Below are 72,089 nucleotides of genomic sequence, written 5' to 3'. Positions count from 1 at the left end.
CCATCCGAAATACGCACAGCGGAACTGGCTTGAGGACCTACAACATTTGCCGAAACCTCGCCTTCCAAAACCATGTCCACTCAGGCAAAACACAGGAACCCGTGAGCGCTTCCGACAGCGGATCTCCGGGTACCGAACACAGAAACGCTTACAACGCAACATCCATAGCAGGACGCCGTAGATAGACGAGCACATCAGCTGATGTGATAGGTGACCCCAGGAGCATGATTCCGTGCGTTAACGCAAACAAGCAACATCGCAGCGCTGTAAACGTATAGAAGGTCCAAGGACGGCGGCATACTGAATCACCAAGAAGCTGACTGTTGTATGGCGATGTGCTCGTGTTACAGCAGAAGTAAACGACAATAGTGTTCAACAACGGCTTATCTTTCTCCAGTGGGACCGCCTTTGACACGCTCCTTTCGAGGAGGAAGATGATAGCTGACCGTTCAACCATGGAGACTCATGAGCATCGCTTCTTCTCGTACAACAGACAGCCATGCAATTGCAGAATCCTCCTTTCGCTATCAGTACCCAATGTTCCAGTACCGTTCGTCATTCCATCAAGCGACAAAGATACAATGCTATGAATCATCCAGCTATGAAAGCAGACAACGAAGCTGCAAACCAGGAGTATTCCAATTCAAGAAAAAACGCAAAGCGGTCAAACATTCCCATCACGCGCTAATAGTTAGTCATCCATGATCCTGCTATACTTCAACATCGAACGTACATGTCGTCCAGCAAAGCAGCGACAACACTCACACACAGAACACACGACTCACTCAGCGCACCCGCGCTCTCGAAGAATTCAAGGCAAAGATGCAAAGCGTCGTCGAACATACTGGCAACACGTCAACAAACAAAAGGTGAATATCGCTCTGTCTGTTTTAGTAAACTAGAAGATGTGTTAATGACACAAGAAAATGTTTGTATTTTCTCGACATGACCCAGTAGGCTTAGATACTTAGCGCTCAAGTATCGGGTATCTTTGTTTGGTTTTGGAGACCACAATGTGTAACAGTAGATATAAGAGCTGTAGCTACTAAGGATTCTGGCATAGTAGATCTATGTGATAACAGTTACTGTTGATTGCACTTCTGTCACTAGCAATTAGTGAGGGCAATGTGTCTTACCGCAACTACCGTAGTACTAATAAGCATCTACAGACTCGGTGTACATAATGTAGTATGATTTACCGATCAGTATTATGTGTATAAGTAGAATAAGGTCTATTGAGCTCCTCAGAACTAATAAAACGGCATCCTTCGAAATTTTTGTGAAGCACGCGCAGCTTCACAAAAATTTCGATTCGCTAAAAGTGGTACTGTGTTACGGGTCATGTCGACCAAAATAAAATGTGTAAATTTATGTAATCACCTATCGTTAATTATGTGTGTAGCCATAAAATATATATGCCTACACTGAGAACAGCGTTGCGGTTGAAAATACTATATCAGAGGGTTAAATTAAATACACAACGCCACTTGATTTGTGCAGACTGAATTCGCATTTATTTAGAATATTTTGTGCATTCAATTTTACCATGGCACCATTTGTATAGTAAAAATTACTATATCATGGTTAAAAACTTGCAGCAGACCAGAATCGAACCGAGGATCTGGCGATTGTCAAGCGCGAACGCAAGCCGCTCGGCTGTCGACGCGGTTGGATTGTGAGGGAACAAAACGCAAATAAAAAGCGTTCATGGTAGCTCAATCGTGGTTGGAATAGTAAATTTAAAAACACGTTCATGGTTCTCATTACTGCAACGCTTGTTTCAGTGTATGCAAAGTTAGCCCTCCATCTCCTGCTGACAGCTGTCAATGTCAATCCGCTCGCACACACATCAGCACACGCACAGTTTCCGGTAGGACTCCACTTCGCTCGGAACGGAAAGAACAACCAGCCTCTCCGTGCCAATATCAGTGAACATTCCTTCGCGATACAAGTCGCCGGTCGTACAAAACCCGGATAGTACTGTGGCAAAAAGCTTGCGACCCAAACCATCCACCAGCAGCACCACGAAGGAACTTTTTACATCACCAGCGACGGATCAAGCGGTAAAATCATGCATTTCCATCCCATATAACACATAACCACGAAGCCACTATTCCAGCCCAATTCTGGCGTGCATGCATGATCTGCCGGTACGCTGAATGAACAAAACCCCGTGCGGAACCGAGCTTTCCCGGAGAAGTATGGACCATCTTTCCGGCAGTGACTTATCGGCAATTTCTAACCCTACACGTGCTTTCAGGGCTCTTTGTTTGAGGGGTTTCGCCAGCACTTCTCACGCACCTAACCACATTGATCCGGAGCTTGTCATCGACCGGGCGAAGGCGCAACATCCAGTCCGGGCGAAGGCGCCTGATCAGTCCTCCAAACACCTTCTGGCCTAGCACTCTTTGGTCTACCCGATGAGAGACGAGCCTTCATATTGAAGTACGCGCTTCACGGATTTTGGGACTCAAGGCAAGACACTAAAGCTCTGCGATCATTTTAGGGCTCGCTTTATGGGATTAACTTCCACCAAGATCATCGCTGGTGCAGGTAGGATTGACGCAGCTTCCCGATTATAGCCAGCTCGCCGAGGACAGCGTGCGAACTCCCGAGACTTCCTACGTGCGATACTGAAGAAGCGCCGTTCCCAGAAGAAGTTGGTCCACCAACTGATCGACCCGCTGAGCATTGCCAACACCTGACGAGAGAACCAACGTGTCGCCAACATCGATGGTCATGCTGACGGCCGTCGCATAACAAAGAAAGAACAGCGAGTATGTGTGTGCGTGCATGCGGAGGTGTGTACAGTTTGCGTGCCTGGGTCTAGGGATGACCTGGACGCGTTTAGACAGCGCCTTCGAACTACAAGAGCGCCATCGAATCACCGTTGCAGATCGGGGCCCCGCAACAAGTAAACCAACGGCAACAATAGTTGCAGCCAGGTTAGATTAGAGTAGGCTAGTTTTAAGATAAACCAAAATGTTTATGGCCAATTATATCATGCTACCACTAGTCTCTTCCACTTATGTTTAATACTGCTCGCGTGTGACATTGACTGAGCGACATTGCTCATAAACCTAATATTTTGCTAGCCGGTTTAGACTGTGAATGATTGAGCTGTCGACCACTCAATGCACTACAGTCGAGTCTTTATGAAGCGATATCAGCCAAATACCTTTTGATTTTGCCAGCAAATATAAGCTGACTGTTATAAGTCGTATGCGCATACAGTCAGTATAACATTTAATTCCACTAAAGTTTGTATCCTTTGACAGATTTCGACCTCAACTGTAAGGCCGTCTTCAGTGTCGTGTACAAGACTCGACTAGAACTACGAGTCTTGTGCACGATACTGAAGACGGCCCTACAGTTGAGGTCGAAATACGTGTATCTGTCAAAAGATAAAAAGTCGTGGAATTAATTGGTATTGTACTTAATACGGTTTTTTCTTCTACTTATTGGTATACCGCTAAACAGCTCGAAGATTTATTATGTAAATTGATTTCAATTTTTTTTACCAAACATATTTTTTTTGGATGCGGTGAAAGATTACTGTAACCACTATAAAGGTTTTTCAGTCCTTACTTTTAAAAGATCTCCCGAATTTATTGTTATCAATTTCCCTCAAACCGACCCTGCGATGCGACGTAAAAATTGAATGTCCTTCGCTCGGTCGCTGTTGCTGTTATCGTCTCTACGTCGTTGTCGTCATTCGGCGTGCCTTAATTAGGGGAGACTGGCTCAAGTGAGTGTACATATTCATAGGCCAAACTTCGTTCGCCCAACTAAGTGCACGCATAATTCTTGCCACATGGTGGAATTAATTCGCGAATGTGCTCGCTCATCTGTCAATAATGCCCCGGTGCCAAAGTAGATGAAGCTTCGTATATCTACCTGTTTTTGCGGAGTGTCACCATAGCTGACTGTTGGGCTTTTGCGCGAACAAATGCGCGGAATGGCGTCGTGTTGTATGTGTTTTTGTTTTCATTTTCTCACTGAGAAGGTGATAATTTTATGCTTTGATGCATCTGATAACCATATACAATCTACTGCCAAGGGGAAAAAAGTGAGTTACGAGCCGTTTTTAGGCGCTTTTGTTCTTAAGTACAGTGTCAACAGTATGTAATGTTTTGTTGGGTGTAATTTATGAAATAGCATTTTTGATGGAAATATGCATTCTCTTTTGAAAGATTCTACCTTTATTTTCTTGTGCAATTAGAAAACCTTTCAATAACTAAAATGTTTAAAGCTTTGTTTCTATAAACACAAACAGCACACACTAAGGACTGCGTCGGTGCTATTTTTCAATAATTTGTCAAAATACTTTAAAAGTTTGCAAAATCAAAAACCATCGATTTAAAAATAAATATTTTCCAAAACGAAACTGAAAATAAGTACAACAATATTGGGAGGTTTTTAAAGAAAAGTAAGAAAGAACACTAAAAATCTTATAAATAAAAATCAGTTATTACAGTCCTTGTTGACAACTTTTAGATTGGTGCTTCTTTTTTAATTAATTTATATTACATTTCATTTACCTTAACTTCTCAGGATTTTCACTTTTGAGTTGATTTTAAGAGAAGAAAAACACTTTTAATTAACTTAACCCAAATATATCAAGATAGCAACAATTTCTGTCAAAAAATATTAATAATTTTATTCGACATTTGTAACAATGTTTCGACATTGGGTAATTTATGTAACTCATCTATATTATACCAGGGAGGAAGCCTCAGAATCATTTTCAAAATTTAATTTTTGATCCTCTGCAGAGCTTTGTGTGAAGATCAAAAGTTTGCTCTTAAGACAAAGTTTTGATTATCTGTTAATGGGTGGATAAAGACATTTTATATATTTGTTACACTTGACTTGAATGCCTTCAATATGATTTTTGAAAGATAAATTTGTATCTAGCATGGGCCCTTCCTTAGCTAAGTGACCAAAAATATTTTTTTGAAAATTTTCCAAGAGTTGGAGCATAGCTCTTCCAGCTTTTCTTTACGATTTTTTTCAACGGTGGAAAATTTTGTGGGAAACTTTTTCTAGTTTTTTTTTATTCCTGAGAAAATTTGCTTTTATTTTCATAAAAAAACTTTGTTTCCATGATGCTTCGTTCTTGAGTTATGGTTTTTCAAAGTAAGTAGTGTCAGGGGAAAACAAAAAATTTCCAACTGAGTTTTCCGGAAAAATAAGCGACCCTGAATTTTTCTCAATTTTTTTTTATTCATATATTGATGAGCCCTGCCTGTGAAAAAAGTTTCATGAAAATATGAGACCCTTCGGCCCACTTTGTACGGAAATAAAAAAAAATCCCCTGGTTAGAAGCTACAAAGCAAAGCTATGCTGAAGGTGTCTGCGTTTGATCCCCTGTCGGTTTAGTTGTTTGTTTGTTTCATTAACGACACTTTACACCAAACAGGTGCATTCATGTCAGAATAAGAAAAAAAAAACATTTCATTTAACAATTCGATTTCAAACGTTATTTACAATATTTAGCAATGAACTTGTCTTGCCGTTTTGACCGCTTGTCAAATTTGATTCTCCATCCGGTTACATCATCTGGCTCGGGATCTGGACCCGAATCAGAGTCAGTGCTCACATCAACAGTTCTTTCTACTTCCATCTCGTCATCATTGTTGCTGGATATACGAGGCGCGGCCGGTCGGTTCAGGATCTTTACGTAATGGAAATTTCCTTGACTTCCCTGGGCATAAAGTATCATCGTACCTGCTACGCGATATACGAATGCGAAAATGGCAACTTAGGCAAAGAAAGCTCTCTGTTAATAACTGTGGAAGTGCTCATAAGAACACCAAGCTGAGAAGCAAGCTCTGTCTAGTGAGGGCGTAATGCCAATAAGAAGAAGAAGATTAAGACCTAGATACATAAGCTCATCTGTTTAATTTATTGGAAACCCTCTCATCATTTATGTGGAATATTAAAAGTTGAGTTTTGAAAGCATTAAGACAAATCTTCCATTTTTGCAAGTATGGAGGAAAAATATTGAAACTTTTTGCAATCCACTACAGATGACACGCAGGTTTCGTCCTTTAAACGGTGCTGGCTTTGTTCCCGTTTAGCTGTTAAGCATTCCAAAAACGCCATATCCGCTTACATCAACAAAGCTTACAAGCAAAGTATTTGCTTTTCTACCCACAGAGAATGTACAGTTTGCACTAGAACATTCTTTGAATAGCCGACACCCATCGAACAAACCTAGGATTTTCATACTTGCCTACAAACGGAACTCAACTTCCAGCTGCTGCTTACTAAAGTGACCGTAAATGCTTCCGTTGTCTTGCTTCATCCTTTGTCTAGCAACGCAAACCGAGTGTAAAATTATGCTCATTTTTTTCGCGTTTCATAAAAGTAACAGCAACTGATAAATAAAAAAGAAGTAAGCCCTTGAGAAAATTGCAACTATTTTCGTTTTTTGCACGGTTACTGGCCACCAAGAAAATAACAACCGCTGTACAAGAACGTCGTCGTAGTCGTCAAAACACTCATCAAGTGGAAGTACGCGCAGAAAAAAATCTCATGTATCTCATTACAACTTTACAACAACGCCAGGAACAGGCGCTCATTTGGCTCCAGACAAAGAGACTCTGAGGAGCACAAAAAAAATCCTTTCCACTTATGTTCTTGCTTAAATTAGGAGACATAATGACCCCACGAAGACGGTTGGCTATGCCTTCAGGGTAGCAAGTAGGGAACATGACGCGTGAGCTGATGCAATGGAAATTATGCGGAAAACATACAAATCGGTTGAGCTCATTACTACATTTTGTATTTTTTATTTGAGGTATTCATACTATTGAAACGACATCAATCAATTTCAGTTATTGTTATACAAAACGTTGAAGTGCTTTCCTGAGCCTTATGGTAACGTTTGTGACTTAAAAGCAAAGGCATTCTGAAGGTTACTGCATTTGGTTATTAATTCAATCCAAACAAATTCATACATTTTGGAAGAAATCCTCTGAGTCCTCAACCGTAGAAGTGCTATTAGCACATTGAATTTTGAAGCAGGCTTTGTCTTAATGAAAACGTTATGCTTAGAAATAGAAGAACTGTTCAAATAATTTAGGGCTCACTATTCATCTCGATGGAAATATCTAACCCAATGAGAGAAATATTCAAGTATAAAATCAGATAAGGTTTAACGGTTAATATTTTTTTTGGTTTCTCTACGAAACTTCGTAACGTCACGTCGGACTCGATTGTCCGGAGACTCGATTATCCGGTGACTCGATTATCCGGGATTCTATTATCCGGAATTTTAGACTCGATTATCCGGAATATATTTTTTGATATTCTTGTTTTTCAGTTTTGATTCAAAATTTTGCAATAATTTAGTTTTGCAATGAACAATATGAATGATTTAGCAGTTTTGGACGTAAGTTAGAATAGAGGAGTTTAAAGGGGTTTTTTTGTGTGTGCCGGTCAAAAAATTATTTTTCTTTTCTAGCCGTCTAATGTTCCTAGAAATAATTTCTGGCTACGCTACTGCATCATATAAAAAAACAACGAAAAAAAGATAATATTTAAGCATTTAGCCGCATCGTGTGTGTGGGTTCGATTCCCGCCTCAGGCCGAAAACTTTTCGAGAGGAATGTTTTCTGACTGTGCCACTGGGCGTTGCATGCTAGTCCGTTGTCTAGTGTGGTGCTTCCTTCAAAGGGCAAATAGCCCACTGGAAGCATTAACGTGTAGTATCTCTTTTAAAGTTTTTTTATCGCATATTTTTCTTTTTCTTTTAGTGATTCGATTATCCGGAGTGAAAAAAAAATCGATACTCCTGATAATCGAGTCTGACCTGTAATCTCGTCTTACAAGGACTTCATCAGGAATCAATTTGGTATTTTGAAAAACATCTAGGGGAACTTACGTATTCTCGGCAGTCTAAGTCGATACCGCGCTTCTTTTGTAGTTTTCACCGACATCAGCAGATAAATTCCGTGTTTATCTGTTTACACTTATGCGTTGCTCAATCCTCTATCGATTCACACCGACAGACTTGTAAAAACGTTTTTGGAAACGTTTTTACTACGCTGCGAACATCGCTTGTCAGTGTGACTATTGTCGGCATCTCCAATCTCTTCGGCAACTTTCCCATAAGATCTGCTGGTGAATCTCTTCGGCAGCTCCAAATCAGTCGCATTTTGAGGCGTGTTCATTAAAATTGATGACATCTTGGCGTTATTAATAGTGCTCAGCCTCGCTAATCTCGTCAGTGGGAAGCGGGCAGAACAAAGAATCATCTGAATGTTTTCATTGACTTGTTTTGATCGAATGACACTGTGAATTTGGCGTTTGAAATTTTGCTGCCGATAATAGTCGAATGGTGCCGAAGCCGTAAGTCTCCCTACTTTACTTTTTCAACCATTTTTTTTCCAAGAAATCATTTACAGCACTGTTTTCCGAACTTTGTATATTTTCCTTCCTAGAGGTCAATTTATTTTTGGGATCGTTGTTCTGATTTATTATTACAAATTTCAGATATAAGTGCTGTATTTTGCTGAACCTTTGACCTATATTTGATTTGGGAAAATATGATGAACATGTTAATCATATGCCAGTTATGGGCTTTGTAATCGTGCGGTTAGTTAATCAGGCAATTAAGCGCATCATGCTAGGAAGTAAGAGTTAGATTCTAGTTCCAATCTGGAACACTTCTTGTGATAAATGTTGCCACTGGGCGTTGCATGCTGGTCCGCTGTCTTGTGCGGTTCTTCCTCCAAAGCATAACAACATCCACTGAAAATATCAACGTTTTGGTGTCTTTTTAGGATCATCAATCATATCTTACCACCAAGAGGTTGCGTCCCTTGTTCATGAAAGAGTAATGAAAAACTGTCATAGGGTAGGTGTACCAGTTATGGACATAATGGTTCCCTATTTCGCCATACGTGATAATTTGATTATTTTCAAATTTTTAATCATTCTTTGCGTTTTGGTAGTTTGGTATCAAACAAAACTTGATGTTAAAACATTCAAAAATATTCAAAATGAAAAATATTCCGAGAAAACAAATGTGCCCAAATAGGGAACCACTGGTCCATAACTGGTACACTTTCTCTATATGGTTCATTCTTTTATGGCGACAAATATTTCTAGTAAATGACCTTAAGTTGTAATAACCCGAGCAGAAGAAAATAACTACTGAATACCAAATTGAGGTATTCCATACCAGCTAATTTCCAATACTTACAACCTCAATGAGGTATGAATGAGCCCTGCATAAGAGGTAAAATACCTCAAATAATATCTCAAGCATATTCTACGAACACCAAACTGATAACTAGATCAGGTATTGTAATACCTCAATAATACTTGATGGTTTTTCATATAAAAGTGAAATTTTCCAATAGTAGTTCAATACCTCCAGCAGTCCTCAATAGCTATCGAATACCAAAATGAAGTATTTTTAATTGTGTTAAACATAATTGGCAAATACCATCATAATACCAAAATGAGGTATTGATAACTGAGCAATACCTAATTATGGTATGATACCAAAATATGGTATGTATATGTTATTGGCGAGTTATTCTTTCCTCCTCGGGAAACGATACTGATATTTTAATTAAAAAGTTAACATGAGTAAATTTGCAGAGCATGGAAATAATGGAAAAATTAATAAGCTCACCTCATTTGTATAGCTATTTGAATCTTGACATAGTTTTGGAATCGGTATTTGTTGTGAAGCAGTCTCCCTTTACTTTACTTTTGATAATGCTACGTCCTTCAAGACATGGCCTGTGTCACAATGTAACGCCAACAAACTCGATTATTAGCTGCTTGGCTGCAGTTTATCGATCCTCCCACACTTCCCCAGGATCTTGCTGCACTTGGTCAAACCACCTAGCTCGTTGCACTCCTCTTCGTCGTGCACCGACTGGATTCAAAATGAACACCGTTTTTGCGGCATTGTTTACCGGCATTCTCACAACATGTCCCGCCCATCGTACCCTTTCGTACATTTTGGATGCTGGGTTTATTCTTTTCCACCACCATACGCCGTTCTCCTTTACTCCGCAATAGATTATCATAAGCACTTACTTGATACTTGATACTTGATAGGCTACAATTCGATACGATGAATCTGCGCCGAATGGATGAGTCTTCTCCACTGGGCTCGGTCCTGGGTCAATCACTTCCAGCCCTGAACGTTAAGTGCCCTTAAGGCCTCCTCAACTGCGAAAAGCCATCGTGTGCGCAGTCTTCCACGAAGTCGGCAGCCTCGTCCGGGTTCTCTGTTGAATATTATCCTTGCTTGTCGTACTTTCGGCTTACAAGCAACGTGACCAGCCTAACGCAGCCTGCCGTGTTTTATGCGCTTGACAATATCCACCTCTTTATACACTTGGTACAACTCATGATTCATGCGACGCCGCCAGATGCCGTTTTCTAGTTTACCGCCGAGTATTGTTCGCAGCACTTTACGTTCAAACACCCCGAAAGCTTCCTTCAATGTTCATGATTCATGGCCATATAGGACAACCGGAAGGATCAGTGTCTTGTATAACGTGAGTTTTGTTTTCGTTTGCAGGCTACGGGATTTCAGCTGGTTACGGAGCCAGAAGAAAGCCCGACTCGCAGCTGCAATACGTCTTTTCACCTCGCGGGTAACATCATTATCGCATGTCACTAGTGTTCCAAGATACACAAATTCTTCCACTACTTCAAACTTATCACCACCTAGCACCATTTCGCTACCACTAACACGTCCGGACCGACGTTGACCACCACCCGACTAAGGGTACATAACAAAATGATATCAGCATATGTTATTATGTTATAAATTTTTTTCGAACATAGGTTGTTACAAACTTGATGCAGGATGTTGTTAAAATAACTAAAATTATAACAAAAAGTGTATGAATAGTAACATAAACATAACAAAATGTGTTTTAATTCTACCAAAAACATATCAAACCAAGTTATAATGTTTGATACAAAGTATCAAAATTATAATACTGTTCGATATACGATAATATTGTATATTATTGAAATGCAACTATCTATTTATTTTGTTATAAAGTTGTTAAAAATGAACAAAAATATATCTTTAAGGGACATAAAACACACTATGTTATATTGCTGGTTTATTATATTCTATGGATAACGGAGCCTAACAAAATTATATCATAATATGATATGCATATCATATTCTGATTAAATTTTATTATATTTTTGTTACAAGCCTCTAGTCGGGCAGCTATCATGTACTTCGTTTTTTGTGGTGTTGATCGTGAATCCGATCCTCGCTGTCTCCCTCTTGAAAGGCACGAACGCCTCTTCCACTGCCCGACGGTCAATCCCGATGATGTGGATATCGTCCGCAAAGCCAAGGAGCACATGAGAACGTGTGATAATGGTACCGCTTCTCTGCACACCTTCTCTCCTGATAGCACCTTCGAGCACTATGTTAAACAGCAAGTTAGAAAGAGCGTCACCCTGTTTCAATCCATCTAAGGTTACGAACGATGACGAAATATCGTCCATCACCCGCACACTTGATTTCGATCCATCAAGCGTTGCACGAATCAGTCTAATCAGTTTCGCCGGAAAGCCATGTTCGGACATAATTTGCCACAACTCGTTTCTCTTCACTGAATCGTACGCTGCTTTGAAATCTACTAACAGATGATGAGTCTGCAAGTTGTACTCCCGGAATTTATCTAGGATTTGACGCAGGGTAAACATTTGATCTGTCGTTGATCGGCCCTCTCGAAAACCATAATATATATTCTTTTCAAACATGTTTTGAATAAACAAATAAAGTTTATTTTCAGAAAATATAAGTTTTTTCAGTTGTCTATAAAACATATGCAACAAAAGTTACATTTATTGCTTTTGATAGCATCCATGCTATCAATTGTTATACACTGCCGGCCAAAAAATTCGCCATTTGGTTTTCACTAAATACTTTTAAGCAAATGTCATGAGAAAATTATTATTTTTAAGGTATGCTCTAAATGCCAATCTATCAATTTATATAAATGAATGAAGTGTGGTGGTTGTATGCCACTGTTTAGTACGAAAAAGTTCAATGCAATTACCTAACTCGCTCATAGTTGTGTTAATGCAGGGCTTACGCGTTTTTGTGAAAAATAACCCATTCAAAAAATTCTTATGTTATCAGATTTGACATCAATTCATTACAATAATCACCTTACTGAAAAACCTCAGACCTCCGAGTTTAAAATTACATCACATCTAATTTTCAGACGTGGTTTTCTCAAACATTAGTTTTTGTTGATGCGTCGTGAATGTCGTGAATCCATCCATGCGTTTGTAAAATACACGTTGTTTATTTTACCATCTCTGTTCATCTTTCCACCATTTCCCTTGAGATAATACTGTTTAGATCAGTACTGTATTATTTTTTATTATATTTTCACAGGAATGCTTATATTCATATCGTTGTTTGAAGGCCACCAAAAGTATGATAATATCACAAAAAATAACGCCAGTTGTTTTCACACTACTCTCACACCATTCGAAGCAAAACCAAAACCATGAATGATTAAAAAAAAAAAAAACTAAAATGCCGTCTCGAAAAAAATCCGTGATTGTAATAAATTTCAATGAAAATGATACGCTGCAGTTTATGCGAACGCCGAACGTACGTCGCATTTGGGACGAACAAAAACGGCTGGTCGGGTGCTTCTGTCCCATTATTACGGTGGCCCTATTTCATAGCGAAAATAAGTGGAAAATCCTGCGCTTTCAGTTTTATCAATTTGGTTAAATCGTGAAATAGAATACGAGCAAATCGACTCGCCGTGTGTGTGTTGCATTGAATGAAAAAGCAAGAAAAAAAATGACACCCCGTGATAGAGGTCGCTTGTCAACTGTGTTTTTTGACTGCTGTGAGTTATTTCAACTTTATAACGACATCATCGGTGCATGGCATGTTGGATGGAATGGATTCAAAAAAAAACTTCATTAGATTACAACATAATGAAAAGCCGGCAGGAAGCATAAATTATGATTTTAATTAAGATGTTGAGACCTCGGTAAAAATCAAGTTTTCGCTATGGGAAATGTCAATTGCCAGCACGAAATTTCTGATCATAATTCAGCCCTATTTGTAACTTTTTAAGAACCTAGGCCTTGAATCAATATTTTCAACAGTTGACAAATGAATATGGATAAGGAAATAAAGTTTTGTTCATGAAGTAAGTAGAAAAAGAAATAAAACCAGCAAATTATGAAGAAACAACGAAAAGAATGTCATTAACATTTCTCTCCCATCATTAAGATTTCCACTATTTCCCTTCGGCTTCCTTGTATGCATCCTGTGCCATGAAAATCACAACAAAAAATATTCCTATCGTTTCATTTGAATCGTACTCATCGCACCATATTTTTTCACATCCGAAATTCCTGTCCGTCTGCCACGTCACCGTAATCCCTGGCCCCGGAAACGAGGTGACTTTTTTCAGTTTTCTTCTTTGGTCGATGGCTGTGCACGGGGTGGCCATCATCAACCTGTCCGATGAAACAGGAAATTCCGGCCCTAACGGGATTGACATGGCCCCCTCAACTCTGTGTCATCATCGTCATCGTCTGGTGAAATTCGCAAAAGACGCAAATGATGTGAAATCGGAACTTGTGCTGACAATGATGAACAGGGTTCTGGTGAAATCCTAAGGTGGATTCTGGTGGATTCATGAACAGTATTCTGCTGGAATCCTGAACAGGATTTTGCTGGAATCTTGAACATGATTCTGCTAGAATCCTGAACAGGACTCTGCTGGAATCCTGAACAGGATCCTGCTGGAATCCTGAACAGTGTTCTGCTGGAATCCTTAACAGGATTCTGGTGGAATTCTGAGCAGGATTCTACTAGAATCATGAGCAGGATTCTGCTGGAATCCCGAAAACAGGATTCTGCTGTAATCCTGAACAAATTTCTGCTAGAATCCTGAACATTCCACCGGAATTCTGATATAATCCTGAATGGAGTTTTGCTCGAATCCTGAACACAGTTCTGCCGGAATCCTTAGCAGGCTCCTGCTGGAATCTTGAACAGGATTTTGCTAGAATCCTGAACTGGATTCTGCTTGTATCCTGAACAGTATTCTGGTGGAATACAGTACAGGATTTTGTTGGAATTCTGTACAGGATTTATCTAGAGTCATGAGTAGGATTGTACTAAAATCATGAGCAGTATTCTGCTTTAATCCTTAACAGGATTCTGCTGAAATCCTTAACAGAATCCTAAACAGGATTTTGCTGGAATCCTGAACAGGGTCCTGCTGGAATCCTGAATAGGGTTTTGCTTGAATCCTGGTCACAATTCTGCCAGAATCCTGAACAGGATTCTGTTGTATTTGAAAACATCAAGAAATCTATCCAAATCCTTCAATTTGAGACGCTGCATTTTTGTTTCCGGGGAATTTCAAAACCAGAGCCCGCCGACTAGTTTATCTCACCACAACCAACTGTTCCTCCTCTACAGATCTGCCAAAGAAAGAATGCAAATTGCCAGAAGGGTCGCAGCTTGGCCATAACAAAAAAAGATCACTTTGTCAACCCCAACCCTTTTTCAGCAGCTAGCGAATGGTTTTTCTTGCACTCTACCGCTTCGATTTGACCAACCGCAGGAAAAAATCGTACCAAATGACGCCGTCACACAATTGAACGGATTGCAATAGAGTAGTCTACCAGAAATCCATGAGACCAAGTCACGTGGATGGTACTGACGAACCCTATTCACCATTCCGCCACAGATAAATGGAAAAGTTTTGGATTCTTCTTCTCGCAAGGCGACGGGGGTAGGAAAATCGATTAACAAGTGCTCACAGCAACCAGCCAGCAGAAATTCGATCGAGCACGCCTGACGAGGCAAAAGTAGTCCGAAAGAAAATGGGTTGATTTTTTAATTTCGAATCCCCCGCGATTCCGTCGTTCTCTTCTTGAAGATAAATTAGCGAAATGCTTTGGGAAACTTTTTTTTTCGAGTGCGACGTTTGATGTGTCCTATGCAAATACATTCCACAAAAGACATCATTTCTCATCCAGGCAGTATGACAGGCAGAAGGGCTTGTCTCATTTGAGAGGATGGATGAAAGAAAAAAAAACGAAGGGAAAGGGTTCATTGTTGGTCGATGACACGGAACGGACCTCAGAAAAAGTGCGTCAAAAGAAATTCGATCCGTTGCGTTCGTCTTGCTTCGATACAACACGCTTTCTCCTACAACGCATCGCTTGAAGTCAGTGAAGTTTTGAGGCGAACTGCGCTACGACAGGGTTGCCCAACGTACGGCTGCATTCGGTCGGCTCACCGATTATTCTGCCAGTAAACTTTTTACTTTGGAGGAATTATTAGATTATGAATGTTAGAAAAACTATCATTTGGAGTGTGAATAACTACTGAACACACTTAAATAAATCTTCAGAAGATCAGTTCGATGTTTATAAAAAAAAGTTCCTAATTTGTAAGATTAATTTTATTGGGATTATAACAAGAAACTCTCTACGATGACCTAATTTTTGAACATCTTATTCTTGGAATTAACATCCTCACTATGATAGAGCCTGCTTCTTAGCTTAGTGTTCTTATGAGCACTTTCACGTAATTGAGTGAGAGCTTTCTTTGCCAAAAATGCCATTTTCGCATTCGTATATCGTTTGGCAAGTACGATTATGCACTATGCCCAAGAAAGTCAAGGAAATTTCCGTCACGAATAGATCCTGGACCGACTAGGAATTGAACCCAAACACCTTCAGCATGGCTTTACGTTGCAGCCGCGGACTCTAACCACCCGGCTTAGGAAGGCCCCGACATAATTTTAAACATAATTCCACTAATCAAAGGGAGCAGGAATTATACCTTATCCCGTAAGTGATTTATGTAGAATCCTTGGAAAACCCTTCCATATAGATATTTTAACAAAATTCTGGACAGATTTTTCAAACAATTCTAGTTACGACTTTTATCGATAACTTGTGTAGGAGTCTCACATAATTCACATTTTCAGGACATGTTAGTCTAAAATGCTGAGCAAATTTTCAATATTACTCTAGTTGGGATTTTTACATAATCTTAGGCTTATTGGGAATAGGATTATGAACAGGTTTCTTCAAAGTCCTGGACAGTTTTCTCAGAAAGCTCATCAACGTTTTACAAAATATGAACAAAATTTTCTCTTAATCCAGGTCATGAATCTCACAAAACCCTATAAAGGTTGGATCTTGGTAGAATCTCAAGAAGCATTCTTACAAATTCATGGAACTCTTTGTACCAGAGTCAATGGCAACCTTTTTCCAAAAATTCTAGTGTGATTCTTCAAAATATTGCATTTTAGAAGACACTCTAACAATATCCAGCAGGATGAAGCAATTTTCTGTTTTTCAATATCTCCTAAATAAATTGCATAATTTATTGAGAAATGGCCCGCCGCTAAAAATTCTTCCTGTTTTTTGGCCTGCGGTCAAAGTCGTCTATGAACGTCTTTTAGAACTTAACATAACGCAAATTTTCATGCAAAAAGATTGTTAATATCTATTTTAGTTCAAAAGTTATTAAAGTTTTTGTGATAAACAATGTTTGACTTTCAAGACGTTTTATTAGAGTTACAAAAATAACAAATCTGTAATTTTTTGATATAATATACAATTTCATTTTGTCTTTTGAACACCGTCAAAAGATATTTTTTATGTTTGCCTCAATCAGAGATATTCACAATCAAAGTAGCCATGTTTTTGGAAGAAAAACAACAATTACTTCTAAACGGAAGGAGATAGCGAGTTTCTTCACTCACCAAATTACGCATTTTTCAAAGCTCAAAAGTGATTCATAGACTACTTTGATGAGAAACTTGAATTGAAAACTCTAGAGCCAGAAAACCAATTTTGTTCGGACCACCCTATGTCACCGTAGGAAAAAAGCTCTAAATCGGTCAATTTAACAGATACAAAAAAACTTTTTTTGGCAAAGTTGCTTGAAATTGAATGGTCTATAACTTTGCTGAAGCATGTATAATATAATTTCTACAAATAAGAAAGTAAGTTTAATCATTTCTATGAAAATGTGGTCCACCCTAATCTTCAATAAAACCAAACAAAGGGCTCAACTAATACAAACAACTTTGTAGAAGACCGTTTTTGTCTAATGTTTCATTCTAAAGCTCAGAATGCATCTTTCCGCGTAAAACTGAGTCCTGGACCATAGTGCGTTGTTATTAAACAAAAAAATCAATAATAGTATGTATTTCATGTTGTACACATATTTTATGTAGATCTATCGTAAAGCGTTACGTATCGCTTTCAAAAGAAAAAGCTCTTTGGGTGTAATGTCTCATCTCAAGTTACACAGCTCCTACATATCGGGGTTTTGATAATAGTTACCACATCTTGTTCCGTGACCTTTGAAATACCGAAAAAGCGCAGGGAAGAATGTCTTGCATGTCAAGTTTGGTTTTATAAAAGTAGTGGAACAAATGGTCAAACGAAACTAATAGGTTTCAAAGATGGAATATATTAATGCAGAATTGTCCATAAGCATTTTAAAAGCGAATAATCAAAACATTAAATTAGAAAAAAAAGTTGGGATAAACGGTTGTGAGCGAGCTTGCTTTGTTGTTTGTTTGGTTTTCGTCTACTTTGATGACAGTTTGATTCACTGGTTTGGGGTAAATATCAGGTAGATGCACCGTTCGAACGAAATGTGTAAACTTCTGTGATGTATAATGCACATGATTCGAGCGTGGCATATCATGGATATTTACATTATACACTCGATTCTGTTTTTGCACGGGGGATGCGTACCGTGCAAAAAAAGTTTTCAGTTCAAAATTCCAAAAACCGTGCAAAAAAGTAACATAATTTCTCGACGTTTCGTGCTAAAATAAGGTTTTGGCGAAAAAAAAATGCATAGAAACTTCTTTTGCACGGCCGTGTAAAAAAATCCGTGCTAAAAAAAGAATCGGGTGTATGCACATACATATCAATTATATGTCACGTAATCCAGCAGGATCCTGTGAGATTTCGTGATATATTTTTACATGATTCTAGACTTAAATTGACATGACTTCATGTTACATAGTATAAATGAAGTTTACATAACGTGTAATCTTCATTATTTTGGACAGTGTGGGAGCAGTTTTACTATATGGCAGCAAGATAATGTGATTTTAATCCTTTCACTTCATATTGTTACGCCAAAAGGTCGAAAAAAAAAATAAACTTCTTATCCGTATCAACTGACGCCGTTAATGTTTAATGAACTTTTAGTTTTAGTTTTACAGATGTCATTATGACACCAGTTTTCATCGATTTAAAGATTGTTGAAATCATAGAAGTCTTTGATTTTTGGGTTTACAAAACTTCTTAACCATGATCATTAGTATGGGACAAAATTCAGAATCTTGTTCCAGTCCACTTTTTGAATTGCAGCTGAAACTTGTTATAGAATATTCTTGCATCAGCTGTTCAAGGTTTATATGGGATTTACTATGGGATAACGTACTTATGCAAAGAAAAATCTCCAGAGGTTGCCTATTGGCCTCAACAATTCTGAGTACAGACCTCAATAGGTATTATATCGCCCAAAACTGCCAAACAATCCAACACTTGTGAAAAAAAGTTTTTCAATGAAAACCTATTGGCAAGGTGGCGTTGCTTAACACGTAATGGAATAACAATAATAACGAAATTGGGCAAAATTTCCGAATAATCAATGCTTCATAACTTTTTTTCACCAGCATCGGATTACTTTGTGGTCATCGACAATGTTGTTCATATATAGTAAATACTTATTGAGATCTGTGTTGAGAATTTTTACAGGGGTCGATGGCGACCTTTGGCTATTTTATTTGCAAAAGTAAGTTTTCCCACAGGAATCGAGCATGTGCTAGAATAAAGACGTTAGTCGCATGATCGATTCCTTTTCATCGATGCTCTCTTCTGTGAATAAAGTTGACAAGACGCAAGTTTGTTGGCATTTTTTCTCTTCAGAATGCAAGATTGTATTGTCGCCTAGTATCTTTAAGGTGCAAGAAAAAATGGCTCAAAAGGCGGAACAGTAATAACCAGTTTTCTCCTTTTAAAACAATAAATTGATGAAAATAAGAACACACAGCCTTTTTATTGGGCAAATAAAAGTGTGTTTTTATTTCCTTGATTTTTCTATTCAAAAAGAGAAAACTGCTTTTTTAGTTTTGACTTTTGCACTATTTTTACTTGGGCCTTAAGTAAAAAACTGCTAAAAAATTGACACCTTGTCACTGTGTGGGCCTTAGAGGGTTATTGACAATTCGAGTGACATTTAGAAGTTCGGCAGTCAAACTTCGGCGAAGTTCAGCGTCAGCATTCTAATTAGGTGCTTCACCGACGCATTGAGCTCTCGCCGAGCGGTGCCACGAATACATGCGCAAAATTGCTGGTGAAAAATACTGCCGTTTGATTTGGCTGGGAACAGCTGATCTTTGTTTTATTTTCCACCAGCACTCTTTAAGTGGTTTTGGTGACATGTAACGTGTATGCACACGAGCGACGCTGAACTTCGGCGAATTTTTATGGGAGATATTTCTCTTTTCTTATTCTAAAGTTAATCTGAATGCACAATATTTATGCTTAGTGAGCTCCGAACATAGCTTCCAATGGTTTGTACACTATATTAATACCATCGCAGTAGGCTAATACAGAGCAAGAGAGTGAGTGGCTTCAACGATTGTATTCCGTTAGGCATAATGCCGTTTGGCATAAAGTCATTTGGAATAATGGTCGTTTGATATAATGGCCGTTTGGCATAATGAGAGACTTAGAATGAATATCGGCCTTTTTGAAGCTTTTGCCAAACTCGGTGTTCGTTCAGAGATGTTCCTAGCTATGGATGTCGAAAATTGTTCTCAAAAAGCATAATTAAATTAAAGCTCGTGACGAGTCTGGTGGAAGATCTTTTCGGAATAATAATGTACATCCATATATACATTTTTTATGTACATCCCAGTACATAGAATATCTTTGAGCTTGTGTATATCAAACAAGCTATTTGAAAATAGTTAATTCGCAAGTAAAGTTTGCAGTTAACGCTCATAGAACATTTTGCTGCGAATCAAGCTCTGTCCCAGTTGGGACGTAACACTTGATGAAAATTATATAGTAAAAGAAGGAAAAATTTATTTGCAGCATATTTCAAAAATAGCCTATATGCGATAAAACAGCAAAATATTAAAATGGATAACATTAAGCATTACTAAATTTTATCTTACAACAGTATAAATATAAAAAATAGACTATTTTTAAAAGAATGCTAAATTTATTATTAAAACAATAGAAGATTCGACGTCAAAAATTATTGCGGCATACAAAAAACGAAAAGACATCAAAATTTGTCTTCAGAATAATAGAAGTAACTACAGTTATCGATTTCTCTTTTCGTTGATAGCTTAAGAAGATCAATGTTATCGTTTTTCACCACCACATCTGTTGGAAATAAAAAATATCTAACAAATATTGCGCCAAAGAACAGTCTACGTGAAATTGATTTAAATTTCAAATCAACAGTTTTTATACCTATCCAGCTATCTAAAAGCCATATATCGAGCCCAATCCACCATATACGGCTAATATAGTGCTGTTTAACGGCTTTTGGGCATTATATTAGCCATAAATCTACATTGTTTGCGCAATATATGGCTTATTGGTTACCTGGGTATTATTATTGTTACATCATATTTAGAAATAACATCCAATGTTTGAAAGATGAGTACATTTGTGCTAAATATATCAAAATATTCAGTGCAAAAATGTATTCCAATAGCGAAACTCAAAAGAAGAATTAATATTTGAAAGGTGGGTAATTTCTAGATAAATAATAAAATACTATTGGCAATAACTTTCCTTATATGCTTTAGTTTACTCATGAGCATATGATTGTTGAACCAACTATCATTTGGTATCACTCGACTCCAAAATTATCGTCAGAGGGATTCAATAGAAACATAAAAACGAATGTCATCTTAAGAAATCCTTGGTTTCAGACTCATTATGCCATTCGACCATTATGCCAAACTGCTATATGCCAAATGACCATTATGCCAAACGACTAAATGCTAACCGGCTTAATGCAAAACGACTTTATGCCAAATGACCTACTACCGGCTTTACTATCACTTTCATAGCTGACCAGTTAGTGTTATGCCTTTCACAGTCACCTTAATTGGCAGAAGAGAGGATGAATTACTGAAATCGACCATTACTCTAGCACAACATGTTAAGGTATGTTAGTATCATACTTGAGATGAGCTGGTAATTTCTTATGCAAAGTTTTCAAAATGACAAACGAAATTATCAGAAAAGTTACATCAGAACCGTGTTATTTTTAATTTATCGTTATATCGCCCTGTTTAGTTATTCAAAATGAATAAAATACTCAGGACGTGAACCATTTACGATGCTTCATTATTCTGCAACAAGGTGCGTTTTGCCTCGACAGTGCATATTACCCCAGGCAACCTCAATTCCAACAAAAGCATGATCAGGGCTTTTACATGAGTCTACGATTGATCAAGATTGTTATAAAGTATTGGGTATCATTCTCAAAGAATTCAGAAGATGATTTTAAAACGAATAATCGAGGTTCTGACCTAATCATGTACATAATTGTCCCATAACCCTGCCAAGAATATTCGTAAATTCTAAGGCAGAACTCTCATAGTATTCAAAAATTGGTTCTCACAGACTTTCGGGCAATTTTTTTTTTCAAACAGCATTACAGGCGGTATTTATACATATTCCTATGGGAATTTTGAGCAGTATTCTCATAAAATTTTGGATCTTATTCTAAGATTATACACAGTATAGATTCTGACGTAATTATAACATAATCAAGATTATAACAAAATTTTGCGAGGGATTCCTGAAGAATCCTGCGAAAATCATCAGTGAAAATGGGAATGCCAAAAGATTTTGGCACACAAGAAAATTTGACAAGCCTCAAATAATTGTTTCTGTGATATGACCCGCAGTTCAAACTGGTTGGGCAGGCCTGCGCTACGGCATACTTTCACTCTTACTCAATTATTTAACGGAGTTTGTCTGTCCCCTGAACGCGCAATGCTTTGGTTTCGTTCTTGGAAGAGAATTTGTTTTTTTTTATTTCGGGGCCAGCTGACCATCGGTAACGGGTTGTTTACAAAGTGCGTACGGATTAAATGGATCGAATTTCATCACGAGTGCGAGTCGATTGAAGAAGTTGTTTACTTGCTGATTTGACGGCAGGATATGATTAATTAATGGTCCGCCTCATATCGAATGACCGTCTGCGGTGTATGAGCAGTTTTTTTATATCTCTTATTTATCCAGCTGTGGTGGAAAACTTATGGAACATAGAGACATGGAGAAATGAAAGTGGCACACGATTTTTTCAAACAATTTTTCAATATTGGAAACATTCATTGAAATTTTACAGGACTTCCTAGCATCCTAAGCCTTTTTATGGCAGAATCCTTGTGAGGATTCTGGTAGAATAATTAACAGGATTCTGATACAATCCTTGTCAAATATCTGGTAGAATACAGTTCAGGATTCTAGTAGAATTCAGTTCAGGGTTCTGGTGGAATCCTGTTCAGGATTTTGATGGAATACTGTTCAGGATTCTGCTGAAATCCTGTTCAGAATTCTGGCGGAATCCTGTTCAGGATTGTGGTGGAATCCTGTTCAGGATTCTGACGGAATCCTGTTCAGGATTCTGGCGGAATCCTGTTCAGGATTCTGGCGGAATCCTGTTCAGGATTCTGGTGGAATCCTGTTTAGGATTCTGGTGGAATTCTGTTCAAGATTCTGGTGGAATCCAGTTCAGGATTGTGGTGAAATCCCATTCAGGATTGCGGTGGAATCCTGTTCAGGATTGTGGTGGAATCCTGTTTAGGATTTTGATGAAATCCTGTTCAGAATTCTGCTGAAATCCTGTTCAGGATTCTGGCGGAATCCTGTTCAGTATTCTGGCAGAATCCTGTTCAGGATTCTGGCGGAATCCTGTTCAGGATTCTGGCGGAATCCTGTTCAGGATTCTGGCGGAATCCTGTTCAGGATTCTGGTGGAATCCTGTTTAGGATTCTGGTGGAATTCTGTTCAGGATTCTGGTGGAATCCTGTTCAGGATTCTGGTGGAATTTTGATCAGGATTCCGGTGGAAACCTGTTCAGAATTCTGATGGAATTTTGATAAGGATTCCGGTGGAAACCTGTTCAGAATTCTGGTGGAATCCTGTTCAGGATTGTGGTGAAATCCCATTCAGGATTGCGGTGAAATCCTGTTCAGGATTTTGATGAAATCCTGTTCAGAATTCTGCTGAAATCCTGTTCAGAATTCTGGCAGAATCCTGTTCAGGATTCTGGTGGAATCCTGTTCAGGATTCTGGTGGAATTTTGATCAGGATTCCGGTGGAAACCTGTTCAGAATTCTGATGGAATTTTGATAAGGATTCCGGTGGAAACCTGTTCAGAATTCTGGTGGAATCCTGTTCAGGATTCCGGTAGAATCCTGTTCAGGATTCCGGTAGAATCCTGTTCAGGATTCCGGTAGAATCATGTTCAGGATTCCGGTAGAATCCTGTTCAGGATTCCGGTAGAATCCTGTTCAGGATTCCGGTAGAATCCTGTTCAGGATTCCGGTGGAATCCTGTTCAGGATTCCGGTGGAATCCTGTTCAGGATTCCGGTGGAATCCTGTTCAGGATTCCGGTGGAATCCTGTTCAGGATTCCGGTGGAATCCTGTTCAGGATTCTGGTGGAATCCTGTTCAAAATTCTGATGGAATCCACCTTAGAATTCTGATGGAGTTCTGTTCAGAGTTCTGCTGGAATCCTGTTCAGGATTTTGATGGAATCATGTTCAAAATCCTGATGGAATCCTTTTTCTGGTTCTGGATTCTGGTGGAATCCTGTTCAGGATTTTGGTAGAATCTTGAACATGTTTCTGGTAGAATTCTGAACATGATTCTGGTAGAATGATGAAAGAACCCTGTTCATGATTCTGGTGGAATCCTGTTCAAGAATTTGGTGGATTTCTGTTCAGCATCAGGATTATCGCAGGTCAAAATTCATCAATTTTCCTTACAATTGTTGCTCTAGATCAAGTCTATACAGTACAATTTTATTTCAGCCATTTTTTTCGATAACCAGAGCAGTGAAGTTAAAAAGATCTATTTTGGTATAAAATTGTGTCGTCTGCCATGGGCATTGTGAAGTCCACATGGATTCGGGATGTTGGCAGAAACAGGGCAATCTTAATCCATAAGAGACATAAATCCGGCTTCTGTTATATTGTTTGAGTATTTCACCTCTGTTTCATTCCATAGGGTAACGAAATTCATCGGCAAATGTTATTTTATTGGATAACTCTGAATTCAGAACACTATCCCTTTTAATTCAAACAGATGGTAATTTTTGTTACGATTCCTCATCGACATCGTTCCATTAAAAAAAAAACTTCTAAAAAAACTCAACAATTTTAACTTTTATCTGTCAGAAATCAAAACCGGAAACGAAACACAATCGCTACATTTCCATTGTAATTCAAAGTTATTTTTTTTGAATCACCCGAGCAATTTCGACTCACCATGCTCGATTTCATCGTTACTTCATAATAGATGGGTCACGTTTTTTTATGGCAGAGAAAAAAAAATTACTGACACCCTAGAATAATGTTCTCATCATACTTATACCCTTCTTGTAGCATGATCTGATTTAGATGGGTGTCCATTTTTTCCGTCAAGGAACCCTCTCAGGGTTGGCTTCCGTTGCTCAATTGTTATCCTGTTAAAATCAGAAAACGTTTTTTCAGTATCAAACTATGTGCTGTGGGAATAACACTTACGACAGCAAATTGAAATGTTTCCATTTGATGTTGTTTCTAATCTGTTCGGAATAAATTGGTATGTTGTAAATCAAGTATCATTCAAGTATGTTCATTACGAAGCATTTTATGTCAATTAAATTATCTATTGTGAAACCTTTCAATAAATCAAATATCGATCAAAACACGATCGAAAGCCAACACAAACAATTCGAAATTACCCAAGGCAAACACAAAAAAAAAACAACAATCTATTCTCAGAACCATAGAACGGCGTCTGTGAAAACAAGCACCACAAAAGAATTATTGATTTTTGTATCCTTCTCCTGTTACGAGGTTTTCTTCGTCCTTGCCAGCAATAGGATAGACACGAGTGGAAAAAAATCCTTCTTCAACCCTTTTGTGTAGTACTTTTTTTATCAACATAAACGGCCACCGGACGACGATGAACAAGGCAAAAGGTTTTTGCGACTATGAGAAAATTAAAGTGTATCATAGAAAATCCAAAACTGCTCCATGATAATTGAAACTGTTCATCATAACTATTTATAAAAACTTCCATTGATGAACAAATTTGCTTCAGAAATAACATCAGTTGGACTGGTAAGAGCAAAATTTTTCAATGCAAAAACTAATACCATTGAATAAATTGAAAAAAAAACCTTGACCCATTTCGCGCCAAATCGTATTTCAAGCTGGCAGCACCTCTTAAATTTAAATGAAACTTTGCATATATGTTTTTTTTTCAATTTTTTTCTGGACTGATATTTAAAAAGGGCCAAGTTTTTTTATCCACTTTTTTTTTTAAATACTATAATCTAAATATGACAAATTATACAAAAATTGTAGTTTGGATGACTTGCAGATGCAGAGAAACTAATCAAGTGAATGTCACAGTTATCTCAAAAGTCAATAAAGCTCAATAAGCGAGTCGACATAGTCCAATCAGTTTACTTTAAATTATTGAGTATTTCATATATAAGTTGCCTCAAACTGAAAAAATAGAACTGAACTTATTTACTGGTACTATTTATTTTACCGATACCACTGAAATTATTTATGGGGTAATCTGATATATTGATGAAGCATGTTACGAATTGTAGTGGTGAATAACTGCTGTTATTATTGACCAGTTTTAAGTATCTGTGCATCACTTTCAATTTTATATCAGTGCATTGAACAGGCTGCCGATGAACAACAGTCCTAGAGGAAAGGGTTACCGGTTCGATGTGGTGTCGCGGCTTATTCAACCGAAAGGAAGCAGGGATCCCAGCTAGATGATGATGGCTACATAGGGTGAATGAGAGACCATGTGGTTCATGGTCGGTTTGCCGCGACACAGAGGCAGAGACACCCATACAGAGAGAGGGAGCGCGATTCCGTATTTTTTTTTTCTATCGATAGGTTGTTGTACGGAGTTTTCTAGTGACTGGCCCGTGGGCACTCGGATGAATAGAGAAAGGATTTTGATCACCGTCGTCATCATGCCATCCATTCATCGGAACCGGTGATCCGTGGCTGGAAGTGGATGTCTGAAGGATGAGGATGCTTATGGCTGTGTGGTTTGAAGGATAGAACTAATTTGGTAACTTTTTCTGAGGCTTTGAGAATAGCTTCTATATGTTGTTATCAAATTTGTTAGACTGGTTTTCAATCTTAAGCAATCCATTGAAGCATTATCAATTCAATTTTGAGGCTATTTGTGTTAAGGGTATGCGAAATATCGAATGATTCCGTCAAAAACGCTTCGAAACGAAATTCCGCGGAATTCCACGGAACTCATGCAGGCGGAATTTTTATTTTGCGATTTAGTTTCGTTTCGCCAAATTGTAAAAATATTTCCGCGAAAAATTAAAAACAAACGGAATAAAACGGAATTTCGCGAAATTTCGAGTTTTGTTTCGAACAAAAACGGCATAGCACAGGATCACAGCAGGCCGTGCGTGCGGGCGGCTGCGTTTGTCATAGCTCACTTAGGCTATCAAATAAACATTTTCTTCCTAAAGCGTTACGTATTTTATGATTGATCCCTTATGTACATCAAAAAAGTACTCAAATTAAAAATCTATTATTTATCAATCCTATTATTGTAATGGTTGACTTATTGATGTGGATTGACGCATGGAACTGGATGTATTCCACTTTTTTATGTCCCACTTGCCCCGGGATACCTTAAGTGTTTCGCTTTGCAAAGATTTAATTCGACGATAGTTTGATTCATTCTGGGTGCTTGATTTTTACGTGTATCTGCTGGATTTTTTGGCCGATACTGCGCCACCCGATTAGATTATTTGCTATGTGATAAGTGTGATTCCGCATTCTCGCACTGGAAAGTTTTCCCAGTTGAGCATGTGCTTTTAAACTATTTATGCTTAGTAAAATTAAACGAAAAAAATCTGTAGATCGAATTCACATAGTGCACAATATGTGCCTCGGAAAAAGTTGAAAAAATGTCCACCTGACGTAACGTATGATCGATTTTGACCATGTCCCGCATTACTACTTTCAAGTTATTTTTATAACAAAACAAAAAAGGGGAAAGTGGTCTTATATTCCACTTTAAGAATTTGTGACATTTTTGGAAGTACTCATCGTGTATTACTCTCTCTCTTTACATACATTTTAACACAATTCATGAGAAGTTTTCATTTAATGATGATGCGTACATAGATAGATTGCTGTTAAACGGATGGGAGTTCAGAATAACTTTTCTTTTTGTTCAGAGAGCGCGTAAGGGCGCTTAAACCCAGGCTTTAGAGCCAGAACACACGGGTGAAATACCTGTGTCCCATCCTAGGAAAAGGACCACTTAAAACAATGGAATGCGTATTAACTTTCTAAGCAACGCCACTCCCAACGATTTTGCATATCCCCTTAAATGGAACGCTTGGTACGGTTGTCCCCGTTTATTCCACCATCACAATATTCAAAAAGTTTCCGTCTTTCATATTATTCATCTGTGATTAATCTGATCGTCGGAAATTCTTTTAATTATCTGCAAACCCCAAGTCTGCACAGTGGCTCTAGCCATTTTAATATTTGTATCGAATCATTGATATGCTGTAAATATTAATGCTGACAAGAAAACACTGAAAGAAATTTCGGTATATCCAGGATGCTTTTTAATATTGGCTGTGCAAGCACTAAGAATAGAATAGAATAGAATAGAATAGAACAAAAACGACATAGCACACGCTACTCCTATGTAGTATATCGCCCACAGAAGTGTAAAACAACCTTTTAGCAATATTTTCGTGGATCAAGAGTCCCCAATGTTGAGCTTGAGCATGAGCATGAGCACAGATGACCGTATAATTCGTAGTTGCTACTCCGTGATTGACCAGAACAATCGAAGTTGTTCAGTTGCTTACTTACTTACTTATTTGGCTTTACATCAATTATCTTGATAAAGCCTCGCCAACAATATTTCGCCAATTCCCTCGGTTCATGGCCGCTTCTCTCCATCCTCGACTGTGACCCACACTCTCCAGGTCCTGGTGTACCTGGTCAATCCACCTAGCTCGCTGCGCCCCACGCCTTCTTGTTCCGACCGGATTCGTGGCGAACACCATCTTTACAGGGTTGTTGTCCGGCATTCTTGCAACATGCCCTGCCCAGCGTATCCTTCCAGCTTTAGCTACCTTCACGATACTGGGTTCGCCGTAGAGTTGAGCGAGCTCGTGGTTCATCCTTCGCCGCCACACGCCGTTCTCCTGCACGCCGCCGAAGATCGTCCTTAGCACTCGGCGTTCGAAAACCCCAAGAGCTTGCAAGTCCTCCTCGAGCATAGTCCACGCCTCATGCCCATAGAGGACTACCGGTCTTATGAGCGTTTTGTACATCGTGCATTTGGTGCGGGGGTGAATCTTTCTTGACCGCAGTTTCTTCTGGAGCCCATAGTAGGCACGACTTCCGCTGATGATGCGCCTTCGTATTTCCCGACTAACATTGTTGTCAGCCGTCAACAAGGATCCGAGGTAGACGAACTCGTCCACCACCTCGAAGGTATCCCCGTCTATCGTAACACTGCTTCCTAGGCGGGCCCTGTCGCGCTCAGTTCCGCTAACCAGCATGTACTTTGTTTTCGACGCATTCACCATTAGCCCGACTCTTGTTGCTTCGCGTTTCAGGCGGGTGAACAAATCTGCCACCGTTTCAAATTTTCTCCCAATAATATCCATGTCGTCCGCGAAGCAAACAAATTGTTCAGTTGCACAGAGATTGAATGAATGGGGCTTGGGATTAGCTAATCATTCTCAAAGTGCACAAATCAAGATCACAAATCGATGGCCATCGGGGATAAGAAGTATTGTTAGTTAGACAACCATTGTTACTTAAGACCGAAGAATCTTCTGCATCTTCACAGCTGTCATGGAAAGGATATTGGGCTAGTGGGATAAGGATCTGAGAGTCACATAAGGTTGGTAATGTGATCCATGATATATTCACGCCTAATTAAATCCATGGTATAAATCAATAACAGCATTGAACGACAAACCACTGTCTGTTTTTTTTTTTTTTAAGATATGTGCTCTTGATATTTAGAGGTATGCCTTCGGTTCATTTTCACTTAAAACGAAGAATGCGTACATTATTTTATATAAAAAATTAAGCTAGATTTATTCACGCCTCCCCCCTTTTATAGCGTGGCAAAATTTACGCGGTCCCCAATTAAACAATGCATTCTTTCGTATTATTTTATATTGGTCACTTCTTATTACAAGTATTGGATGCAAAATACCGCAATGCATTAACTTAATCTTTACAACACTGAGACCGACATCAAAGTTTAAAAATTCTATAGTTTCGGGTAATTTCGATGATTTTATTTTAGGAAAAATCACAATTCATAATTAAAAATCCATGTATTTATTATTTTAAATTTAATTATGGTTCCGGATTTAGGTCAAAATTTGTTTGAGGTGTCTATATCTAGGTATTTTGAAATGGAAAAGCACAACAGTATTTTTTTCGAGAAATCAATAAATAAGGCTCATTAAAAGACGAATTGTCTGAACGAACATGGATGAACTCTTCACTCTAATTTGCAGTTCCTCAATGCTATGTTGTCCATGTTCAGAACTTTTTTTATAATTTTCAAATAATTTTTAAAATACTTTTAAGGTTTAAATTTTATTGATAACTAGTGTGGTCCCGGAAAACTTCGTCTTGCCATCAAGTAGGCTATTGTAGAACGTCATGTAATCCCCCATACAAAAAGGCACATTAGTCTTCTCCCGTTTTCCCGATAAATCCGGCGACTTTCCTGATTTTTTTCTTCGCACGAACACGTCGCATCCCTTGAGGAGTGCAACAGTGAAATTCTTGCGGCAATCCGTTGGACCGTTCTCAAGCCATTTCGTGACATACAAACACCACTCCATTTTTATTTATATAGATTTGAATTTGAAGTTAGTTTTAAACCAAGAATCTCAAAATGACATAATCTCAAAATTCACCAAAACCCAATTCTCGCAGAACTTGGTTCACAGATTTTTGAATACGCTCATTTATCCAATATTTGCTCATTTGCCAATTTATTGGAAATACCTCTAGTCATTTCCATATGGATTACTCTAGAAATTTCTTTTGTCGGTATGTTTTCATTTATTTTGCCAGTCATTTATAGAGTGATTCCTCAAATAATTAATCCACATTTTCTCCAGGATATGTTTTAGGGACGCACAATTAAACTCGACTAGAGAATTCTTGTTAAGTTCCTCCAGCAATATCACTTAGAATTTATTACTCTTGCAGTTCTTCCAAATTTATCTCGATTGATATACCAAATATAATTCATGGATTCCTTAAATTTTAATTTAATTTAATTCTTCAGCATGAAAACCATTGCATTTAATTAATTATGATTCGTGGTTTACGGTTAAACAACCGAGTGAAAGTTTAACGACTACCGAAAAGCTTAACATCACACATATTTTGGAATTGGATTTAAGGAACAAATTGTTTAAAATGTTTGAGACTACTTTTTGATCCACTCCTTAGTTATTATAATATAAAAAAATATAGACCGAATTTCATAGTATTATGAAATTTAAAAAGGATTGAAAACATTCACAATATTTACAAGATTTTACAGAAGTGCTCAAGGTTACGCCACAGGGTCGCAACCTACGCGTACACGATAATTGAGAGAAAAGCGGGAAGTTTATTGCAGATAGGGGAACTTGTTTATTTTCGGTAGTTTAGTTCTCTTCATCATGGCATTTATTTGTCATCCAAATCGACTGCAGTTTAATAGTAAGATGCACGATATATAATTAAAATTATGTTAAGCCCGATGGGTTATAAAAAGATCCTCGTTTCCTAATAACGCTACGTGTTTGTATACCAAAATTACCATCATACAAAAAAAAAATCGCGGAATATTCAGAAAAATTTCGTTTTGTTTCGAAATATATCGTGAGGATTTGAATTTCGTATCGGTTCTTACGGAATATTTCAACTATTCGTTTCGTTTCGCTACTAACAGTTTTGAATATTCCGCATATCGTTTCGTTTCGTATCGCCATTGAAAATACTCATATCGCATACCCTTAATTTGTGTGATCATGATCAAGCTTACCACGGAGTTACAGTATTGGATTTGATTTAATAAACACGTCGACTATCAATGATCTTATTATCACAAAGGGAGGCCACAAAATTCTTCGTATAGAAGTGCATGTCATGAACTCAGACAAATCGACGATTCATTGAAACTGACAAATAAGTTCTCTATCGCTCTGTATAGTGTGAAGTGGCCGTTTTTCATACAAAATTAACAAGTTCATGCCTCTATCAATCTGAGAATCTAGTGCTGATGTTTTATTTACACCATAGAAGTTTGAATCGAGCTAGGTGGGCGGATCAAGTGCGTATCGATTTGGCGAGCGTGGGGCAGAACCGAGGATGGAGAGATGCGGCCACGAACCGAGTATTGTGGCGTGAAATTGTTGATTCAGTGTTATCTGTGTAGATGTTAACTAAATAAATGAATGAAGTTTGAATCTCACCCATATTGGTCTGGATGATGAAAGTTTTTCTCGTTTTTGACAATTATGCGCTCAGAGTTGAACGTTTGCAAACTAAAAGCAGAAAAGCTTAAGGATCGCCTTACGAGCAAAATTTATGGTTTTTTGGACAAATTTAATAGTAAGAAACCTTCTGATGACAAAAACGGAAAAAAAGATCGTATCAACTGAAGAGAATGAAAGAAGTAACGCATGTTTAAGGGAATAAAAGAGTTCCAAAATGCAGAAAAGTACAAATATAAGGATAAGCGTGCAGAGTCGTTGGATTCAATGAAACAGAATGAGGAAATCGCACAATGCGAAAATGAAGCGGAGGAAAACATTGAAACAAGGTTAAGAAATTTTTTAGAGGAACATAAAACATTGTATGAGCAAAGAATTAGAGAATTAGAAGCTTAACTGAAAAAAAAGTAAAATAGTAGCAGAACGAAACCTTCCAGGACAAGAAAACTTGGTACGGCAAACATCAGAATTCGGAACAAGAAATTCACCAGTTGTGAATACTTAATTAAGCAGTTTAGATAACCAACACAGGGATGAGTTTTCACGGCTTGATAATAGGCAACGGCAGTTTGCACCAGTAGGGGAACTGGGGGTAAAATGAACACCCTAAGCAGTTTTCATGTTTTCTTGCTTATGAAGCTGTCAGATTCATTTTCAATTGCACAGAATTGAAGAATGGTGTTAATGCAATGTAACAAGTTGAAATATTGTGATGGAAATAGATGTTTATCAACATTATTATAATTTTGAAAATTTCTTTCCATAGAGTCAATGTTCCAAACTAGTGGGTAAAATGAACATGTAACGGGGGTAATATGAACATATACTTGGGGATAAAATGAACATATAATGGGGGTAATATGAACATACACTGGGGGTAAAATGAACACATGCTGGGGGTAAAATGGACACCATTCAAATTGACCGGGTTGCGGCACAATTCTCGGCATCTGGTACATGATCAATGAAGATCTCACAGACATTCCGGATTCGGGACTACGAAGCTGCTGATGTTTTCTTCGGTTTTCTGCGAGAAAAACAAGGAGAGATATATTTTTGCTTTTTTTTCACGCACACGGTGACAGTTCCTTACAAGGTTTTCCATAAGTGCGAGTGCTTTGTAAATCTCTTTTTGTTTCGTAGTCGCGAATTCGATGGAACGTTTAGCCGCGACCATTTGGATGGCTGTCCATTTCTGTCTTTTTATTTTCTCTGGAAAACTCTCGACATCTAAAATAAAATCCAGAATGGTGTTCATATTACCCCCATCTCGAGTGGTTCATTTTACCCCCAATAATTTAACATCTCCAAATCATTTGTTCTAGGAATTTAGAAAATAAAAATACTTTCAATTTTCTTCTACTTATCATAAATACTTTAAAGATATGATGTGCTACGCAGTTCAATAGATTTTTGATGGTTTTAGTCATAAAAACCTTAAATTCCACGAGTATCAAGTTACATCATATGTGAAAACGGAGAGGTGTACTTTGTTTTTATTTACTTTTCCAGCTTTTGACAGTTCTAGATCGCGCTAGAGTTGTCGAAATAGTTCCTTAGTCTGAGGATTAAGGATGGTGCTATATTTTGCATAGATTTGTAGCATAATTACCGTAAAACACAAACCTGTTCATTTTACCCACAGTTCCCCTACAGCGACACGAGGATGCAAGAAGTATTCCAGAAGATTTTGGGAGAGATAATCGAGTTTATCTGCCAGGAGCACTAATCGTTATGCGAGATCAGAAGATTTAGAAAATGGGTCAAGAGGAAGCCATTCGAATCAGCGAAATATACCTTGGAGGAGAGATAATAATTGCCGATAGACGCATGAAAAAGTGGCATCTCACCTTCAGTGGGGATAGATCCTTGGAGGACTTTCTCCACAAAGTTGCAAACTCTTGGGGTTTTCGAACGCCGAGTGCTTAAGATAATCTTCGGCGGCGTGCAGGAGAACGGCTTGTGGCGGCGAAGGATGAACCACGAGCTCGCTCAACTCTACGACGAACCCAGTATCCTGAAGATAGCTTAAGCTGGAAGGATACGCTGGACAGAGCATGTTGCAAGAATGCCGGACAACAACCCTGTAAAGATGTTGTTCGCTACGAATCCAGTCGGAACAAGAAGACGTGGGGTGCAGCGTGCTAGGTAGATTGACAAGGTGCACCAGGACCAGGAAAGCGTGGGTCACAGTCGAGGATGGAGAGAAGTGGCCATGCACCGATTGAATTGGCGAAATATTGTTGGTGAGGTGTTATCAAGCTTATTAATGTAAAACCAAATAAATAAATAATAAATTCAATTTTCAATCTTCAACTGCAAGTTCCTTAAGAAATTGGCTCACTGAGGCTGTTCTTAGGGAATGCAGTTGAACTGGACTGTTTATCAACCTAGTCTTCCAAAACCATTATTGCGCAAGAGAGATTTAAAAAACGTGCCTTGAAAAATATCATTTCCTAGGGATGAATTTGAATCCTCGCATTTTAATTCTCTAATGATGATTTGATCTAAAGTATTGCGTCATTGATGCAAATAATTTCAGCTTATCTGCATTCGAACGTTTTTGTTGTTTGGAGAGGATCACAAGATTTAAAGTGATCCATTTAATAAATAATGGCTACGGAAACATTCTGATATTCGTATAACAATCCCATACGAAAAAAATACTTTTTTCGACGGAAGATTATGTTTGATAACCATGTTTTTTTAGGAAGCTGTCTAGGAGGGAGAACTTAAAGAGAGAATTATTTGAAGGGAATGGGTAGTTGAAGGGAGCTCCTAGTTAAGTTCACCATGTGATCGTATAAAAAACTGGATTTGTTTCGACTAAATCGTACCCAGGAGATCTTGGTAGCTAAACCTGAATCGAAAATAGCCCCGTGAAGATTTCTGGAAAGTGGAGGACCAAAACTCCAAAAGGATCAAAAAGATTAGATACGTGCCATAAAAAGGTAGTTTTATATTAAAATGCTGCATGTCATAACTAAGTGAACTGTTCCCGGGTACGACGCATAAAAAACGGATTGTAGAATAGATGTTGTCAATCGTCAGAAAGAGCTTTGAGGCTCCCACAAAACAACGCGATTTTTTTCAGCGACAGTGACAAAAGTCGATATCTGAAGGGAGTCAAGGAACAGAAATGCTTGGAAAACAGTTTTAAGGGACCATCATAGTAACCAAGAAGTTTTGTTTTTAGTATGATTCCTAGAGTCAATATCGAGTCATGGAACATCTACTAAAGGAGTTTTCACTGTTTATAAATAAAAATAGAATGGTGTTTGTGTGTCATGAATTGTTACAAGGGTGACGTCTTTATGAAGAATAAGTTTGTTGAAATCCACCGAGAGGGTTAAAAAAAGAGTAACGCAAATTTGACGTTTTTATTGGGATTTTTGCCTAGCCTACTGTAAACTGCGGGCAGTACAACGTTTGCCGGGACAATTAGCAAGCATTTTTTTTTTTTATCTTTATTAATGAGATTTTTAACCCTGGGTTAGTTCATCTCGGGACCTAGGACTTTGCTTCCCTTCCGAAGGAAGTCGTCACTATTACTTTTATAGTCATTAATGACTATCTCGGGGATGGGATTTGATCCCAGGTCCTCGGCGTGAGAGGCGTGTGAACTAACCACACGCTCAAAAAAGCGTTCTGGAAAACGTGAACTGTCAAAAATACACCGTGAACTACCATGAAAGGTCTCGTATACATGACCTAGTTCAAGGTGTATTTTTGCTTGTTGACGAGTTTACGCCTGCTGTTCACGGATACGAGAACGGACTTTTTTCTGTGCACTACACTAGGTCCGTCCCCTATAGTAAGTATATAATACAATTTGCCTCAAAACGCCTCAGAAATCATGGGCTTGGTTAGGCTGAATAGCATGTTATTGCAGTTTTTCTTTGAACACATTGAACTAAAATTCGTTAAACACAGTAAATATTTTGTCGGTTATGCCTTATAAAGGCATGATTCAATTTTGTTGATCTGATACTTCAAAAATTTGCTGAAAATAAAGAACACCTATAGAAATCAACTTTAAACTCTGTGAATTTAGAAGAGCATCAAAAGAACTAAAAAGTTTTTTGAACTGAACATTGGATCGATTGGTCACCAGCAGCAAGTGACCAATCGATTAAGTATTCAGCGTGAACGGATGTCTGGCTTTTCAGATTTGTGCTCTTGAAAATTAAGGGTGTGGCTTCGATAGATCGAAGTTTGCCTTGTCAAAAGTCAAACGCGAAAATTTTTCGCTGCCGTCAAAAAAGATTATTTTGTCCTTGATTTGCATAAATATAATTTTATACTATTCAGTTTATAAAAGTTATAGTGAGAAGAAGTGAAATAGTGACTTGTGTGTGTGTTATGTACCGGGATTCAGCTGCATTTTGTCTACCGTAGTGTATACGACGACATATTTTTCCGTCCGGAGGTCACAGAGGGCACATCATTTAAACAAATCCGGTGAGTTGTGTTCCATTTTTGTATGAAGTGCATTATTATAGAAATAGGATCGATATGTGCACGGTAATCGTTTAGTTTTCACAGAACTGAATGTATGTTGTAGTATCGCGAACGATTTTATTTGCACTACAGTCGACTCTCCACAACTCTATATTCTATAACTCGATAATTCTATAAGTCGATGGTCCCTTGAATATCGAGTTATGGAGAGTCGACTGTATTTTCATTTTTTTCGCCCATATTCGGAGATCATGTTTTTAGGTTAGGGCGTATGGTCGAATTATACTTAGCTAGTTGACAGTGCGATGTTATTTCTTTAGCGATTTTTGTCCACGTATTCAAAGCATGTTGTGGTTATTTTTCTCTTTTTTTTTCTTTTCAACGACTCGATGACCCTGGAGGGATTGGTTCTGTTTGTAATTACTTTTGAGCAGAAAAATACAAATGAATCATCACAATCAAAGAATCGATTAGTGCTATGCAAAATCTTTTTATGAATATAAATCATAAAATGTTTGTTTTGTCTTTTGGTTGCCGGCATTCAAAAGATTAAATTTACAACACTTAAACCACAAATGCCCTCGCTATCTTTTCAGGCGAATCCTATGACCTTTTACCTCTCTCAACCTCCTCCAAGCACTTATGAGGGTGTCGCTGAGTCGGTGGCCTTTCATTAAGTAAGTGCTACATCAGCATTTCTTCCCCCTATCCCAAGCTACGGTAAAGATGGGGCTGGCCAGGAATAGCAATATCCATGGTTTTGGTAATATTGTTCATGATTGGACCAAGGTTTACTCCCCAGCCTTGTTCCTGAAAGCAGTCTGGATGAGATTATCAAATGATACATATAAGTTGCTAGTATCCAATCTACGAAGTATACCGTAACTACGCCAACGCTTACCCTAACGCTAACGCTAATGCTTAATTAAGGGTGTAGCTTCGATGTACTTTTGATAATAACGGTATACCGAGCAATTTTCAATGTTTGTTGAAGGTTGTATTTTCAGCAAGGCGTAATTTTAATACAAAATGACATATTGTTGATATCCTAACTTCAATTCTTAAAAAAGAAAAAAAAATCGAGTCAGGCTCTATGATTGTTGTGATGTTCTGCCCAGACATGCAATTTAGTCATAAAAATCACATATTTTAAAGAGTTTATTCTTCTGATTTTTCTGATCTTGAATGCACCATGCAAAATAATAACAATCATCATAACCGAAAGCTCAGCTGCCGTTGGTTTTTACCCACTGCTACCCTGTAGAGAAACTTTTACGAACTTGTCCGCGACTTATCATGGATTATGATTTAATTAAAAAAGAATTTCACTGCATCAAGATACCACTTCACCCACCATCTTCAACCCCACAATCACCACCAAACGGAGCTTCATTAAAACTCTGTCGTCGGTTGGACTTCTTTCGTCTTCGTGACCACTTTCTCTTTTTTGTTTCTGTCTGCACCAGAACAACTCTTGACAAAGTCCTTAAAATTTAAATAACAAACGACACTCCCCGGTCTTCCGAAGGGGATATCCACTTTAAAATTTTAATTAACAACTTCAATTAAAAATGCGAGAGAAAAAATCGAAACGAGTACACTCTGCACTGGCCGGCACTTCGGAATGATGAGAGATGAAACAGAAGGGACCGCGTGGAAAAATCGATTTTCTCTCCTACCCCTGTGTGGCAGCCCTACTTCTTCCGTCAGGCAGCCAATTTTTTCAACCCTTTCGATGCTGCCGTTCTATGGAACAAGTTTTTCTCCGGGACACATATATTTCAAACTGGTGGAAGAAAAATTATGCATATAGCAGCACGAAATCATCCCCTTTCCCGTATCTGAATGCGTTCTGTAAGAAAGTAAGGCTGCTCATTTCAACTGAGGAACAAGAGTCACGCTTTTCCGCTCGACTGGCGATGTAAGGTACTGCGAGCTTGCTGGGAAATATACAGCGTTTTGAGAATCGATAAAACTCAAGACGGAAGGAAGATTTTAATTTCTTTAATGCACCGCTGGAGTGCGCGATAGTTGGGAGAATTTCGCTGAAGGTATCCATCAGCGTCCAAAAATATCTTATTTGCTCTCCATGCGTTAATGTGAAAAGAGGTCTAAGTGTAAAATAACTCTCGAGTGATTCATTACTATAATTACTATTTGAGCTTTATTAAGGCCACCACATGTATTTTCTTACTTCTAGTTAGTTGAGGAACTTACAGGAAGTCTATCAGAATAGTCGTACGCCGCCTTGAAATCAATAAACAGATGGTGAGTCTGCAAGTTATACTCCCGGAATTTGTCTAGGATCATTCGCAAGCTAAACATCTGGTCCGTTGTCGAACAGCCAGCTTGGTATTCACCGACAAAGGATTCCTCTAGCGGTCTTAGTCTGTTAAATGGGATGCACGACAGAATTGTGTAGCCTTTTAAACCTCTCCTATGGTCGGTGGGTCCACAGCTTATTCGTCATTATCTATGTTCATCCTGTTCCTTGCTACCTTTTCATTTTCACCGTTCAACAATTGCTGAAAGTACTCCTTCCACCAGCAGCCACCGCCGTTTTATCGGTCAGCAAATTCCCTTCTCGATCATTGCACATGGTGGGCACTGGCACGGTATTGTGCCGCACACCATTGACCGTTGCATAGAATCTCCGCATATCATTCTTGTTCATGCTTTCTTGAGCGTCAGCTATCACACTTTCTTCGTGCTGCCTTTTCTTTCTGCGGTGGATTCGCTTTTCTTCGGCTCTCGCTGCTCTGTACCACTCTCTGTTCTGTCGGGTACCGGCCACAGGCATACGGCTTCTGGCGACATTCTTCATGTTTGTAACTCCCTGGCACTCTTCATCGAACCAGTCGTTTTGTCTTCGTCGTTGACCAGTGCCAATCACTTCCTGCACCATTGTTGTCACAGCTACGTGGATAGGGTCCCACAGGCTGTCGACGTCTCCAGCAACGTTGATTCTTCTCAACTGCTCGTCTAGCTACTGACGGTACTGCACAGGTTCCCCATCAGTCAACAAGCGTTGTATATTGAAGCGCAGCGTTCTGTTTGTTCTGGAACTCATGACGTTGGATAACCGCGCCCGAATTTTGGCTACAACAAGGTAATGATCCGAGTTGATATTAGAGGCTCGGAATGTCCTGACGTCCATGACATCTGAGAAATGTCGCCCATCAACCAGCACGTGGTCTATTTGGGAGCAGGCATCGCCACTCGGGTGTCGCCAGGTGTGTTTGCGGATATTCTTTCGTGCGAAGTAGATACCGCTGATTGCCCTCTAGCAGCAGCGAAGGTTACTAGTCGCAGGCCATTATCATTTGTAACGGAATGAAGGCTTTCCGTTCCAATTACGGGTCGGAAGGAATCTTCTTTCCCGATCTGCGCATTTGCGTCGCCGATGACTGTCTTGACATCTTGTTTTGGGCGCTCTTCGTAGGCCTTATCCATGCTCTCATAGAACTCATCCTTCATGTCATCGGGCTTATCGTTCGTTGGCGCATATATGCTGATCAGGCTGTAGTTGAAGAACTTGCCCCTCATTGTCAACACACAGATTCGGTCGCTTACCGGTTTCCACCGAATAATTCGCTCCATCTGCTTCCCAATCACTATGAAGCCAACTCCACGATCTGTTCTGTCGCCACCGCTGCAGTAAATGTGGTACTTGAATGAAGTATTGGTGGAGGGGTCCACCGCTCGGAATTCACGTTCTCCGGTTCTCGGTCAGCGTATTGCCTGGATAGCTGCCATGATCACGCCGACATTCCGCAGTTCACGAGCCAGGAGCCCAACACGCGCGGGTTCATTTAAAGTTCTCACGTTCCATGATCCGACTTTCCAATCGTTGTCCTTTATTCGTTGCCGGGTCTGTTGCCGTAAAATCAATCCGTTTGCTCTACTTTTGCCTTTCTTGGTTGGTGAAGAGTTTTCGATACGCCACCTAACCAGGGTTGCGCTACCCACATCGTGCTAGAGGGGCTGTCTCCTCGGTTCTGACACGATACAGCATTGTCCGTTTATTCTTTACATGATGACCATGGTCATAGCCATCACAACCATCCACCTTTATCAGGGTTTTGGACCTGTAACTCTAGTTTCAAGTTCTTTCGGACATGCTACTATGGTGAGCCGTCATGCGCTAGCGGTGTTCTACTGTAAGGTCCCTGTTCAATAAATGTTTCAATGCTTCAACTTAAAATGTGATTCGCTGATTTAGAGAAAACAGACGAATTACAGCAAGATAAAAACAATGACAACTACAAAATAAACGCATCTATACACTTCCGGTTTGTTCCATTTAATAAGTAATAGTCTAAAAAATAGGTCAAGCGTATAATTAAAGCTTCCTTTTAACTTTGTTTATTAGTTACCAAAGGATGAGCATTTGAAAAATATTTCGCAAAATTGGCAAAAAATTCAAGTACTTACGTAGCTTTAAAGAGAAAAAATAGAGCAATTGTAAAACAATAATTTTAATGAACAGCAATCGTTAAAGATTTGATCTTTTTGCATTTTTAAGTCCTAGTTATAACTGTTAAGTATCATGACCGACTTGCGACACTGACGATACGAATCTTTTTACCGTCACTACTCGAAGAACTTTATTTCATGCGCTTACTTCGTCACGTCACAATGACGGAGCCCTCATGGGAGCAATTTCAATGTTGTTTTGCTAAATATCAATATTTCTAAATCATTTTGGTAAATTTCGGGAAGTTAATGTGTTTGATAAGTTAAGTGGATAATCTTCCATGATTCCAGCAATATAAATAACAATCATACCAGATAATGAACTAAAAATGATCAAGTTTGCGATTCCGTCACGAGTCATATCGACGGAAAAATGGAAGAGAATTTGAAAAATCTTTGTCGTTGTCTCGCCGTGCGATGACAGTGAGGGAAGCATCTATGTAAAAGTTGCGCGACACTATTTATTTACATCAACACTTTCCAGCCCTGGTCCTAGCAGGCGTGAAGAATTAGGTTCCTTTGGCAATCGCTAAGCTTTTCGAATTCTCTTTGAAACATGTGGCTAAAATCAATGGGGGGGGGGGGGGTTATACGCAAAGAGGTAGGCCTACCGATCATGTTTTGTGAGTGTGTTAGTGTAGCTCGCAACGCTGCTAGACATCCCGTTGTTTAAGTGTTGAAAAGCATCAGCTTTTACTACTTGGCTCGGCCCGTGTTTTCGACCTGTGCTGTTTTGGGCCGGCTCGCGTAAAAGATGATTGTTTGTAATAGACAGTCGTATACCACCTGGCTAAAATCATACAGAACCACAAGAGCGATAATGCCCGGACGCTTAATCAGGACCAAATTACAAACTCTACAGTCGAAGCTCGTTATGGCGACAACTTTTATAGCGACAAAAGCTCCCTATAGCGACGTTTTTCGGTCCCTTGAAAAATATTTTTGTGGTCAAATTATTCTCTACAGTGACATTTCTCTATTACGACGGTCTCTTGCGATGCCGTTATAACAAGCTTCGACTGTAATTCAAATAGATTATTTCTATAATTATATAACGTTAGGGGCCTTCCTTAGCCGAGTGGTTCAAGCCGGACATTTGAAACAAGTCTTATTTTGAAATCCAGACACTTGTGAATCAAAATCCGGACAGCTGAATTACTTCATGAAATATTTGCGTAAAATAGGTAATAAGTGTACTTTGAACCAATACAGCGATATTCAAAACTGAAAAGACAATAGATGGCTCTTTTTCAGTGGTAGTGAAACGGAAATCCTGAAGCAAAGAAAGCACCACGGAAGATGAACTAAACACAAATGTTATGTATTCACTTTACACTTGATTTCTTATCACTACTTTTTTGATCCAGGTTCCTAATTGCAAGTAATTACTAAATATAATTTACGTTTTTCATTATTTTCCATACGTTTTCACAGTTCTTCAACTACCATTCTTCCATGCACTTGTGTTGAAGTTTGAGAAATTTGAGAATCTTGCGTAGTGCGATCAGTGGGAGGAATACAAACAACAGTGTCGTCGCTCGGCGGTCAGTGAAAGAAACTGAATGTTCGAAAGGTTGTTGTCTGTACTTTTTGCTGCTGGAGCCAACTGTTAGCCGTTCAGAACGAAAAAAAAACAGTGCTTACCTTTTTAAACTTCAGATTGCTACACTTTTAAAGTACGCTTTCACTCTACGTTGCTCTAAAATATGCGAAAAGTAAGTAAATCAGTGCTTTCATTACCTCAATTGAAGCCATAGATATTGGATGCTTGTATCTAAAAGTGCGGCAATGCATGAGTCGCACAGTTTTTCTTTTAAACAAAAACTAAGTTAGTGGTCACATACAGTATGACTAGGTTGGGCGACTTGGATCTTGGCTCCTATAGCTCCGATTGAGCTGATTTTTTTACTGCAACTAGGAAAAAATTTGTTCAGTGAAAAATTCACAGTACTTTGAACAGCCACTTTAAAGTTATCGCAAATACCCCATTCGTTAAATTTTACATTATAAACTATTTTTGAAACGAAAGGTTAAGAGAAATAAAACAAGATTGGATATCTTCATAAATATGTAAGCATGGAAAGCTTGTATTTTTACGTATAGCTGCTTAAGGTGCCAACCAACCAAATGAGATGTATGGTTAACCTTGAATTCTAGCTGTCTGACTGTCCAAAAATAAAAATGTTTGTATACCACGAAAAGGCTTGCGAACGGGTCATTGGTTTAAATAATTTTATCGTGATAAAAGATTAAAAAAAATTCTGGAATAGTCGACGGGTATACAATTATTCTATAATTATGTATGGATGTTTTCATAGCGTTGACTAGAAAAAGTTTGCCGTTACCACTTGTTATTAAAAAAATAGCTATGAATTCAACACAAGCCCAATTGAGTATCTTATACAATACGTTGCTCACTGGGTCGATTTTTCTTTCTTGTATTTTAAAGGGCGAACACGAAATTATTGCAATACATTCAACAGGGCATAACTTTTCTACCATTGGGTAAAAATCAACCAAATTTTGCACACTTTCTCATTGATGTGTATTGTTTACATGCTGTCAAAATCGAAGTCGTGTTTTTCGATTCAACGAAATTGGAGGTGAACCAACGCGAGTCAAGAGAACAAATTCTTTCCAAACACCTGGAATTTCCTGACCTGTCGCACCGGCAGTTGGGAAAAATGTTGAACATTCACCATTCAACCGTCTCCAGAGTGCTGAAGCGGTTCCAGGAGTGGTTGACGTTGGACCACGGCAAAGGAGCTGGAAGAATTCCGGAAGCGGAGAACAAAAATACGGAGGGAAAGGTGAAGCAAATGATAAAAGCAAATCGCAACGTCTCAAGCCGTGATTTTGGCTAAAAAGATCGGCATGTCGCAGAGCTACGTCCAGAATGCAAAGAGATCTGAACTACATACATACAAGGTACAGAACTTCCCAAACCGCGATGAGCAGCAACAATCGACGGCTAAAACTCGGGCACGGAAGCTCTACGAGAAGATGCTGACAAAATATGGCTGCTGTGTGATGGACTACGAAACGTATATAAAAGCCGATTTTAAGCAAATTCCGGGGTTGGAGTTTTTCACCGGCAAGAGCAAGTTCGATGTGGACGACAAATTTAAGAAGAAGACAATGTCGAAGTTCGCCTCCAAATATCTCATTTGGCAGGCCATCTGCTCTTGCTGGCTGAGGAGTGAGCCTTTCGTGACAAAGGGCGCAGTAAATGGCGAGATCTACAAATCTGAGTGCCTCGAAAAGTGCCTTTTGCCGTTCTTGCAGCAGCACGACGAAGCTCCGTTGTTTTGGGCAGATTTGGCATCATGCCACTATTCTAAAAGTGTTCATTTTGTTCCAAAGGACAAGCTGTTTGGAGCTGCGCCCGGTGGATCAGTACTGGGCAATAATGAAGCGGGAACTTCGGAAGAGCAAGAAGACAGTCAAAGACGAGAAGGACATGTTAAGAAAATGAAAAAAAAAACTGAGGAACTGGTACCGGATGACACTGTAAAGACTTTGATGGAGGGCATCAAGCGAAAATGCCATCAATTTTACACTCAAGGCTCCATCGATTAACTTTTCTTTTGACTTTTGAAGTAAATATATGTATAAAACTACCCTAAAATTTTGGTAAGATTCTAAACATAATAAGAAAATTGGCATGACATTTTCGGTGTCGCAATAATTTCGTAGTCAACCTTTTAATATCGAGTGGCAGCAATTCTTTTTCCTGACATCCCCACTAGGACAGAACCTGCATCTCAGCTTACACAGTACCAAATGTATGTTTGAAACAGCTCTGATTAGGGAATCTTCCTTAATGGAAAATTCACAATCCTTATATTGCTTTCAACGTGTTCATGAATTTTACTGAAATATTTAAAAAAGTCCTGAACACGGAGGTAATTAATCTTGAAGAGGTAAGAGATATCAATAATGATAACAACCTCGATTTTTTTTAAATTTTTCTTTAAATTTTGCTGAAACATGCAGTTTAGCTATTGAAATGGATTGGGGAGCACAGATCTGATGTAAGTATTATTTCTGATAATAACGGTCTGGGATGCACCGTGTAATACATTTTATAGTTTTTAATTGATGTAGAATGTTTGATTTAAAACCGTTATTAATATCACTGCCAGTGGCACTACTTCCAACAAACAACCGCTTCCAAACCATTCTTCACGGTTCACGATTCGCTGCTCAGCCTACCGCACTGGATGAGCGATAATTTATGAGGTGCCTCTCGTCATGGAGTAATTAAATTCATACCCCGAAAGTGGCAGACCATATCCGAATGAAATAGAGGATCCACCGAAGCCCAGATGCAAAACCCGCCTTGCAGACAGGTCGGAGCTTACCTAACCGATCAACACTCGAGTCGCACGCTCGGTTGCCAAAAAATGCTTGATTGAAACTAATCCATCCGTCTAATTGGTGATTCGCCGTAACGTATAATTTTCAGCAAATTAGAACCTCTCGTCATAATACCTAGCGATCGTTTTCGTCCTGTATTTAGTAGGGATTTTTTTTTCATTTTCGCAAACCAACCACGAGCTTTGGCCGAAAAACACACAAAACCATCAGCCGGAACATGTGGTCAAGTTTTACCAGTCTGTTTGCGTATGGTTAGTGGAAGGCATCCGAAAGTGAATGAGAAAGGTGCACTCAACATTCGTTCGTCACCCGATTTTAATGAAACGACTCATGGGGTGTAACCTGATAGGTGAGCAATTTTGCCAATTTTTCCTCTGAAAAAGCAAAACCTCGAATATTTGTGTAAACTGTGTGACTTTATAGCATATGGAACCACCAAGATTAATGAACGGGTGCTGTCAAAAGCTGTTAAGATGCATCGTATAGGACGTGTGCACTTGACGATGCGACAGATTCCGATATCCGCCAGAGTGTGGAGTTGAAGGATTCCATATCCATTACCATTGTTGTCAATCATTTCTGAATAACTTTTCAATGATTCATACCTTGATGTTAATATTTCACACTTTATTAAAGAGTTCATGAAGCTTTGCGTTAATAAGGTCAGGAGCAATAGAGCACCAAATTGAGGAAATTGAATGATTTCGTTAGCTTAATTTAAATCTATGACATATTCCCTAATCCCATTATCCCGAATGTTATCACTGCGAATTCCATTTCTCCAAATGACCCATTACCCCGAATGACCAACCACCCTGAATTGCAACAATCATATGATTGAAATCTATAATTTGATTTTACCACGTCACAGAACACAACAGGTTTTTTGTAATTTCTCATCGTAATAGGCTGTTTTCCATCACGCCAGTCTGTCATGAAACTACACTGATTTCAGTTGCAAAATGACTATTACGGAACGCATTTCCATTACGCAACTGTTTTCAGTTGCGCAATGAGTCATAACACAACATTTCTAATACCATCAAGTGGCTTTTTACGAAAAAAAAAATATTGAACGCAACTCGTTTCATAACTCGACTTTTACAACATTCGTTGCAGTTGTCCAACTCGGTAAGTCTCGTTGAATAAATGTGTGACTCGTGCAGTGGCTAAAATATTACGGCCCATAAAAAAATATAAAATTTCCATAAAAAATGCAAAATTTGCCAGTAAAGAAACAAGGGTGAAATCAACAGAAAAGTTAAAAATTTACATAAAAAAATAAAGAAGTGCATAGAAAAAACAAAATTTTCCATAAATAAAAAAAATTTGAGCAATAAATAGATTCAAAAGTGCAGTAGAATCGACAATAATCTCACTAAAAATATCGAATTTTACATTTAAAAACCTCAAAATGTCCCTATTTTCGTCACAAAATGCAAAAAATAATTATAAATTTTCCCCAAAAAAAGCCAAAATTTGCAACAAATGAATAATATTTCACCCACAATAAATCACAAATTTCCATTCAAAAAATCAAAAAGAGCAATAGCAGTAAATGCAAAGTTACAATAAACAAACCCAACTGAGCAATTCAAAATGACAATCAATACATGAAAATGTTGTAGAAAATTCCAAAATTTAAGTAAAACTTTCCATAAAAATAACGTAATTTTCCAACAATGAGTAATAATGTGTGTAATGGATTTCATAAATTTTCAGTCAAACTGAAGCATTGTTTTCACAATTGGAGCTAATTAGTCGTCGTATGTAAATGTAGTAATTGCATTTTAAAGTTCGATAATTAATAACGTAAGAATTTAGGAGAGGAGAGAGCGGGGAGATTGGCCGGGTTTGAGAAAATATTTCTTGCCATATAGAAAAAAATAATGTTTCATACTAAAAATCATACACGGAGGGGAGGCGAGGTTTCGAAAAATCACAAAAAAATGTTTTTTAATACACCCCATCGTTAGGCGCTACAATTTTAATTATTTCGGCAAAGTTGAAATGAAACATGGAACATGGGATATCTAAACTTCCAATATTAGGAACACTTATGTCACTGCTAGGGTTATGTCCAACTACATTGATGGTAGAAGCTTATGCTCTCATGCCCCACCAGCCAGGGAACTGGTGTTTACAAACTAAGCATCATTTGTGGCAACACTTTATGCGGCATGATGAAACATTGCCGAGCGCGCTAAGTGTTGTTAGACCACTGACGTAGTTGCAGTTTGCATTTACTGCTATTGCTCTTTTTGATTTTTTGAATGGAAATTTTTGATTTATTGTGGACGAATTATTATTTATTTATTGCAAATTTTGGCTTTTTTGTGGAAAATTTATAATTATTTCTTGATTTTTTAGAAAAAAGGGACATTTTGAGGTTTTTAAATGTAAAATTCGATATTTTTTAGTGAGATTATTGCCAATTCTACTGCACTTTTGAATCTATTTATTGCTCAAATTTTTTTTATTTATAGAAAATTTTGTTTTTTCTATGCACTTCTTTATTTTTTATGTAAATTTTGAACTTTTCTTTTGATTTTACCCTTGTTTGTTTACTGGCAAATTTATGGAAATTTTATATTTTTTTATGGAACGATTAATTGTCTGCCGTTTTTATGTTCAATATTATTGAAACACATAACATCTGAAGAACAGCCTTCAATAAAAGAAGGGAGAATATTTGATAAAAAGATCATCAGCTTTAACGTGAAGATGAATCGAAGCCACACTTCAAATTTTCAAGAGCACAAATCTGGAGAACCAGACATCCGTTTAAGCTGAAATTTTAATCGATTGGTCACTCGCTGGGTGTGACCAATCGATTAACTTTTCAGCTCAAACGGATGTTCGGTTCTCCAGATTCGTGCTCTTGAAAATTTGAGGTTTGGCTTCGATTCATCTTCACCTTAATTCCAATGAATAATTTTGCAGCAGAATAGTCAATGCTCAAAAGAATGTTATATCCTGAGAAAATATTGAAAAAAAAAAAAAAAAAAAGTTAAATGAAGAATAGTGGAAAAGGGAATAATAATGCATCATGTAAATCGGGGAAATGGAAATCAGGATAATGTCTTAAAGCTTCTTAACTTCCATCGTCTATCATAGAAATTCAAAATATGTTACACAATGCTAGTTCATTATGTAACTAGTATAAGTTACGTAATGGTTCAATACACAACGATTTCAAAAATTACCCTAATAGAACCTAGAGCAGCCCAAACGCAAATCGCGTAGAGTAGACGCTACCTTCTCTGAAATGAGTAAACCATTGCATATGTTTTAATAGCTACCTTACATTTCCCATCAAATCTTTACCAGTTTTTTAGACTACGGTTTAAAAGGGGATCACCTAAGAAATGGATTTTATTTAGGGTGTACCATCGGATTTTTAATTCCTATCCGTGTTTTACATACTTAAGTTTTCAATTTCCATTAAAATAAGTGATAGCCTGATTATTATGCGTATCGGCATTGACTAAAAATATTTCCTCAGAATTTCATTGTGCGTAATTTAAGACCTGGCACAAATTTCGTACAACAAAGTCACTCGAATACCGTGAGAAATCGAAATCCGTACACCTAAGAAATGAATCTATATCCGTCCACTTCATACAAAACGCTTGCTAATTGTATGAAGTGTTCGGATTTCGGTACCCCGCTGTATAAAGCGATTTTTGAAAACTGAAAAAAGTAGTTTTTAGTAATGTAACACCATTAACAAACAGGTAGCGAAAAAAATCGTTTGATAAATTAAAAACGGTACATCTGATTGAAACGATGCCATAAACAAAATTTCGGTTTATAGGGCCCTATTTTATAAGTCGAGTCGATCCAAAACGACTCGACTGGAATCACTGTCGACCAAAAATTTCGCTCGACTCGGCTCTGTCACTCGAGTTTATCGACAGTTGTCACTCTATGTGACTAGATTACTGTGGAAGTCGACGGGTGACATCTGAAATATGCATGCTTACTTTGATCGACAATGACTCCAGATGAGTCACATGAAACCGCTCGATTTACAAAATAGACCTCATAATATGGACTTTTAGGAAAAAAAAAAAACACTGTGAGAATAATCACCATGAATTCAAGTTATATAATATAGAAAAACGATTTTCTCAAAACTATTTTTTGTGTTTCTTGAGAAAGCTAATGTATAGCCCTTAATTTGGCCAAATTCTTGAAAATTGTTTCACGATTTTTTATGATTTGCAAAACACGGCGAAATGGTAAACTGTTGATATATTCGATATCAAAAACAAATTCGACGCTGAATTTCTTTTCCATTCTGATATCAACTTTTCCCTTCCTCTAACCATTCTGAATATTTTGCTAGTTTTAGAATAAAAGAAACATTTTTACACGCAGAGTAGAAGTAGAGTATTTGCTATGAAAGTTTCCTCTGATAATTTCTCCGAAATATTCTCTACGGTTCCATCGAGAATTTTCAGGAAATGCTTCCTGGAAAATTTAGCGGTTCATCCAATAAAATCTCTAAGGATTCGTCCTAAAATACCTGTAAGACGAACACCTAGTGTCACTAACATTCTTCAGTGATTCCTACAGGAATTGTATAAGAATTCATTAATTGGCAACACCCGAAATTTTTCCTGGAGTATCACCAACATTTTTGTTGGCAAGGATTTTTCTACGGTCTAAACCAAAAAAATCTTCAATGAATACTTTCATAGAATTTGTACAGAAATTCTACCAGCGATTAAAGTTACTTTAAAAGATTTCTCAGATCATTTTTATCATGAATTATTTCCGTACTTTTTAAGTTTACCTTCTTTACTAGCTATCACTGATTTCATCCGGGGAACCATTCCCAGCATCAGTGGTTATTATTCAACAGATTTTTTATGAAGTTTCTTCAGGCTTTCTCACCAGAAAATGTCTCGAAGAATCTCAATCAAGTTGCACAGAAAAGTTTCTTGAAGAATATCTCCAGAGAATGCTTAAGAAAGAAATTCTTTTCAACCTTTCTCCTGGAAGGTTTATCACCGAGTATTTTTTTATAAGAAATAGTACCGTAAAACGGGGTAACTTTGATAGTTTTTTCAAAGAAAACTTGAATATTTTTGCATGCTGTTTCAAAGATTTACAATTTATATTTTTAAAACAAGTACTGGCATCCTAGCTATCGATTACAGTCGATAAATTGGCAAAAGATTCATTTTGAATGGATATATAATTTTTCATATAATCGAAAGTTGGTTTTCTGTTTTGGGGTAACTTTGATAATGGAGTATGATTCGAACAAAATTGAATGAATAACGAACATTTGTAGGGCATTGCATACCTCTAGGCGTTTAACGTTATATGGAAATTTCTGACTTAGATTACAAAAATGGTCCCAGTTTGTGAATATGCTTTTCGCTAAGAGATTTAAGACCGTATTCAAGTTCTATGATAACTAGGCTATCAAAGATAAGTGGCCAACTATTCAAAACTACATCAAATAGTGATCGTAGAACAGATTGTTTGTAAGCGTTTTGAAAATGCTAAAATTGTGTAAGTTTTTTAAATTCGTATAAAAAGCCTAAAATGTTCTTTATTCAAATGAAAACCGCTCTTACATGAAGTGTCATACTAATATTCTTTAGTTTTGCATTCGTTTTGCTTAACTGATTAACAGAAATTATGATATTTCATTTAGTATGCGGTGGGTTACGAATTATCAAAGTTACCCGCATTATCAAAGTTACCCCGTTTTACGGTACAAAAAATATAAGAGTCGAAGAAACTCTCAAAAAAAAAAAAAAATCAGAAAGTTCACCTTTAGTTTTCCAACTTTGCCATTGAAATTATTCGCAATATCTTCCGATTCCATCAACAAATCTCTTGGGAATTTTCGAGGATTGCTTGACAAAAAAAAAAAAAAATTAAAAATTATACAAGTTATCCAGGACTTCCTATGAAAAAATGATTCTTCCCGATATATTCTTAGGACCCCTCCTAATATTCCACATGGTTTTTCTGTGCAATCAAACAGGATTCAATTGGAAAAATGCTCTTAGCAATTTCTCAGAGAAATTCTTCGCAGATCTATCTGCATTTTCATCACAAAAAATCTATAAGTTTTTTTTTTAATTTATTTATTAGTATCATTCCAAACATTACATTCATTTCTTATATCTAGGTGTTCTGTGTTATTAGACAACACTATCATCCTAATTTGGTAACACAAATTTAAGATTTAATTAACATTTTGTTAACAACATATTACATTTCATTTGCCGTAGCAGTTCAGTTTTTTTTTTACAGGTGAGTTGATTTGACCTGCTTATAAGAGAAAAAAAAACGTTTTTAATATACTTAACCTAACTTAACCTAAACATATAACTCATTAATCGTGGCAATAGAAGATTGTAACGATTTTTGCCTGAAATTATTAATGATTGTATTTGACATTTGTTCCAATGTTTCAACATTTATTCTATGTAACTCATTGGTACTATGCCAGGGAAGAAGCCTCAGAATCATTTTCAAAATTTTATTTTGAATTCTCTGCAGAGCTTTCTATCTGGTAGTCATATTGGTACAGCATACAACATGGCTGGCCTGAAAATTTGTTTGAATATCAAAAGCTTGTTTTTAAGACAAAGTTTTGATTTTCTATTAATAAGGGGATAGAGACATTTTACATATTTATTACATTTGGCTTGAATGCCTTCAATGTGATTTTTGAAAGTTAAATTCTTATCTAGCATAAGCCCTAGATACTTAACTTCATCTGACCAATTTATTGGAACCCCTCTCATCGTGACAACATGTCTACTTGAAGGTTTCAAATAAAGAGCTTTTGGTTTAAGTGGGAATATTATTAGTTGAGTTTTGGAAGCATTAGGAGAAATCTTCCATTTTTGCAAGTATGAAGAAAAAATATCCAAACTTTTTTGCAATCGACTACAGATGACACGCAGGCTTCTTCCTTTGGCGGAGAGGCCTGTGTCATCCGCAAACAAAGATTTTTGACATCCCTGAGGTAGCTCAGGTAAGTCAGATGTGAAAATATTGTATAATATTGGTCCCAAAATGCTGCCTTGAGGAACACCAGCTCTTACAGGAAGTCTTTCAGACCTGGTGTTCTGATAATTAACCTGAAGTGTACGATTTGACAGATAACTTTGAATTATTCTAACAATGTATGTTGGAAAATTAAAGTTTTTTAATTTTACAATCAAACCTTCATGCCAAACACTGTCGAATGCTTTTTCTATGTCTAGAAGAGCAAGACCAGTAGAATAGCCTTCAGAATCGTTGGAACGGATCAAATTTGTTACACGTAAAAGTTGATGAGTGGTCGAATGTCCATGGCGGAATCCGAACTGTTCATTGGCAAAAATTGAATTTTCGTTGATATGGGCCATCATTCTGTTCAAAATAACCTTTTCAAAAAGTTTACTGATGGAGGAAAGCAAACTGATTGGACGATAACTAGAAGCTTCTGCAGGATTTTTGTCTGGTTTTAAAATTGGAACAACCTTAGCATTTTTCCATTTGTCAGGAAAATATGCTAATTGAAAACATTTGTTAAATGTATCAACTAAAAATGATAAGCTACTTTCTGGAAGTTTCTTGATGAGGATGTAGAAAATTCCATCATCGCCAGGAGCTTTCATGTTTTTGAATTTTTTAATAATAGTTCTCACTTCTTCCAAATCAGTCTCACAGGCATTTTCGAAAACGTTCTCTTGATTGAAAATATTTTCGAACTCCTGAGTAACTTCATTTTCAATTGGACTAGTAAGTCCTAAACTAAAATTGTGCGCACTTTCAAACTGTATAGCAAGTTTTTGAGCTTTATCGCAATTAGTTAGTAATAATTTGTTTTCCTCTTTCAATGCCGGTATTGGCTTCTGAGGTTTTTTCAAGATTTTAGATAATTTCCAAAAGGGCTTAGAGCCAGGGTCCAATTGGGAAATTTTATTTTCAAAATTTTTGTTTCTTAATTGAGCAAAACGTTTCTTGATTTCTTTCTGCAAATCCTGCCATATAATTTTCATAGCAAGATCGCGAGTGCGTTGAAATTGCCTTCTCCTCACGTTTTTAAGACGGATCAAGAGTTTAAGATCATCGTCTATAATCAATTCAAATTTTACTTCACATTTTGGAATTGCAATGCTCCTGGCTTCAACAATGGAATTTGTTAAAGTTTCAAGAGCATTGTCAATATCAAGTTTAGTTTCAAAAGAAATGTTAACATCAAGATTTGAGTCAACATACGTTTTATATATATTCCAGTCGGCTCGTAAATAATTGAAAGTAGAGCTGATAGGATTGAGAATCGCTTCTTGGGATATTTGAAATGTAACAGGGACATGATCAGAATCAAAATCAGCATGAGTAATCAGTTGGCTACAAAGATGACTAGAGTCGGTTAAGACCAAATCAATCGTAGATGGATTTCTAGAAGAGGAAAAACATGTGGGGCTATCAGGGTATTGAATTGAGAAATATCCTGAAGAGCACTCATCAAATAAAATTCTGCCGTTGGAATTACTTTGAGAATTATTCCATAACCGATGTTTGGCATTAAAGTCACCAATGATAAAAAATTTTGACTTATTGCGAGTCAATTTTCGCAAGTCAGTTTGGAGCAAATTAACTTGCTGCCCAGAGCATTGAAAAGGCAAATAGGCAGCTATGAAAGTATATTTACCAAACTGTGTTTCAACAGAAACACCTAAAGTTTCAAAAACTTTAGTTTCAAATGACGAAAACAGTTGATGTTTTATACGCCTATGAATGATGATTGCAACTCCCCCACATGCCCCATCAAGTCGATCATTACGATAAACAAAAAAGTTAGGATCTCTTTTGAGTTTAGATCCAGGTTTTAAATACGTTTCGGTAATAACTGCTATATGCACGTTATTAACCGTAAGAAAATTAAACAGCTCGTCCTCTTTACCATTCAGAGAACGAGCATTCCAATTTAAAATATTTAAATTATTATTTGGATCCATTAGAAAAACGTAATCCAATAACAATTTGATTTGTAAATTTTACACCTACTTGGACTGCTTCAGTCATAGTGGTGGCTTTGAAAAAAATCTATAAGTGTTTCTTCAGATTTCTTTGATTCTTTGATTTGAATTTGATGATGCCTTGATTGATGCCATTCCTTCAAAACTTCTTCGAAAATAATACAGTCGACTCTCCACATCTCGATGTTCTACATCTCTATATCACTCTCTATGTCGATGATTTTTTCGGTCTCTTCAATCTGCATACATTTTCACTCTCCATATCTCTTATCAAAGGTTAATAGACTAAATTTTAGAGATTCAAAACAATTATCGAAGACGAAATTCGAAATTGCTTTCGATTTTCCTTGTAAAGGAGCGATTTTCAATCTAGTATTCATTAAAAATTTGTTCTATGTCTCAATCTATCCCTATCTCGATGGTCTTTTCGATATCGAGATGCGGAGAGTCGACTGTTGAAATTTCTTCAACAATGTCTACCTTAGAAAATTAAAAAAAAATCAAACATTTCTATCAAGTGTCTAGCGAAATATACTCAACTGTTCAACTGCTAGGCGAAAATACTTAAAAGTTTCTAGAGCAATTTGTTCAGGGATTTCAACAAAGATTTATGTTAGTGTTTCTCCTGGGATTTTGTTCTACAAAATCACCAGAGATACAGGAAAGTATTTTCCAGAGAGAACAGCACTAGCGATTCTTTTGAGGAGAAATTTGTCAAAAGATTTACTAGACGATTAAGCAATTAATAATACAGCATCTCTTAACAATTCTAAATCGAATTAAAAAACTCCTAAAATTTCAGAATTCGCCATAGAATTTCTGATACTTTTTGACGAATTTCTTCACTCAAGCTGTTTGTAGGATATACTAGGGAAAATCTTACTATTTTTCTTCGCATTTTATTATGATTGACGCTAAAACTGATGTTTTTTTTACTGAGGGTATTTGTATTAAATATCTTTGAAAATGTTGCGTATGAGCTCCGAAGTTTCATGATATAACAGATTGATGCAGACACCAACTTTGTTCTACCTGCAGAAATTCCAAACAACCTTTATTTGAGGGGTTATTTTCGATTATTGCGGTAGAATTGTAGAAGTTTAATACAAAAATATTGGCGGCATTTATTATAAACACCAAAGATGCCTAATGGTAAAATTCGTAATGTAAGTTTTACTGCATCTAAATCTCGGAGAACATTTTTTTGCATTACTGACTTGGAGTGTTTGTCAATCGAAAACACTTGGAAAAAAAATGCACTACTTTTGAAATTTGTTGAGGAATTCCTGATGGACTTTCAGAAATCAGGAATCATACGAAACAAATGCTGCATTTTTAAAACTCCTAGAATTTTTTTTTAAGATTATTCGAAGTGTTTCTTTTCAAAGAGCGGAGGGAGGAGAACAACAATATGTTGAAGCAGATAGAAACCACAGACGGACAACAGAACAACGAAAAAAGAGTGATAATTTTCAATCTTTTCTCTAGAGGTGAATGATTGCATGATAATTTAAATTTCTCTGATGAATTTCCATCAATTTTGCTAAATGTGTCTGCGCAGCAGACCGATGATCAATATTGCACAGATTCTAAAACTAGAAGAGTTTTTTGAGAACTTGTGAAACAATAGTGTAAAATACCAAGAAACAAAAAGTAATCGCGATTTAATTTTGTTTATCTTGCGGTAAAAAAATAGAGGGGTTAAGGTGAAAATGAATCAAAACCAAACTTCAAATTTTCAAGAGCACAAATCTGAAGAACCGAACATCCATTTGAGGTGAAAATTTAATCGATTGGTCGTCTCCAGCTAGTGGCCAATCGATTAAGTTTTCAGTTTAAGGTGATTATAGAACGAAGCCACACCTCAAATTTTCAAGAACACAAGACTTGAGAACAAAACAGCGCTCCGCGTTGAAAATTTATCCCATTGGTTACCACCAGCAAGCAAGTAATTTGATTGATTGTCAACGCGAACTGTTGTCAGATTCTCCAGTCTTGTGCACTTGAAAATTTGAAGTTTGGCTTCGTTTTATAATCACCTTAAACGGATGTTTGGTTCTCCAGATTTGTGCTCTTGAAAATTTGAGGTTTGGCTTCGATTCACATTCACCTTAAAGCGAAAATAAACTATCTGTGCAGCGCAAATCAAGTAGCACCCAAGTTGTTACGTCATGTACCAAATATTTTTCGCAATAAAATAGCTTTTTCCAAAGTCAAATCTAATTAGATTTACATTTTTTCTAAACGACAAATAAGTTTTATGTTATGTTCGCATTATGGAAGGTAAACTTATTAGAAAAACATAGTTTTTCTTTGTAAATAATAAAGCGTACAATAATTGGCGCACCACCAGCAGCTGCAGCCTAATTTATTGGCTATGGAGTAAAAAAATGGTTCTATGGAGTAAACGCCGCAAGATATGCGATGCTCATTGATACGGAATATAAACAAAACTGTCAGAACAAAATGCAGTGTTGTACTCCTACTGGCTTTTTCTTTGACAAAACCATTATTTCTCGCGTAACAATTCTAAAGGGCCAATTATCAAATTGTAAACAAATCGGGTTTTGAAACCATTCGATAGCATCTCCCAACACCCACAAAATATGCAAACATTGTCAACATAATCATAAAATTTACCGTTATAAACTCGATTTTCAAAACGGCCAATAACCGCTTTTTTCCAAATCATTCATTGGCCCCCCTCTTGAAACGGCCAATGATCGGTTCTCGCTCTATCAAGAGGGCCTACAATCGGAAAATTTCGCAAACTGTCATTGGCCTTAGCATGGTGAGAGGCCAATGACTCTCTCTTGCTCATTCATTGAAAACCGAAAAGGCCTAGCCTTGGGCCAAGCACGCTAATACAATTCTATTTTGAAAATCAAAAATGGGCCAAGCATTTAAACTCATTATTTTTTTCCACATTTTTGTCAGTTTTCAGAAGAAATCACATTGATTGATTTGAATACTGAGAAATAGGAATTGAAAATGTGGTGAATAATATTCAAATCGAATTTTCTCAGAGTCAACGATCTGAGGATTGGCCCTTTTGAATTGTTAGGCGAGATTTCATCAAATTATCATGTAAACTCTTTGCTATTTGTTAATTTATTGCTTGGAACGTTATATCACACCGTTTTCATTTACACTAGCGAGTCAACTCCACGCAAAAAGGAAAATTAAACATGTGTGCAATAATTGGGCTCAAAGTGTGCAATAATAGGATACGGGTGTTTTCGAAGTGAGCAATGATTGGGTTTTTGGTAAGGATTTATAAATGTGTAAAAGTGGAAAGATTGTGGAAAAAGTCAATCATATAAATTAAAAGCACGCAAATCTATTGGAAGTTTGATTACCGACTATATTTGCTGGTTTTGGGCGAAATTAAGTTTAGGTTCAAGAGATTCTGACTTACTAGACAGCCAAATTACTGATGCTGCTTCCTTAACCGTTTAATAATTGGCAGTATATGAGTTATAGATGATGTATAGATTTCTTTAGTGAATTCTCTTATTGGAAAACATCATCACCGGACTTCTCAAGCAGGGCACTATTCAGAAAATACGAATTTTGGAGGTCCGAATTTCATTTTTTTTTGTACCATGGAGCTTTTTGCATCGGTCATGTCGGTAAATTTATTTAGAAAAAAATTGTTTACGTTGGAATCATGTTAATTGATTTTTTTTCAGATTTTATATTCATTATCACCAAAAATTCTTAGGCGGGCCATCGCGATTCTGGGGGGTAGGGCTGCCCTACCTGGCTCCACCTGTTCCTATGCCAATGTTTCTCGTATAACTTTTTAAAAGGAGCTATGTAACAATGAGCGATTCTCGTATCTCTCGCTCTCTTTCGATTATAATAGTACAATACTTAAACTTCCGGGAAGTTTTCCACTATAGTTCGAAAGACCTTGCCTTTGGCTAGTATTTTGTACAAAAAAAAACGTTACAGAAGAAGTTAATGTGGCTCGGTTATTTATTACAATGAAAGTAAACAAAAAGAGCCTTCCAATGCAAAATAGGCTCCTTTGAAAAGTTAAGCGAGGTTTAATCTATCTAAACCTAAATATATAGAGCACCTATCTTGTCAATCAAAGATTAAAACTTGTTTAATTCTTGTCGAAAAGTATTAAGAATTTTATTCGTCTCAGATCTACAACTTTTTTATATTGCACTTAATGAAGAAATGTCAAAAAAAATGTAGAACCTATAATATATTTTACATGTACATATTATGTAGCTTAAACTTACAACTTTGCTGAAGACAGCACGCCGTTTACTTTCAAATCTTGTGAGTTGCAGGCAAAATTCGAGTTTTTAAGCGTATTTTTGAAGTGACTTTTCTCAATTTATGAAAATTACTTTCTCACAGTTTTTGCAGCAAAAGTTGCCTGTCGAATGCCGCTTAAAAAAAAGTGTTATCGAATCAATTCTATGAGTTATGGGTGTCGTAAAATTACATAGTTTTTCACTTAAATTGGCTTATAGCTTCAAAATTAAAAGAATTACAAACTTGGGATGTTCAGCAAAAATGTGTATCATTACTTCCTGCAACTCTGCAACTTTTCTGAAGACCACATTCACGTAAAACTGAAAACAAAAAAAATTAGACCAAAATAACTGATTTTTCGAGTCTATAAACTCAGTTGAGATCGGCTAATTTTCATTCTTTTGCCTAGATCCGCACAGCCGAGCGGTCGGCAACTGAGTTTTAGCTGATATGTCAGCAGAAAATCAAGTTTGTTTATAGCAGCACCTGTGGGTGCCGCTGACATCAAACGTCACTTTTGCTGAGATGTCAGCAAACGAACTTTAACCGAGATTTGCACAGCTGAGATCGGCATTCTTATTTAAGTGTGTATCCTAAGTTAAAACATTCAAAATCAATTTACTTAGCTCAAATGAAGAGTTTAATCAAAACTGTCTTCGATAAAGTTGTTCCAAATAACATTTTCTAAAAGTTTTACAAAAGAGCCACAAATTTCATCAAACAAAAAGATCAGTCGAAATTTAAACTTAAATAAGAACCACCCTATTCAACTTTTTTTCTTAGAAGATGCAGAACTCAATTACGGAAAAACTTGTCTAAAGCCATCAAACGTCCAAAATCGACAAGAACAGAGAAAACACCTTTTTCCTGCTAAATTGTCGATTCGGACCATTGTGCATTGGAATTGCTTCAACCCGTATCTGACCGGGTCACGATTTTTTTAAATTATTAATATGAACGTTTAATTCATCTGATTTAAATGCAGTTTTTGCTAAATGAGCAATTCCACCGAACATGACGATTTTTTTTTTTAAATTTAATTTTTGTATTTTTTGAATCGCCTGAAAATTTGCATACAGATTCTTTATGACCAAAAATGCCATTTTGTACCTTCAGACCGCCATTTTGAACCTCGCCTTATTTTTGAGAAGGGCGTATCGGAAAATGCATAGCAAATCTTTAAAACACTGTAACTCGAAAACGGTTTGTCCGATCGATTTGAGATCTTTTACAAAGTTGTAGGTATTGCTTAGGGAGAAAAATAAGCACGTTAAAAAAAGTTACTGATTTTTTTTTATTTCAAAAACAAAATTTTAAAATCGATTTTCTCCAGAAACGCAGTTTTGATTTTTTTAATTTTTGGATATGTTTTAGGGGACAACTTATGTGATTTATTGCACAATGTTTCAAAATGAAAGATTTATGGACAAAAAAGTTAGGATTTTTTTTTTAAATTAGACATTTTGAAAGAATAATCGAAATAGAGGAAAACAATAATTTTTTATGTGATTATTTGAAAGTACAGAAAAATTGCAATCGAAAAGTACTTAAGTAAATTTTTTCTAGGTTGCATCAATTTCGAGATATACTCATATTTATATAAAAATTTCAAATAAAAAAAGTAAAATAGGCCCTTTTCAAACATATTTCGTGTTTCTCCATTCCAGAAATATTTTATTTTGATTGAGTGAATCGTAGCTAAATTGTTTATTGTTTGATCAAAACCTATATACTAAAGTATTTAAAAAAGTATGCACGGTAAAAAAAATATAAACGCTATTTTCAAATGAAAATTTGAAGTTCATTGTTCTTAAAAACCGCAAAATTGATGTTTTTAATTTTTGGATATGTTTTGCAGCATATTGTTTGTAATTTCTTCGCAATGCCTCAAAACGGACAATTTTTGGATAAAAAATAAATTATTTAAAAAAATAAATAAAACAAATTTATGTAAAACGATATTTTTGGTGCGTTTTTTTTGAGTACAGAAAAATAACTATATATTTTTAAATATGAAAAATTTCTATCGAAAAATACTCAAGTAAAATTTAGCTAAGATGCATCACTTCTGAGATATACACGGTAAATCTAAATGTGGCATTAAAAATGTGATTCTATCACAACGGTGTACCTTTGGTCCCCAGGGCTAAGCCCGGCTAATGAGTAAAGCCCTCTCATCGCGGCAAGATCGTACAACCATGGAGAAGGAGTTTGTTTTTTTTTTTGTTTTTTTTTTTTAGTATATGCATACTGCAATTTTATTTCATAATTATATCAACTACTTTCTTGTTATCGTCACAGCTCGAAAATTATCTAACTTCAATTTGTGTTTCAGAGATAGGGACAAAAAAGTGATAGTTCTGAGTGCCTTGAACTGTTTTTGCACTTGAAAATAGTTGGTTAAGTTCTTGTGCAATGATATCATATTCCTCAGTAGTTGAATATCAAAAGAAGATTTGTGTGAGCTGCTCTTCTTTCCGATTTTGAGCCCAATCATATAGTTCCTTACCATTTTTTATCGGATGTTCACGTTCTTTGGCAAGACTGACTCTGGTAGCCATACGTTTTAGTGTCCCTCCTATGGCATCACATGGCCCTTTTCCATGTGATGTTGCAAAAAAAAAATGCCATGCAACTTCTATATCATATTTGATTTTAAATTGCCAAAGAGTTGAAAAGTTCTTCCTATTTTTATACTGTGATGCAGCTCCGTCAGACATAAAATATATCTTGTTGACAGTTAATTTTGATCCAATCGTAAAAAATCTATCATTTTAGATATGAATAAGTTGACAGATACAGAATCATGGCGCAAATCTTCTGAAATTACAACAAAACTGAAATGATTGGCTTTGCCATCTTGACGATACTATATTACAAACGGATGCAAAGTAGCTTGCTGAGCATTCCAATGATGGCTTTGAAATTCATCTTGAAGAATAAATGTGTAGTTTTCCGAAAAATCACAAATTACCACCAGTATTCTTCCAATGCATTTTCGGTACTATCAAATAAACACATAAAAAAATATTTTTTTCTTTTATCTCGATTTTTTTCAAAATTTGTAATATTTTATAAAATTATAACTTTTTTGTCCATAATTCTTCCATTATGAAACATTGTGCAATAAATCACATAAGTTATCCCCTAAAACATGTCCAAAAATAATAAATATCACAGATGCATTTTGATAGAAAATCGATTTTATTTTTTTTTATTAAAAAAATATGTCATTATTTTTTACCGTGCATATTTTTTTCCAAATAGTCCTTAACAATACCTACAACAACCGCAAAATATATCCAAAAATTAAAAACATCAATGTTGCGGTTTTTAAGAACTATTAGCTTCAAATTTTCATTTGAAAATATGGTTTATTTTTTTTCCGAGCACTCTTTTTTCAATACTTAAGCATAAATGTTTTGATCGAACGATAAATGATTTAGCTACGATTCGCTCAATCAAAATATTTTTTTTCTGGAATGGAGAAACACGAAATATGCTTGAAAAGGGCCTATTTTTCTTTTTTTATTTGAAAATTTTATGTAAATATGAGTATATCTCGAAATTGATGCAACCTAGAAAAAATTTACTTAAGTACTTTTCGATTGCAGTTTTTCTGTACTTTCAAATAATCACATAAAAAATTATTGTTTTCCTCTATTTCGATTTTTTTCCAAATCTGTAATTTTTTAAAATATCATAACTTTTTTGTCCATAATTCTTCCATTTTGAAACATTGTGCAATAAATCACATAAGTTGTTCCCTAAAACATATCCAAAAATAAAAAAACATCGAAACTGCGTTTCTGGAAAAAATCGATTTTTAAATTATATTTTTGAAATAAAAAATAATCTGTAACTTTTTTTACCGTGCATAATTTTCTCCATATAGTCCTAAGCAATACCTACAACTTTGTAGAAGATCTCAAATCGATCGGACAAACCGTTTTCGAGTTACAGTTTTTTAAGGATTTGCCATACATTTTCCGATACGCCTTTCTCAAAAATAAGGCGAGGTTCAAAATGGCGGTCTGAAAGTGCATAATGGCATTTTTGGTCATAAAGAATCTATATGCAAATTTTCAGGCCATTCAATAAATACAAAAATAATCAGGTTTGCGAAACGGCGTGGAACCGCTCTTCTAGTTTCATATACTGATACAAGATACAATTTATTCCCGATGTTCGGTTTCATTCCGGTGTCCTTCAGGGTCAGGACGGGTCCAAATTCGATCAACTTCCTTAGCTGAACAGGTTAATCATAGTAAACAATATTTAACCCTCTAATACCCAACCCCGCCTTTAGACGGGATACACTTTGGAATTTTATGTATTTTTTCGTAGCTCGGAAATCAAAATGATTTTATTTTTGACCTAAAACTTGACTCATTACACGCATATGAGAAAAGTTTTGTATGACTTTTAAAACTTTTTTGTATTTTGGAAAATTGTTTGAAAAATTGTATTCGTATATAACCTACAAATGCCTGGGGTTTATTTAACGTGTAATATAAAAAATCGTACCTTTTATATTTGTCTACTATCAACCTATGACAGAAGAAGAGCTTGGTGATATTAAAATAATTTCAAACCTGTTTTTCCGTTAATTACACGGAAAATAAAAATATTTCCAAAAAAATATTGATACATTGTTTACAGTATCGTAAAAACATTATTTTTTATTATTGTCAAAAATTAGTAACTAGAAGAGGCTTCAAGAAAAAATGATGGGATGTTCAAAACTAAAAATAAAAATTATGTTCAAAAATAAAAATTATAAAAATCAAAATCCAAAATTCATAGATTTGCGAATACAAATAAATCATTGCTCAAAACGTGATTAGAACGATTTTAGACAACTAAAAATGATACATAGAACGAAAATAAAAATTGGGGTATTAAAGGGTTAAACACCTCAAATTTAACAGAAACCGGAAATTATGTATCCTCGGGTAATATTGTGATATCGTGGGGCATCCAAATGCGATCAAGGCCACTGAAATCTGTCCTAGAGAGCTATATTTTTTTTCAAACGACGTACTGTGATTAGCTTTTAATAACTACTATCGTTGTTTCGTATCTGTTTGAGATGTTCGAACACCATTTACCAAGATTAATTTATTCATAAAAGAAAGTTGATTGAATTTTTACCCGACACCGGAGGACATCGGAATAAATCCGACCATCGGGAATAAATTATTCTACTTGTGTCAGTTTCATATCTTTGGATTGCATTTAGTGAAAACTGCATCTAAGTCAGATTAATTGAACGTCCATATTCACAGTTTGAGAGGGCCTTAGCCGAGTGGTTAGAGTCCGCGGCTACAGAGCAAAGCCATGCTGAAGGTGTCTGGGTTCGATTCCCGGTCGGTCAAGGATCTTTTCGTATAGAAAATTTCCTTGACTTCCCTGGGCATAGAGTATCATCGTACCTGCCACACGATATACGAATGCGAAAATGGCAAGTTTGGCAAAGAAAGCCCTCAGTTAATAAATGTGGAAGTGCTCATAAGAACAGTACGCTGAGAAGCAGGCTCTGTCCCAGTGAGGACGTAAATGCCAAGAAGAAGATCATCAAAGTCTGTTGAAGCCCCTGCATTTTTTTTACATACATGTTGTTTATCTGACGCAACATTTGTTTAAATATTGCGTCAGATAAACAACATGTGCAATAATTGGCAAAAAATGCACAGGCTTCAACAGACTTTGATGATATTTTTTTTTAAATTATCCTGCTACATGTCTCATTGCTATTAAATCATACAGTACGTTCAATCTTTTCTAAATGTTTAGCATTCATAGGCAGTCGGTGGCTCAGCAACAAAACCGAAGTTCCTAGAAAATATGTCGTCTAGATGAAGACATTTCATCAAACCACAATTGATCTTCTAAAAAAAATCACCATATTCGAAGGTAGCCATGTTTGTTTTTCACGACCCCCTCACATTTTTTTTCCAAAGTGAGCACCCCCTACCAAATCACCACCCCAAATTGGTTTATTTCGCCGTTATCATCATCACCGTCCTCATCGTCATCATCATTAACGCCATCTCATTCGCGATTCAGCATCAATCTGTTTCTGAACTGCCGTTACACAATAGGGCAGGATCACATCAACATCACATAGACCGCACCGCACCACAGACGACGACGACGACGACGACGACGGCAGCGAAGACGACCAACGACTTGTCCGCACCTAAATGGCCGCTTGTTTCACCCCCTCTCACAAAACGATTCGCGCGCACAGTAATGTACAACACCGGAGCGTATTCGTCGGTAAGTAGGCACGGTGCTACGCATAAAAAAAACTTCGCATTTTCGTACCTACATTTTCCGATTTGTCGGCCGGCAGCAGCAGGGGTGGCATCGCAAGCAGCGTGGTGACGGAAAACACACTCTTGAGGGGTGCCTCAGCACATGGTTCGCTTCGGTCTGGGGTGGGAGTGGGCTGTACTTGTGGCCCAGCCAACCATCCATACGTCCATTTGATGGTAATTGCCGTGAACGACAGAAAAAAAAACTCCGCGGGGTGCATATTTGCTTCAGAGTGTGGCGAGGTGGAGGTGGTGAGGGTGATGGCTTCGGCGGTGGCGGCGGCCATAACTGTATGTACTAACAAGATGGAAAATCGACGCACCATCGCGTGTTGATGGGGAGAAAAAAATTCTGCGCCGGTCGGAACGGAAGAAAACGGAAAAGAAAATGCCATAAGATGGAGACTCGGGCTTTCTTTCCATTGCTTTGAAAAGTGGGTGGTGGGTTGTGGCTGTTGTGTATCGGCGTTAAAGAAGGTTTTTTTTATTGCGTTTGACGAAGAAGGTTGGATGTTGGTAAAATGAGATTTTTATCGATTGATGGTTGAATGAAAAGAAGGGACCGTGGTTCACGCAACAGAAGGAAGGTTTTTCAAAGCAGTTGCGACTGGAAATTTTTTTTTTAATACTTGAAATATTTATTTGAAAATCTAGTCTAGAAGACCAAATTGAAGGCCGTAGGTTCGAATCCTACCGATCAAGGATCTCATCAGGTTGGAAGTTTTCGCGACAGCCAAGGGCATAGAGCAGCAGTCCTCAGCCTGTTTGATTGAGCGGGCCAATTTAATGCTTTCAAACCATGGGGTGAGCATTGATATTGCATTTTTTATACCCAAAGATAGGATCTCTAACTTCATTACAGTTGTTCCCTGGAGAAAGTATTAAAGAAGTTAAACATATTGATTCCCGACCAGACGAAAGAAACAAGATTATAACAGAACGTGTTCCCCTGATATGATTTTTTTAAATAACCAGTTGTTATAAAACATGTACCATTAGTAGTTAAAATAACAAAAATTCTAACAAAATTTGCACCAAATTAAACTAAAATATAACAAACCCTGTTACAATTATATCAAAATTATTACAGAATGTGTTGCAAGGATGTTATAAAATAACAAAATTATTGCAAACCATGTTACTGTTTATGGCATCGGATGTTATTTGAAACAAACTGACGGGGTTGGTGGTCTGATGGCTACCGCTTCTGCTTCATATGCAGAAGGTCATGGGTTCAATCCCAAGCCCGTCCCTTTCCTCGTACTTTGTAGTTGTATATCTCTCACTTGCTTCTATCTTCCATTCTAAATATACCACACTCAAACTATTCGTTCATAGCAAACGCTAGAACCAGAGACGGACAAGAAACCGTTTCCCTAACGCTTCCTACTTCCACGCGCACGCCTTTCTTACGCCTGATAAATAGGCAGTCTGCTAACCACAAAAGCAAACCTCTCTGCCATGCCTTTCCCCCAATCCATACACTCCAGCATGAACTGACGTGGATGCAGTGGAATATACGGTCTACGTGGGAGTCAGTTCAATGCATCATCAATTCCTCCCCCTTCCCCTCATTGGTCTGCATTCTGACGTGGCAGGTGCCATTGTTGCCTAAAAATAGAAGATCACCAGCCCCTATACACTGAGGATGCCTGTTAGTCCCAAGCAGTCATTCGGTTGGTTCCTTGTGTAAGTGCAGCTGATCTGGCGATACTGGAGTGCATCCACGGGCGGCCAATCAAGCTCAAGCTCAAGCTCAAGCTCAAGCTCGGATGTTATTTGAAACAAACTTATTTATGCGATGTCAAAAATATAACAAATGTTGTTATAAAAATGTTACTAAAAATATAACAAGTTGAGAACAAAGCTATCTTGATAACAATATTTTATCAACGTCTGTTATTTATAACTGCTGCTGATAGGAATGTGTTATAATTTTGTTATGTGGTTCTGGTCGGGTTCACTTAAATTGAAGTTTCCTCGAACTAAGAAAACAAGGCCAATATTAAAAAAAAATAATCTTAGAATAAAAATAAAATAAATACAAGCAGTACAAATTTTGAAAGCTTCTTTGCATTCTACTGAATGATTTCATGCTTTTTACAAAAAAAATCTATAAGAATTCTATGGATTTTCTATGGAATGAATGAACGAAATCATTTCGTTGCAGAAAACAACGAATGATTCCGTTGAGTAATCCATCAATTTCGTAAAACTAAGCAATTTTCATGAAGTGCGAGTAGCGTAAGTGTAAAACGAACACAAAAAAGTCTTCTGCTAATAGTAAAACGAGTTATTCATGAATATGTTAAAAAGGGAGATTGTACAAAAAATTTAGTATGATACATAGAAATAGTATTATATGCACACATGGATATTGGAAGAAATACGAAAAGCTGTTCTCAGTGTGATCATTTGCTTGTAGTGATTTCGCTAAACTTAAGATTAAGATGCATCGAAGCCAAACCTCGAATTTTCAAGAGCACAAATCTAGGGATCTGATAACCGTTCGCATTGAAAATTTGATCGATTGGTGTGAGTTAGATTTTAGCACAAACGACAACGTTCAATATATTTTCCAATACCTTTACATATATTTCAGCCTGTATGATCATTAAATGTAGTAAAATTAACAACTTTCATTACATTTCGACATCTTAGCGCTAGTTTAAAACAAATTTCTGAAAATCCCGGGATCCCGGGAAATTCTGGGATTTTGAAAATAAAAATCCCGAATCCCGGGATTTTTTTTAAGTCCAGGAAATAAGACCCTCTAGCATAAGCTATTCCCAAACATCGATGCAAAAACTAATACACATCAACGCATTCCTACGATAAGTCTAGCTAAGCTCAAACAAAAAAAATGTATAATATATCTTTTTCTTTTGGCTTCATGTTTGATTGACAGTCACAGTGGTGTTTCACAATTTCTTTTTTCCTAAAGATCTCCCAAAAATAATTATAATCGAACAGTTGGTATATCAAGGATGCATTCAAATTATTAAAGGTTATTCTGAAGCCATAGTAGATTTCCACTGATGATGCACCTCCGTATTTCACGGTCAACGTTATTATCAACCGTCAACAAGGATCCAAGGTAGACGAACTCGTCGATCACCTCGAACGTATCCCTGTCTATCGTGACACTGTTACCTAGACTAGCCCTGTCGCGCTCGGCCCCACTAAACTAGCATGTACACTGTAACCTCAATTTACGAGCTAGATCGGGGGTGCGCAAATTGAGTTGGTGCGTAAAATGAATCAGTGCGTAAAACGAGGGAGCTCAGTTCGTAAAACGAGGTTTTGCCAATTTATCATTTATATGTAGAAGAATGTCTCACAATACTGGACCCTAGAAGATTGTTATATTTTTAAGAAGCGTTTGTATTGTCAGATCCAAGTTTCGGTAATTAAGTGAGTACAACATGTGTTCTAGTTCATCCAAAAACTTCCTGGAATATATACCTTCAATGTACTGGCATATTTAGCGATCCTTTGATGTTTTTTTTTGATATGGCACAGGCCCTTATCTATTCATAGTAGTAAAATGAGTATTTTTATAATTTGTGCCGATGTCCTAGGTCCTCCAATGACTCCATTGAATATAGGCCTTGGGATCTACGACCGTAATTAGAGATTAGCGGTTACTTTTCAATTACTCCACAGGCCCCTAACCATTCATGTGAGTAAACGGTGTATTGTAATAATTTGTGCGGATGTCCTAGGTCCTCCAAGAACTCCATTGAATATAGGCCTTGGGATCTACGACCGTAATAAGAGATTAGAGGTTAGTTTTCAAAAACTCCACAGGCCCTCAACCATTCATGTGAGTAAACGGTGTATTGTAATAATTTGTGCGGGTGTCCTAGGTCCTCCAAGGACTCCATTGAATATAGACCTTGGGATCTACGACCGTAATTAGAGATTAGCGGTTACTTTTCAATTACTCCACAGGCCCCTAACCATTCATGTGAGTAAACAGTGTATTGTGATAATTTGTGTGGATGTCCTAGGTCCTCCAAGGACTCCATTGAATATAGGCCTTAAGATCTACGACCGTAATAAAAGATTAGAGGTTAGTTTTCAATTACTTCACAGGTTCCTAACCATTCATGTGAGTAAACGGTGTATTGTAATAATTTGTGCGGATGTCCTAGGTCATCCAAGGACTCCATTGAACATAGGCCTTGGGATCTACGTCCGTAATAATAGATAAGAGGTTAATTTTCATTTACTCCACAGGCCCCCAACCATTCATGTGAGTAAACGGTGTATTTTAATAATTTGTGCCGATGTTCTTGGTCCTCCAATGACTCCATTGAATATAGGCCTTGGGATCTACGACCGTAATTAGAGATTAGCGGTTACTTTTCAAATACTCCAAAGGCCCCTTACCATTTCTGTGGGTAAACGGTGTATTGTATGAATTTGTGTGGATGTCCTTGGTCCTCTAAAATCTTTATCGAATCGTAGGTCGCCATCTTAGATTCCAAAATTGCGTCAGACATCGATTTTCGTTATCTCCTCGTCGTGGCCATTCCGAAAATACCTATAATGCATGATTATTTTATTTAGTTGGTGTTACATCAATTAATTTGATAAAACCTCGTTAACGATGTTACGCCAATTTACTCGGTCCAAGGCTGTGTCTCTCCAACCTCGATTTTGGCCCACGTTCTCCAGATCTTGTTGCACCTGATCAAGCCACCTCGCTCGCTGTGCTCCCCGCCTTCTTGTGCCAACCGGATTCGACGCGAACACCATCTTTGCAGGATTGTTGTCCGGTAGTCTTGCAACATGCCCTGCCCAGCGCACCCTTCCGGCTTTAGCAACCTTCTGGATACTTGGTTCGCCGTAGAGCCTAGCGAGCTCGTGGTTCATTCTCCGCCGCCACACACCGTCCTCCTGCACTCCGCCAAAGATCGTTCTAAGCACCCTTCGTTCGAACACTCCAAGTGCTTGCAGGTCCTCTTCCAGCATGGTCCATGCTTCATGTCCATAGAGGACCACCGGTCTTATAAGCGTTTTGTACATGGTACATTTGGTGCGGGGGTGAATCTTTCTCGACCGCAGCTTCTTCTGGAGCCCATAGTAGGCGCGACTTCCACTGATGATGCGTCTCCGTATTTCACGACTAACGTTGTTATCAGCCGTTAACAAGGATCCGAGGTAGACGAACTCATCAACCACCTCAAAAGTATCCCCGTCTATCGTAACACTGCTTCCCAGGCGGGCTCTGTCGCGCTCGGTTCCGCCTATCAGCATGTACTTTGTTTTTGACGCATTCACCACCAGGCCGACTTTTGTTGCTTCACGTTTCAGGCGGGTGTAGAGGTCTGTCACCGTTCCAAATGTTCTGCCGACAACATCCATATCATCCGCGAAGCAAACAAATTGGCTGGATCTTGTGAAAATCGTACCTCGGTTATTGAACCCGGCTCTCCGCATGACACCTTCTAGCGCGATGTTGAACAGCAGGCACGAAAGTCCATCACCCTGTCGAAGTCCCCGGCGGGATTCGAACGAACTGGAATGTTCGCCCGAAATCTTCACGCTATTCTGCACACCGTCCATCGTTGCTCTTATTAGTCTTGTGAGCTTCCCGGGAAAGCTGTACTCGTCCATGATTTTCCATAGCTCTTCGCGGTCGATGCTATCATAAGCCGCTTTGAAATCGATGAACAGGTGATGCGTTGGGACTTGGTATTCACGGCATTTCTGGAGGATTTGCCGTACAGTGAAGATTTGGTCCGTTGTCGAGCGGCCGTTGATGAAACCAGCTTGATAACTTCCCACAAACTCATTTGTTATTGGTGATAGACGACGGAAGATAATCTGGGATAGCACTTTGTAGGCGGCATTCAGGATAGTGATCGCACGATAGTTTTCACATTCCAGTTTGTCGCCCTTCTTGTAGATGGGGCATATGACCCCTTGCTTCCACTCCTCCGGCAGCTGTTCGGTTTCCCAGATTTTGACAATCAGCCGGTGCAGACAGGCGGCCAACCTCTCCGGGCCCATTTTGATGAGTTCAGCTCCAATACCATCTTTACCAGCGGCCTTATTATTCTTGAGCTGGCTGATGGCATCCTTAACTTCCCTCAATGTGGGGGCAGGTTGGTTTCCTTCATCCGCCGTGCTGACGTAGTCACTTCCTCCGCTGTCGTGACCCTCGTCGCCTGTGTTCTCCGTGCCATTCAGGTGTTCATCGTAGTGCTGCTTCCACCTTTCAATCACCTCACGTTCGTCCGTCAAGATGCTTCCGTCCTTATCCCTACACATTTCGGCTCGCGGCACGAAGCCTTTTCGGGATGCGTTGAGCTTCTCGTAGAACTTTCGCGTTTCTTGAGAACGATGCAGCTGTTCCATTTCTTCACATTCCGCTTCTTCCAGGCGGCGCTTTTTGTCCCGGAATAGTCGGGTTTGCTGCTTCCGTTTTCTTTTATATCGCTCCACGTTTTGTCGCGTTCCTTGCTGCAGCATTGCAGCCCGCGCTGCATCCTTCTCCTCCAAAACCAGCCTGCATTCTTCGTCGAACCAATCGTTACATGTCCTCCTTTCCACGTACCCGACGATGCTCTCGGCTGCGTTGTTGATGGCTGCTTTTATGTTGCTCCAGCAGTCCTCAAGAGGGGCTTCGTCAAGCTCGCCCTCTTCCGGCAACGCTACCTCGAGATGCTGCGCGTATGCGGCAGCGACGTTCGGTTGGGCCAGTCGCGCTAGGTTATACCGAGGCGGGCGTCGATACCGTACATTGTTGATGACGGATAGTTTTTGGCGCAGTTTCACCATCACTAGATAGTGATCAGAGTCGATGTTAGCGCCACGATAGGTTCTGACGTCGGTAATATCGGAGAAGTGCCGTCCATCGATCAAAACGTGGTCGATTTGTGATTCCGTCTGCAGTGGTGATCTCCAGGTGTATCGATACGGGAGGCTGTGCTGGAAGTAGGTGCTGCGAATGGCCATGTTCTTGGAGGCGGCAAAATCTATCAGTCGTAGGCCGTTCTCGTTCGTCAGCCGGTGGGCGCTGAACCTTCCAATCGTCGGTCTGAACTCCTCCTCCTGGCCAACCTGAGCGTTCAAATCACCTATGATGATCTTGACGTCGTGGCTTGGGCAGCGGTCGTACTCGCGTTCGAGCTGCGCGTAAAATGCGTCCTTGTCATCATCAGTGCTTCCGGAGTGAGGGCTATGCACGTTTATGATGCTGAAGTTGAAGAACCGGCCTTTGAGCCTCAACTTGCACATTCTTTCGTTGATCGGCCACCACCCGATCACACGCCTTTGCATATCACCCATCACTATAAAAGCTGTTC

The sequence above is a fragment of the Aedes aegypti genome, chromosome 2 (genome assembly GCF_002204515.2).
Source record: "Aedes aegypti strain LVP_AGWG chromosome 2, AaegL5.0 Primary Assembly, whole genome shotgun sequence".
Taxonomy (NCBI): Eukaryota; Metazoa; Arthropoda; class Insecta; order Diptera; family Culicidae; genus Aedes; species Aedes aegypti.
The sequence above is the reverse complement of the archived record's forward strand: the minus strand, read 5'-3'. Positions refer to the sequence as shown.